General features: G+C 46.3%; 1 protein-coding gene and 1 long non-coding RNA gene across 16 annotated transcripts; one reads left to right on the forward strand and one right to left on the reverse strand.

Annotated features, from left to right (window-relative positions):
* Window positions 1-7,952: 7,952 nt before the first annotated feature.
* Window positions 7,953-40,723, reverse strand: LOC123078275 (tetratricopeptide repeat protein 5). Of its 15 annotated transcripts, none has more exons than XR_006437303.1 (14): window positions 40,416-40,723; window positions 35,597-35,671; window positions 27,343-27,452; window positions 27,144-27,254; window positions 27,008-27,065; window positions 23,938-24,027; window positions 19,151-19,245; window positions 18,953-19,006; window positions 18,708-18,863; window positions 17,619-17,676; window positions 17,411-17,525; window positions 9,744-9,813; window positions 9,216-9,308; window positions 7,953-8,289 (listed from the first exon to the last, which is right to left on the reverse strand). XR_006437303.1 is itself a non-coding variant. In XM_044500723.1 (14 exons), exons 1-14 carry the CDS (start codon window positions 40,702-40,704, stop codon window positions 8,173-8,175), a joined length of 1,458 nt encoding a protein of 485 aa, XP_044356658.1. In that variant the 5' UTR covers window positions 40,705-40,723; the 3' UTR covers window positions 7,953-8,172. The 15 variants fall into 15 exon arrangements, 10 of the variants coding, with proteins under 10 accessions (XP_044356658.1, XP_044356659.1, XP_044356656.1 ...); XR_006437306.1 differs by lacking the exon at window positions 9,216-9,308 and adding an exon at window positions 16,930-17,139; XM_044500723.1 differs by having other exon boundaries at window positions 9,216-9,287; window positions 27,008-27,058; window positions 27,149-27,254.
* LOC123078277 (uncharacterized) lies at window positions 10,651-11,700 on the forward strand. Its single transcript, XR_006437308.1, has 3 exons — window positions 10,651-10,901; window positions 11,442-11,506; window positions 11,627-11,700. It is a non-coding gene; the product is annotated as an uncharacterized lncRNA (long non-coding RNA).
* Window positions 40,724-72,089: the final 31,366 nt, after the last annotated feature.

Genomic DNA, 72,089 nt, shown 5'->3' on the forward strand with positions numbered 1-72,089 from the left:
GGTACTTGTTGGGTTGGCGTATTTCGAGATTAGGATTTGTCACTCCGATTGTCGGAGAGGTATCTCTGGGCCCACTCGGTAATGCACATCACTATAAGCCTTGCAAGCATTTTAACTAATGAGTTAGTTGCGGGATGATGTATTACGGAACGAGTAAAGAGACTTGCCGGTAACGAGATTGAACTAGGTATTGAGATACCGACGATCGAATCTCGGGCAAGTAACATACCGATGACAAAGGGAACAACGTATGTTGTTATGCGGTTTGACCGATAAAGATCTTCGTAGAATATGTGGGAGCCAATATGAGCATCCAGGTTCCGCTATTGGTTATTGACCGAAGAGGTGTCTCGGTCATGTATACATAGTTCTCGAACCCGTAGGGTCCGCACGCTTAACGTTACGATGACAGTTATATTATGAGTTTATGTGTTTTGATGTACCGAAGGAGTTCGGAGTCCCGGATGAGATCAGGGACTTGACGAGGAGTCTCGAAATGGTCGAGACGTAAAGATCGATATATTGGACGACTATATTCGGACATCGGAAAGGTTCCGAGTGATTCGGGTATTTTTCGGAGTACCGGAGAGTTATGGGAATTCGTATTGGGCCTTAATGGGCCATACGGGAAAGGAGAGAAAGGCCTCAAAAGGTGGCCGCGCCCCTCCCCATGGACTGGTCCGAATTGGACTAGGGAGGGGGGCGCCCCCTTCCTTCTTTCTCCTTCTCCCTTCCCTTCTCCTATTCCAACAAGGAAAGGAGGAGTCCTACTCCCGGTGGGAGTAGGACTCCCCCCTTGGCGCGCCCTCCTCCTAGGCCGGCCGCCTTCCCCCTTGCTCCTTTATATAGGGGGCAGGGGGCACCCCAGAGACACACAATTGATCAACGATCTTTTAGCCGTGTGCGGTGCCCCCCTCCACCATATTACACCTCGATAATATCGTAGCGGTGCTTAGGCGAAGCCCTGCGTCGGTAGAACATCATCATCGTCACCATGCCGTCGTGCTAACGAAACTCTCCCTCAACACTCGGCTAGATCGGAGTTCGAGGGACGTCATCGAGCTGAACGTGTGCTGAACTCGGAGTTGCCGTGCGTTCGGTACTTGATCGGTCGGATCGTGAAGATGTACGACTACATCAACCGCGTTGTGTTAACGCTTCCGCTATCGGTCTACGAGGGTACGTGGACAACACTCTCCCCTCTCGTTGCTATGCATCACCATGATCTTGCGTGTGCGTAGGAACTTTTTTGAAATTACTACATTCCCCAACAATGGAAGCTACTCAACTTTGAACTTGTACAATTCCTTTGAGCCTAGGTGGTCGCCCACAAAACTGATACCATCCAAGAAAAACCGAAGCACCACCCAGATGATGCATTAATTAAGTAGTAGTTAAGTAGTCAACCATGTGCTTGCATGGTGGAATAATATAGGTGTTTCCCAATCCACGACATAGCAGCTAAGCAACTAGTCGTTGGTTACAAGGTCAGGGTATAAATGGACCTATATTTCTTCTACTGGGTTCTATCAAGCATAAAGTAAAATCCTACAGGGAATTCCAGTTGAAAACAACTACAATGCATGAGAACATAGGTTATGATCAAAGGTTCCACTTGCCTGTATTAGTGATCCTTCAATCTCACAATCTTGATCACGTTACTCTTTGCCCTCTGTACAAAGAAAAGAGTAATCATAAACAACCATACAATACAATACAATCAACATGTAACAAGTGTTATGCATTGTGGCAGTGTCATTGTTCTGTGAGATCATGTGTCAGAGTCAACTCATAAGATTTTTGGAAACAACATAGTGGTTATCATTGGAATACAAGTGACATAGGGGTTCACATGCATGTCTCAATAAGGGTTCATCACATAAGGAGTATGTGATGTGAAATTGTGGTTGTTAGATTCTGGAAAAGAATGTTATCAACACAGGCACGGTCTATGAATCATCGGTGGCCAAGTTCAAGTCCAAGTTTGAATGACAATTCAAACTTGGTGACCTTTCATGAGCTTGAATACACTAAGGTCTGGGAATGTTAACTTGGTCTAGCCTCCAATTAAATTTGTATGAATTAGGGTTCATATCATTTGAATTCAAATTGAATTGAGTTAAAAAATTGATTGGGTTCTACTAACTCAAATTGGATTATGAACTATTTCATAGTTGACTAAGTTGGTTCAATTATAACTAATGTCTTCCATAAAGTCAAGTGCAAGTCCAATAAAGATTATATAGCTTAAATGCTTAGTCCAAGTTAAAGTCAATTATGATTTCAATATAATTACTATAGTTTGTTTACTTGATCTTAGTTTAACTAAAGTCAACTATGAATTCAGTTGATTACCAAGTTCATTTATTCAATTTATTTAAACTAAAGTCAAGTACCAATCCATTGTGGTTACCAAGGTTTACTAATCTGATTTCAGTTTCACCAAGTCATTTATAGATCCAATATATTTACCTTAATTTATTCATTTGGTTTTACTTAACCAAAGTTTGTGAGTTCAATTGATTTACTAAGTGCAAATAGTTTCAAACTTTATTTAATTTAATTTGAGCTCATCTTTCGCTATAGTCAAATTTATCTCAAAGGTGATTACAAGGTTTAATTCATTTCATTAAATTATATTGCATTGTTTATTCAATTTGAACCTATGGTTTCAAATTTATGTTCAAACTATGTTTGAAATGAATACACTAGATCAAGTTGCAAAAAGAATCATTTAATTTGGATTTATTATGTGCAAGTTATGCCCTATTCACATTCAAATTCATTCTATTTGAATTTAAGTTATTTAAATGTGCAATATTTCTAGACAGGGTAAAAGTATATTTCATGAGGATCATTATGCAAAAACAGTCATCTAATTTGGACTAGTAGATAATTAGTTATGGTTGTTTTAAATTCAGGGGCTTTTCTGCAAAATTGACATTAATCAAATTTAATAGAAATAGTTTCAGATAATGTTTTGGATAATGTTGACCATGTGTCATGCTCTGATTGGCTGGTATCGTTTCGTTTAAGTGGGTGGCTGGGATGCGTTGGATCTAAATCCAACGGTTCAGATTAGATGGAGGGGTTAGGGTTTACTACTCACCGGAGAAACTCGTCGGCGACGGCGCGTATGCGGCGGCGGGAGGTGGCGCACGACTCGGGTTTGACGGGTACGGTGATGCAGGGTGTCCTGGGCGCGGCGGAGAGCATGACTCGATGAGGCTTGACGAGCTGGAGCTGCTGGTGGTCGTTGCCGGCCTCAGGGATGACGGAGACGGCAAGAGCGAGCTCGCCGGAGTTTGCACAGTGGAGGGAGTTGGTTGATGATGCGGGCATCGATTGGGTCCATGTCTGAATGAAGCAAAGAGGTCAAAAGATGCGTGCGAACACGGTGAACACAATGGACACGGTGGGTGCTACTTCTTGAGCTTGCATTGGTTTTTTCATTGAAGAGGAAAGGGTGATGCAACAAAGTAGAGATAAGTATTTCCCTCAGTTGAGAACCAAGGTATCAATCCAGTAGGAGGAACACACAAGTCACCAATGGTTGCACCTACACAAAAAAACAAATACTTGCACCCAACGCGATAAAGTGGTTGTCAATCCCTTCACGGTTACTTGCAAGGATGAGATCTGATAGTGATAGATATACACTACAAAAAAACCACTTCCGTGATGAGACGTGTTTATCAAAGTAGGTCATGTTTTCTGTCATGCATGTACATCCATGATGATTTTATGACAGAATCAAGATAGTCACACCTGTGCTGTCGTAGAAGTGTTCCATGAAAATACCAAAATTATCATCACGGAAGTGTCCACTTCCATGACGATAAATGGCGTGTCATGGAAGTGTTTTCGACAAGGGTAACCACACGTGGCATCCACCGTAATGGGTCGCCGTTAAGCTATCGGGTTCCAGTTTAGATCTGATAACCCGTTAACAGTCCAGACCAATGGGGATTTTCCACATGTAAAATTCTCAATGGCCAGAGGAACCACGTGTCGCCCCCCCCCCCTTCCTTGTATAAGTGCGGGAGGAAAGAAGGAGGAGGTGGCGCCCCTCCCCCCCTTCCTTTCTCCCATGAGGAAGGAAAGGCGGGAGGGGCCATCCCTTCTCCTTTCCTTCCCCTAGGGCCAGCCAACCAAGGGAAGGGGCGCACCAGCCCCTTTGTGGGCTGGTCTGTCCCCTCCTTTGGCCCATAAGGCCCATACACTTGCCGGGGGTGCCCGGAACCCCTTTCGGTGACCCCGATGAGTACCCGATGCACTCCGAAACACTTTTGTGTCCAAATACTATCGTCCTATATATCAATCTTTACCTCACAACCATTTCGATACTGCTCGTCATGTCTGTGATCTCATCCGGGACTCCGAACAACATTCGGTCACCAAATCATATAACTCACATAACACTATATCTTCAACGAACGTTAAGCGTGCGGACCCTACGGGTTCGAGAACTATGTAGACATGACCGAGACACCTCCGGTCAATAACCAATAGCGGAACCTGGATGCCCATATTGGTTCCTACATATTCTACGAAGATCTTTATCGGTCGAACCGTTATGACAACATACGTAATTCCCTTTGTCCATCGATATGTTACTTGCCCAAGATTCGATCGTCGGTATCTTCATACCTAGTTCAATCTCGTTACCGGCAAGTCCCTTTACTCAATCCGTAATACATCATCTTGCAACTAACTCATTAGTCGCTTTGCTTGCAAGGCTTCTTATGATGTGCATTACCGAGAGGGCCAAGAGATACCTCTCCGATAATCAGAGTGACAAATCCTAATCTCGATCTATGCCAACTCAACAAACACCTTCGGAGATACCTGTAGAGCATCTTTATGATCACCCAGTTACGTTGTGACGTTTGATAGCACACAAGGTATTCCTCCGGTATCCGGGAGTTGCATAATCTCATAGTCCAAGGAATATGTATTTGACATGAAGAAAGCAATAGCAATAAACTGAACGATCAATATGCTATGCTAACGGATGGGTCTTGTCCATCACATCATTCTCCTAATGTTGTGATCCCGTTATTAAATGACAACACATGTCTATGGTTAGGAAACCTTAACCATCTTTGATCAACGAGCTAGTCTAGTAGAGGCTTACTAGGGACACGGTATTTGTTTATGTATTCACACATATATTTAAGTTTCCGATCAATACAATTCTAGCATGAATAATAAACCTTTATCATGAATAAGGAAATATAAAATAACAACTTTATTATTGCCTCTAGGGCATATTTCCTTCAGTAACAACAAGAGAAACTTAGCAAAGACAATATGAGCAAAGTGTAGGCATTGGACCAGCGAGGGATATTTGTATGGATGACATTCATCATGTAACAGTCACAACCTAGAGTGATACACAATAACTCCAATTCATCAATTGTATGTAGGCATGTATTCCATATTTAGTCATATGTGCTTATAATAAGAACTTGCATGACATCTTTTGTCCTACCCTCCCAGGGCAGCAGGGTCCTGATGGAAATCTAAGGGTAATTAAGGCCTCCTTTTAATAGAGAGCCGGAACAAAGCATTAACACATAGTGAATACATGAACTCCTCGCGTTACAGTCATCCCCGGAGAGTATCCCAATTATTGTCACCATGGGGTCTGCGGTTCAGAACAATAACAAGTGCATATAACTAGCAGATAGGATCAAGAACACAAATATATTGATGAAAACATAAAGGGTTCAGATCTGAAATCATGGCACTCGGCCCTCATGACAAACATTAAGCATAGCAAAGTCATTGCAATATCAATCTCAGAATATAGTGGATATTAGGGATCAAGCCCTAACAAATTGACTCGATTACATGATAAATCTCATCCATCTTCATCACCATCCAGCAAGCCTACAAAGGAACTACTCACTCCTAATGGTGAGCATCATGGAATTGTTGATGAAGAAGAGTGGATGATGACGACGACGACGAATTACCCCCTCCGGAGCCCCGAACGGACTCCAGATCATGCCTCCTGAGGAAGAACAGGAGGTGGCGGCAGCTCCGTATCGTAAAACGCAATGAAATTTCTTCTCTTATTTTTTTTCTTGTGAGGACGGTACTTATGGAAGTGAAATTAGGTCAGACGGAGGTCGGTAGACCACACAAGACACGAGGGCGCACCTAGGGGGTAGGCGCCCCCTGCTGCCATGTGAGCAGCTGGTGACCCCCCTCCAGTGGATATTTACACCAGTATTTTTTATATATACAATAAAAAATCTCCACCAAGTTTCGTCCAATTCCGAGAAATTTTATTTTTGCATAAAAAACAACATCAAAGTAGTTATGCTGAAAACAACATCAGTCCGGATTAGTTTCACTCAAATCATGCAAATTAGAGTTCAAAATAAGAGCAAAAGTGTTTGAAAAATAGATAAATTGGAGACGTATCAGGGTTCTTTGTATGGGACCAGATCCATTGTCTGGCTCAGGGTGTGTCATCGGATCCTGACTTATGGGCAGATCCGACGAGTAATTCTCACACCTATTCTGGGTTTGATTTGAGATTTGCATCTGAGCGAGTGCGTCTTGTTGCTCCTCAGTCTAGTCTAACACCCAGCTTGAGAAGACTAGTTCTCCGCAAGAATCCGTGGTGTACTCCAGCTTGTCGAGTCTGGCGAGTTGGCCTGGAGCGAAGGTCTCAACATGGCCTAGGTGGTCGGTCCAGTCAGCAAAATGGCGATGTTACCGAAGACAAAGATCTGGCCCGACACGAGGGTCATGTCGGTGTCGATCTGCTCGCCGATCTTGATCCCCGTCGAATCGCTACAACTACGTAGCTAGACCTGCATGGGCCACCAATGTGGGGATCGAATCCGACAGATGTCGGGTAGAGGGTCCCGAGCTAGTAGTCTTGACATGATGGTAACAAAGAACGAGTTTTTACCCAGGTTCGGGCTCTCCTTGAAGATAAAACCCTACGTCTTGCTTGTCTTGTACTAATTTGGGAAGGAGTACAAAGTATATGTGATCTACCACGAGATTGTTGTTTATCGTCTACAAGCCCTACCCCTCAGTTTATATAGGTACCGAGGGTCTAGGGTTACAACCTAGTCGGCTACGTACATAGAGAACGTGGCCACAAATGTGGGCACTGAGAATTGGCTTCTAATTTGCCACGAGAGGTTTTTCTGGGTGCGTCTGTGTTGTCGAATGCATTCGTGACGGACGTCTGCACTTTCCCAAATCGTCCTTTAGTTTTGTTCCAATTTATGTGATTTCAAACGTCCGAATAATCTTGACCTCCGCTGGATGACAAAATTGTTCGGACTATCTGGTCCGGACATTTAGGGACAATTTGGTGATCCGTGTTAGAATTGCCCTTGCTGCACGACTTTTATTTTGCTAGCTTTCTAGTGCAAGCCATGTGTCTCCTATCACAAGGCCATGCACTTTTATTTTGCTAGCTTTCTAGCTTTTATTTTGCTATAAATTATGTGACTTATTAAAACTATATTAGTGAAAACATTTTTTCAATATGAATTTAACGTTATAACTTTTGTTACACATAACTCACATTTGGTTGGTTAAACATTGACCAAAGTAAAATTTTGACACGCCATAATCATTCAAAGGGAGTATGATAGGTGGAGGTGATCCCGCTAGTTGCGTTGTTCCTTTGAGCCTTTGAGCGTCCTGTAAATTTGTTTGCTGACTTCTATAAAAATTATTATGCCAACGGTGTACTCTACAAAAAGTATTTACATGGAATTATAGGCATAATGAGTGGATGGACATCAATTAATAACCTTTTTGTGTACACTTTCTCTTGTACGCCTAAAAGTCCAGTACAACAAATAAGGTAATAATTGGGTGTTTTTGTCACGACCCGATCGAGAGGGGATCAAGAGGGGAAAGGAGATCAGGGGAGAGGAAGAGGAGCAGGGTAGGTGAGAGCGAGAGAGACGTGAGGAAGGGGAAAGTAGTTCATCTATTTTCTCATTGCCATCATCTGTCCACTCACACGGTTACAAGTAGGCTACAGCTGGCGTAGCACACACGCACACCCCTGGCAGGTGGGTCCCAGCCCAGCCTCCCCGCTAACTGGTCGTTGCAAGTTCAGGTTCTGCACTTGCACTCTTCAGTCCGCTGCAGGTTCATCTGCAGGCGTGACAGTTTTGCCAACAGTTATGGTTTATGCTGAGCCCGAATTGAAGCCCGGGCAACATGATGAGCAGCTGGAGCTTTCTCGTTGATAATAATTTGTTCTGGGAAGTCCACACGAATTGACTTGAACTTATAGCGCTGTTTGACATGGAAGAAAAGACCATGTAAATACTGAGCATAACAGGTTATGAAGCTGGTAGCATCACCACAAAGAACACTACTAAGCCATATTTTCCTCGACTACCTTTATTCGAAAACAGTCAAATTACTACTCATTCAGAAATATGATGTTGATTTAGATTAGTCAAGTGAAAATAGCGTCTTTATATTCATTCAGAAATAGAATTTGTAATGTTTAATAAGGTGTCCATATGAAAAGAATCGTCAATGTTGCATACTAGAGCCCCGCAAAAAAAAATGTTGCATGCTAGAGACCATGTCTATAAGACCCAGAACAGCATGTATTGGTGAAGAGGGAGTAAAATGGACAGTAGATTTGTCTCCTCCCCCACGTGAGATTCTGAAATAAACTCAGGTGGTTGAGATTTCACAATTAAGAATGATCTTTGTAATCTAGTTTCTGCAGGAACAGGTTATCCGGAGCACGTCTCATGTGCACTACACGCTGAAGCCCTGGCCATGTTGCACGCTATAAATGCTACTGCAAGAATGGGATGCAGTCAAATCATATTGGAGACCGACTCTATGGTGCTAAAGCAGGTGGTTTCAACTCAAGATTGCAATTCAGCTGCGCTAGGTTCTCTGTTTCAGGAAATAAAGCTCTTGATGTTGTTAAATTAGGTACTTGCCCAAGATCATGTAATGTTGCTGCGCACAATTTAGCTGTATGGAGCTGGGTTAGGGAATGGCAACTTTGAAATCTCGGTTGGCCATTTTCCAGACTTTGTAACGAACTCTGTAGCCGGCGACTCTGCCGGCATGTATTAGTTTAATCGAATACTAGTTGTTCCTTTCAAAAAACACCAGTAATGAGAAGAAAAAAAGGGCAGAAGTTTAATGATAGGTTTATGAAGAACAGGAGGAGGATGGTATCAAAGGTATACCTGTTCTTTCCAAGATATATCTAGGATTTTGTAGTATGGTTCCAGCAGTACCACTCGATCGCCTTCTTTAATCTATGGCATACAAGGATTACACTAGAATGGTTACATAAAATACAGTACCAGCAAGAGCAACTTGGGGAACTTCAATATCGACGGGCTTGGTAGCTATTTAAATAGTAATGAATTCTGGGACAACAAAAACTATTGGCACAAGAAGGACATTGGATCATACTCCCTCGTCCGGAATTACTTGTCGCAGAAATGGATGTATCTAGACGTATTTTAGTTCTACATACATCCATTTTTATCCATTTCCGCACAAGCAATTCGGGACGGAGGGAGTATGTTTTAAGATTGCTCTTAGTAATCCCAATGGTGTGGCACTATAACAGCATAGACACCAGTTTATGTTCCATACATTTGACGCTTAAGCATGCAAGCACAGCTACACCCACTAGGATAAAATCATGACGCAGTATCTCAATTTCTCATATAAAAATTATTCAGCAGTGATATGAGAGATCTTACTGCTTCATTCTGTAGCCCGTAAACTGATAGTATGAAATAAGACTGATCCAAGTCACATGTTAAATAATACCTGAAAGACCATAAAATTGTTGTCTCAGTGGAGTGTAGCATATAACTTTACGTATGAGATAAAAATCCATGACAATAAGTTACGCGTAAAGAGCGGCCGATGGGCTATGCCACCTGGATTTTTACTGTGTCGTAGAGGAATAGACAAAGGAGGTGAAAATGCATCGAACCATCGATCCTATTCCTGTCCTCGTCTCCTCATTCGCCTCTCTAGTTTTGTCCTCCCTCTAGGAGTGGCGGCTAGGGTTACCGCGACCGCCGTCGCCGCTGCCCCATTCCCCATCCCGTGATTCCTCTCCTTCTCCCTCGTCTGCCGCTGCCACCCACCACTCACCAGCGCTATTCCCCACAGCCACCGCCACCACCGGTGCCCCCACCCCTTCTCCCCTCCCCTCACGCTCTCCCCATCACCGGTGGCCTCCTCCTCACCCTAGATCGAGCAGCTGGTCCAGATCCGATGCAGGCTCAGATATGGTACGCCCACAACGCTGCTTCAGCTTCGCCCCGTGTTGCATCTCCGCCTCCCAGCAGCACCATGATCTGGTCCTCCCCGTTCACGGCTATCAGCAGGAGACGGAGCATGGCGCTGCCAGCGGGAGAGGCGCCCTTCTGCGCGAGCGTGGCCACTTTTCCCCGGACGTCTACTTCGTCGAGGAGGTCATCACTGGATACGACAAGACCGACCTCTACATGACATGGCTCCAGGTACATGGTCTACACAGACACACAAATCCCATACTTTTTGATTTCTCTGGTTTGCTTCAGATTTATTGATCGATATGTTGGATGCGTCGCAGGCAAATGCAATGTGGAGTCCGCAGGAGAGGAACACACGGCTGGAGAACAGTACATGGGGGATCTGGAACCTCGCGTCACCCACGTCGACCAAGACGGGCCATCATGGTGAGTTCGACGGGAGTCGCGACATCGACGACATCCAGATCAAGCCCGGCTCCTCCTATATCTGGATCGACCGTTGCTCCCTCGATGACTACGACGACGGGCTATTGACATCATCAGCCAGAGGCGACGTTGTTGTTTTCCTTCCGGGACTCCAGAGTTCAGACGCCCATGGGCGTGGACTTGTGTGTGAGTGATCATGAGCTCTACTCTTCTTGAATTTTTATTTGGTGCATTGGAGAGAGTTTTAGACATGCCGGGCGTCATGCCTGTCAAACTGGGTGAAGCGTTATGCACAAATTAAGATGCTCACGTTCCAGTGATTTGCTAGAAGCAGCACTAGCCAATTTTACATAGATTTTCAGTGCATCAAGATGTGATGACTTGAACCAAAACCCGAACAAAGCCAAAATGTGATGATACATGTTTTGCTTCGAGACCAGTCTTGCTGCTTAACTTGAAAAATACCTATATTTTGTCACAAACTAGATGGGTTGAGTGATTCTTTGTTGGTGAAATGATCTGCCCAGATAATTAGATAGTGATAGTTAAAATTGTGTTGTGTTATTATTTTTGTTTTATCATGGGAAGAAGCCAAGCTTAGCAGGCGGGCAGAGGCATTAACGCAACATCAGTCTCCTAATCCACGTTTTCTAGAGTCGCCTGGTCCGCATTAACACAACCCACGCAAAAACTCGGCTGCTAATACAACGATGTTCATGTACACAGGTCAAAGTAAGCCACAAACAAACCAGCCCAAAATAAGCCAAGGCAAAAGACCGCCACATGACAAGGTATGTACAGCGTCTGGATTCTTGGGTGGTTTTTGACTGAATGTTGGATGGTGCTACGTGCAAGATGTTGACCTCTGAACTGACACTGGGTTTGATTTTTCTCTGTCACGCTTTCTGCAGGATCTAGCACTGGTAATATCATGCAGGTGTTGGAAGTGTACCTGCCAGTTTTGCTCGGATTGGTTGAAGAGGGTGAGTAATTGCTGCCATTTTTGGTTTTTTTGCTGTTTTGGTTTTGATGCTCGGCAATTCTGTATATTTTCTCCTTTCAGTTATCGTGTAAAATGCGCAGGTAGTGAGTTCAGGCACAGTGTGCAGTTTGTATGGAGTAATCAAGAGGACAAGGTCGAGCTACTTGCTTGCCCATGTCAAGCTTTGACCAGTATTTACTTCTGTCTTCAGCTCTAACATGGATCAAATTTTTGATTGCAGGAGGCGCTGTCTGAGCTGCACTTAATGGCCATGGTCTGCTTGCTGCAGGCCAACTCCCTGCTTTTTCCAAGGGCTTACGGCGAGGGTATAGCCCACGGGTCTCTGAAGGCAGCCTTACTAACTTACTATAAACTGAACTGCATGTAAACTCATGGTCTGGCAAGTTTATGCATTTATGAATTGGAGAATGTTCATCACCTGATGTGTGCTTCATGCCGATAACTAATGCATCATTTCTTGATAATGTACATACAGAGCAAACGTGCCACGGTAGACGTTTTCTTGAAACCATCTGGCTACTTGGATTGCGCGATCAAGTGCTCCAACATACACCATCAGAATTAAGGTAATCTACTCTTAAGCAGCTCGCCAGATAAATTGAAGATTTTTCTTTCCACATTTTAAAATATAATTATCTCGTAGCTCTGAATCATTGTTTATTTTATACAACTGAGAAGGATGAACTCCATTGTGCTGTCAAGCATTACAACAAGATGAACCCACTAATCTATGTGAAGCTGTACACACACCAGGTAATATTTCTATATGTTCTTGGATGATTTTCTTTTTTGCATGGAACACATTTTATCTCAACGAGTATTCTGCTTTGAGTAATCGGGTTTCAATTCCGTATTCATCGATGAAAAATGGTGTGCTTGATCTGAGGTTGTACACCTTTAAACAGTCAGTTCTCTTCATGCTAGATTTGCAGTTTACTTGATAAAATTAGGAAAGACCGGTTATTTATGACTTGGCACTAGCTGGTTATCCCATTTTATTTTGGCATTTTAGCAGTACCATTTTCCTGTTAAAATCTAGGCAACCTTTTCTAAATAGCATATTATCATGCAAAGGTTTTAAGAGCAATCCAGAATAGAGGTCCAACCCTTAATCATGGTTATATTTCCTTCTATGATCTTCCAAGTTTCATGGCATTTTTTGTGTTGTGTCTGTTCCAAGTTTCATGGTATTACTATTTTTGACATATGCAAGAACGCCTTCACCAACTGATGTAGCAAAAGAAAAGTATGTGGATGATATGTACTTTCTGAAAATAATTCCTTCTGTTCTGTTTTTCATTATACATTGATTGCTATTTATGCTTCTTTAGCAGTGACATTATAGTCAATTTGCATTTTCTATCTTTTAGCTACACTGCCAAATCCAACGACTTTGATTTGTTCGTACCATTAGGCTGCAGGGAAATATTACTTTATGTAACATGCACATTTTTTTCTTAATCTGCTGTTGTTGCTTCTCATTTCTGAAATTTTCTTGATGCAACTTCATTTGGATTTATGTGAATAAAAGCGTAAGGGGTCCAGTGGCAATGCTACAAAATAATTCCGGACGTGAGTATCTGGATCGCACTGCTGTTGGTCGTCTCATGTCCTTCGTACATCGGGCTTCTGACAGATCCAAGTCATGGCCTCATGGGGTCCCTTTCTTCAGCCAACTGTAACACTTCTTGTTAGCTTGTCTTTGCTTTTGAATTAATTGTAATGCATCATCTCACCCATTTATGATCCATGGGTGAGTCCTACATATCCCCCTTAGAGGTACCGTTGCCTATGATGGTTCTAGCTCAAATAATATAGTTAGTTCTAAACTCAAATAATATAGTAGTATTTGTATGTTTGATCGATGCGCTAATAATAAATCCTAATGTTATAGCATACACACATATTAATGTAAATAAGTGAGACTAGGACCAAACATGACAGGAGATTGTGCCGACACAAGATAAGTGTGCACAAGCCTGCCTCAGGTGGCGCCCCATCCTCTAGTAGGAACAAAAGAGATGCAACAATCTTGTACGGACTCTGTAAAGGAACAAAGTTGTATAGATTCACATACCTAACTCTATTGTGCTTTGACATCATAAAAAGGGTGCTGAATCTTATCGACAAATATTAAAGGGCACACAGCTGTGCAATGGATTTTTTTTCTATCTTTCTAGTTGAACAAAGATAATAGCTTCTTTAATCTATTCAGAAATACTATTTGGCTTTGACCATACTATATTATTTCTTCTAATTTGCAATTGGTTGCATAACAACTATTCTGGAATATTTCTGTACCACATTTGCTACCTTGAGCATACTATCTATTTGTGAATCTGTGTACTGCGCTTCGAAATTATGTAGTTGTATACGGATTTTGGCATAGCGATCTGAGACCTTGTTTTTTGGCCTTGTACTTCAGCCTTTGGAACTTCTTGGCCCCTAAAAGCACACACACAAACACACACACATTGCTTTTTGATGAGCATGTGAGAAGGACTTCTAAAAATTGCACTAGAAGCAAAAAAAAAAACACTGATCTCGGTGCTTCCTAGTTCCCTCAATCCCTCCCTCTTCGTGCGCGCCGCCACAGGCCGAAGCTTCATCACATCATGTCCGATTATGACTCCCCAAATAGGATAGATGATGAGCAATATCCGTCTATCTAGGTTTGTGGAACTATTTGTATAATTTCATATAGGATACTGAAGTGGAGCTAACTTGCTCAGCAATCCCTTGTGCCCGCCCCTTCGAAGACTCATCCAACCGGCTCCTGTACTCATGCCTTAGGTCATGTTGTACTTCTACATATTTGTCATGAGAACTTACTTTCAGAAGGTGCCCTCTTATTTTCTATGGATTATTTTGTTGGTTGTGTGTAACTTAAACTTGGATGTGTTATTTTCTTTTAGCTTGGAACAATTACTTGGTCTTGTAACATTCAACATAGATAATCTTAGCATGTGATTGATGTTTGAATTCTTGTTGTTTTATATGCGCGGTTGTCTATCTATACTTATCATGGTTTATTGTGTAATTTGGTCATGTGCATTTTGTTGATAGTCTAATTTGGATCTGGCTTGAGGGGTCGCCCAGATTATTTAGTTTTGGTGGTCAAGCTAATTGTTTGAGAATGCACACATGATTGCAAGTACAGAGGCTAGATGCAGCAGGCTGGACGGAACAGAATTGTGTGTTAGAGCTCACGCATGGAGAGAAAGAAGGAAAGAGGTCTGGTTTGGAAAACTGAAGATGGAAAAGATTTTGCATAATCAGCTATTCTGCCAAAACAGAGCTAATATGGAAAGTCTAGTAGTATTGGGCCCAGGCTGATGTTTTTACAGATATAGACGAATTAATTAAAGATTACGAAAAGCCTTTTGGCTTATGTGCCAAGGAAACAGCACGTCAGGAGTCCTACTCCAATTTGCCAAAGGCCAGGCATACCCTTATATATGTGGGTACATGGCCGATTGAAGAATCAATCGATCCTTTTACAACCTTACGTTCCTTTTTCTCCTACGTTCTTTTCTTTCCAGCACCTAGCTCGTAGCTTCTGCCCAGCCCTAGCAACCCTAGGGTTTGGCTAATCTTTGCCGTTTTGCATTGAAAAACGGTCGGTTTACCTCCATGAAAGTGAGGATTCTGTGGTGCTGTGTGGATCAATTTCGCGCAGCAACACATTTGTTGATTTCATTTTTGTTTTTGGAGTGCATGAAACTTAATTAAATAACCATATGTTGCTGAGTTTTTAGACGTGCACAAATAATAATGATGATGGGACTGGTATGGATAGCTCAAACAAAAGAAGATGAGCTCATGCTTATGGATGCCTATTATGTTATGGATCATAACCCAAATACTTGAAGAAAAAGAGGAGAGACCATTATGTACAGCGCAACAGTGGGTCTTTGAAAACCTTAGCGATGCAAACGATTGTTACACAATGTTCGGAATGTACCAGCCTTGTTTTCAAGTATTACATACCACAACTGGTTGAACACTACATACCACAACTGGTTGAACACTACGAACTGAAGTCGACGAGGAATATTTTCATGCATTGGACCAGTGGCGGAGCTACAGCAAGGCTACATGGGCCATGGCCCGCCCAGCTTTGTAGCATTTCCTTCTATGAAAGTCAGCTCATGAGCCCAGAAAAATCAGACATTGGTATTCTTTTGCACTGTGGCCCGACCAATCTTTTGCTGGAAGCTCCGCCAGTGCATTAGACACTACGAACTGGTTGAACATTACATACCACAACTTGTTGACTTCCCGCGTCACACGTGAGGGGGTGTTGAAGCTTAACAGACACGAGAAAAGGGCGAGAGGGAGGCCAGCAGGGATGGGTAGGGCGCGACGAGGTGGAGCTTCTGGCGCGAGGATAAGGCTCGGGGTGGCCTAGGTCGCCTGGGAGACGATCGGCGGCGGAGGACGGCGATTTCCTGTGAGCTCAATCGCGACAGCTGCGGTGCACGAAAGCAGCGGGCGGTTTTGCTGCATGCAGTAGCTGCAGAGCGACGGTGTCATGGTCGGATCACCTCGAGCTGGCAGCGTCTGGGTTGGGCTGCCTCGTGTTGGAGTTGGGGAGCAGGTATGAGCGGACAGCGGCGGCCGGAAAGAAAGAGGAAATCCTATCAAGCCTTCTGCAATTTAGCCCTTTAACTGTTTATTAATCACGTACTATTTCCTGATGTTGGTATGTGTACGGAATAATTTCGAGGGTGTGCAGTAACCGGTTTCGGAGTTCAGGGTTGAGTCTTAAACAAAGCAGTAACTTGAGGGTTAAAAGGTGAACTTCTCTCTTCTAAATATAGCTTGTTCTAACCAGAGGTGGCTCTGACAGGGCCTACACATAGCAACATAGGAGGGGCAGCCACAGCATGTGTGTTGCTCACAAGTGGAGAGGCGTGGTGGTGCAGAGACATGCAGGACACGGGTGGTGGCGGTGGAGGAGGCATGGGGAGGTTGTCACAAAAAATAAACCTAGGTGGCAAGGTGGGTGTGTGGGAAGGCTCCAGCCAAAGTTCCACAAGTGGTGGTTGAATGGGTGCGGGCTCAGTGTTAAGTGCGGGGCTCAGAACAGAGCACTATGTACTGCATTGTATACAGCTGCAAACTCCTGTCCGTTTTGAATCTGTACTGCTCTTTATATGAATTTTAGGGTTACACATTTTGCCAAGAAAGAGCATAACTGCCACCTACCGTGGGGATGGCCTTGGGACCATGTGGATTATTGTGGCGACCAAATAGCATGATGCAGCACAGTGAGTCGCAGTGCATCGACAGTATTGATTTATACTAGTGCAAATCCTGCTCCTCATCTTTACTATTAAGCAGAAGTTCTTAGCTGTAGTTAATCTCACTTATGAGGTGGAGGATCACCGTATAAGGACACCATCTTCTTCGGGAGACCTAACGACCAAATCAGCATATCGTCATTTCTAGTCACGCTAGTACAAAGAGCTCAAAATCCGTACAAACTAGATGATGCATCATAGAGTAATTTTTGTACTGAAGCTGCTAATACAGCAGACTGTTCAAGCATACATAATAAAAATTCATGTTTTATTTTTTTAGATAATTCCAAATGTTCTGAAACAACGCAGTATGATGATAACAAAAATCAAGTTATAATGGAGCAAGCATAAGAAACTTATTGAATTTAAGGACTGAGACAACTTACAGTGGAGCATCATCGTCATGTCTTATCCAAAGAACCACTTTACACACAACAGCAACTGTCTTGTTCAAACCTCCTGATAGGATGCTTATGGTTGCTTTCTTGTGGAATAACTTGACTATGATGGCATAGAGGGAGAAGTTAAACAACAGTAGAACAATTTTAACACAGTATACAACTTCAATGTTCGCAGTGCCAAAAAGAGTATTACAATTGACTTCATTCAGAGATGACACCAATGATGCTGATCTCTTGGGTCGTAGTCGTCCCTGTGAAAGAAGTCATAGGTAGAAACTTTTGCACCAACAGACAAAAAAATAGTTTTGAAAGCACAATAATGGTGTGCTTTAAGTCATTGCATTAGCATCGGAAATAGTTGGGCAAATAAAATTTGAATCGTGGAAAGCATGTGTGCCACTTAGGGCTGTTAATGGTTTGGGCTCAAACCATGAACCAAACCCAGACTAAACTTCCTTCGCAGTTTTCTAGGACCAAGGTCAAGGTCGTGTCAGAACCACTGAACCCATCTCTATCCAGGTGATCAGTCTGCTAATCAGTGGCACCACGGACCTTGTCCGCCACGACAGCGGCAGCTACCAATCTCCTCCACCACAGCCTCAAGGGATGATTCCTTAGACTGGTGACTTTGCCATTGCTGCAGTTGCCACTGTAAGATATTGTTCCATTGTCGCATTCACCACGGTGAGCGCAAAGATGTGTTGCTACGTCACACCAGGAACAGGTGCTGACCACACCACTGATTGATGCTGCTCCATTCAACAACAATCACAAAACGAGTTCAATTAACTCAAAGTTGATGAGTGCGGACAGCAGCCGCCCTCCCTCTCTGTCTGGCTTTCTATTGCCTGCTTATAGGAAACCATCGACCCATATAAACCACTCTCTATTCAAACCCATCAAAGGCATTCACTTTCTGGGCTGGGTTGGTTTTCATCGCAAAACTGATTAAACGGGGGATCACAACAGCAGGCCTATGTGCCACAAATAGTTATATCCTAAGGAGTTAACTAACACTTAAAAGGTACGAGTTATGGGCAAACTGAAACTATAAACCTGACAAGAGCACTCTCACGCTAAAACTGAGCATGGAATTGATGTTGTAACAAATGTTATCATATCATTTCATCTAGGTTGTACTGAATCCCATGAAAATTGTTAACTTCTACATATATGCATAACCATTAAGTAGCATCACACGATCGAGACTAAAGCTCAAATGAGACCAATGAGACAATTCTGTTAGTTCATGTCCAGTGCTGCAGTTTGCAAGTGCACTTACTATAGTTACAGAAGGTACCTTCATTGCATTCTCTAACTTATCAAGGAGATTGATGATCTTCTGAACTTCTATGTCAGCCCTGAGAGCAGGATCTTTTAATGCAGCAGCTTCAAATCCGCGAATGGCACTTTCATAGTTCTCTAAGTATTTGTAAGCCTGAAAGGAACCAAAAATATTATGGAAATGGAAAGTGTTGGTGGAATTTTTAGCTGACTCTGCTACCCATTAAAGATCTGGCTACTCACTGTGGCACAATTATAGTAGAGGTCTGGATTTAGTTTCATAGTTTCATCCTTCTCCTGAAACAATTTATTGAAACAACATAATACATGCTTTACATTTTGAAAGAATGGAAATCGATATAAAAAAATCCATCTCATAATTTAAGAAATTACAATTTGCAAACTAATAAGATGCGCAGAAGCATGACATGCACAACTTACAGCGTTTTGATATGCTTTGATCGAATGATGAAGCCTAGCTTTGTCCCAGGCTCCGCTCGCAAAGAAGCTTGTGAGGTATGCATTACCCAGATTATCTATATACAGAAAAAGGCAAGTGAACGGTTGTTGAAATGGTAATCTTGCTGAAAAAACTGAAATTACATCTCAGAATAGTCAATAGAAGTTGTTTCAGCAAGACAATCATTGGTCATTACATAATGCTAGCCTAAACAAGCGGAGGAAAAAACAGATTTAATGTACTCATAAAGCAAAAGAATAATTTATCTTTTGTTTCTTTCGATACTACTAGTGACCCTGCCCTGTTGGCTCCCTTTTTCTCGAACGACCTGTTAGCTGTTTTCATATATATAACTTCTAGTAATGCCAGGAAGAGAAACCTTTCGCATTTAAATGTGGGTTGAGTACCACTTCGGCTGCGTTTGTCATTGCAGTTAGTTGAAACTATCTTTTGTTTAGAAAGAATTATTCCAGCGCAATATAGTTCAGCAACCACAAACTAAGCCATCATCTAGAAGTGGCGCCTAACTTAAAGAAACTATTCATATGGAATATTCACATATGGCATAATTTGTCCGAGGAGAGATGATTGAGAGAAGGAATATTAGTATTAGCATTGGGGGTGTTAGGGAGTATTAGTATTGGTCTATTGAGTCTGTATTAGTCCCTTGTCCTTCATGTCTTGTGTAATATATTATACATATATGCCCCTTGGGCTATGCAATAGAGATAAGTTGCATCCATAACAACACCTACTACTTCCACAGCCAAAGCACCTTCCACTTCTGCTCCTCCGCCACCACCAGCTCGGTTGCCCCCACAGAGGTTCCAAAGACTAGTGGTGCATAATTCTCCTTTTACCAGTGCTGCTCTTGCACAGAAAATCAAGGAGTAGCTACCGTTCCTTCCCGCCGAGAAGGTCTCGAGGGTTGTGGTGTTGGGCAAGTTTCACTCTATGAGCACTCAAGTCAAACCTCTTGCCAAGGACGTGAAAGCCATCAAGGCACGGATAGAGTATGATGAAGATGCCATGCGATCTAGCGATGATCATGAGCATGATGACATCATGACAGTGACCTGCACCTAGAGTTTGTTGGTGACCACCACCTCCTTTGGCAACCGGATTTTCTTCGGTGACTATTCACCTCTAGTTCAAAAAGATCCCTCGTCAGCCACCACTACCGAGATCAAAGCCATGACCTTCCTCCGGACTCCTTCCATGATCATCAACAACGAGACTGCCGTAAGGGCATCTTCTCCTCCGGATGTTGATCAAGCTTAGTCTAGTGGGACGATAGTCCTCTCACTTTTTGGTGTCTTGATGCCAAGGGAGGGGAGGGTGTAATTCTAGACTAGCTTCGTGCTTTTCGGGAAAGAGCTTTCCAAGGGGGGCAGTTGTTTAGGAGTTAGTATTGTTGAGTTACCAGTCTTGCTACTTTAACTGATTCTTATGACTTGTAAACTCTTAAGTTCCATGTTATGACGTTGTAAGCAACTTTGCACTTGCACTTTATGCTTATGCTTTAGTGCATCTTTTGAGGTCATTAACAAGTGTTTTATCCCATGTTTGTTGCGTGGTAGAGAGCATATTTACATTCTTGTACACACGATGTATTCTCACGGATTCTATAGTATAGAGAGTTTCTCACATTCCCAAAAGATTGTTGTGCATTTGCATTTCAAAAGCAAATTCTAAATAATGCACAATTTTTGGGGGAGCTCCCATATTTCATATATATCTAATTATAACTTTGTACACTTGTTGCATATCTTTCGCGAAACTTTAATAAATGTTGTCATCAATGACCAAAAACAGGGAGACTGAAACTGCATCTATTGCCACCTACGGGTTTTGCATTATATGACAACATGATTAAAGGGACTAATGGTTGGTGACCCCCACTTCTTCAAGGACAAGTGTTAGCAAGGCCAAGGACAAATTTTTAGTTGTTAGTGATCCAAGATCACATTGAGTCCATAGGTATGTCTATACCATCAAAAGGGAATCAAGTATGTGTAGTGATGAGCTTCTTGCTATGTGCTTAAAGATCGAAACCCAAAATCACCCAAAAACCTCAACTATTTCCCTAATATTCTCGCTCTCTTTACACTGTTAGGAGCCACCAAGCCAGATTCATTCAGAGAGATAGTCGTTCCAAAACCCTTGCCCATCAGGAGCCTACATGACAACTCCACTCAAAGCCACGAAAGCACTCGTGCAAGCCTCTGTACATCGGTCTGAACCTATGAACCATCGCCGATCGGAGATTCCGAATGAGGTCCAGTAGCGCGCGCAGGTGTGTCAATGCCAGTTGAAGCCTCTGGATACTTTCTCCAGACCCTCCGAGCTATACAAAAGTTGCCTCTTTGCAGTTCAGTCGGAGCCTCCAAGCTGATCATTCGGTGCCTCTGAGCTGTACAGAGAAGTGTGCAACAGTCAGATATTTTAGGTCTAACCTATATATACCCTAACCCTGTCCCACCAAGTTCACTCAAGCGCTTCAACTCAAACATCCACTTCTAAGAGAGAAGTTAAGTGCTGTGAGGACTTGTCTACTACAGTTATACTCACAGCCCCCAGCCACACCTCCTCAAGTAACAGAAAGACAAAGACCGATCATCAGACCTCACACACGTCAACTTAAATATCAGGTACATTCAATTCTAAGAACTTACACTAATGCTCATGAGAATATGACTCTAACTAAATCAAATATGTTTATATTACTCCCTCCGTTCCTAAATATAAGTCTTCTACTCCCTCCGTTCCTAAATATTTGTCTTTCTAGAGATTTCAACAAGTGACTACATACGGAGCAAAATGAGTGAATCTACACTCTAAAATATGTCTATATACATCCGTATGTGGTAGTTCATTTGAAATATCTAAAAAGACAAATATTTAGGAACGGAGGGAGTAATAGATTTCAATATTGACTACATACGGATGTATATAGACGTAGTTTAGAGTGTAGATTCACTCATTTTGCTCCGTATGTAGTCCATATTGTAATCTCTAAAAAGACTTATATTTAGGAACGGAGGGAGTATTAAGGAATAAAGCACCTAGCATGGACGAGAGGGGCAAGCACTGCAGCATGAGCAAGCATACGAGGAATGAAGATGGCCCTTCTAGTGAGGATAAGAGGATTTCAAGACTTTGCGTCCGCCATAATGACACATGGAAACATGGATGAAATATACAAGACGACACTTCATAACTTTGTCCATAATCATCCATAGGTGTTGTGTGACCTCGCTTTTAGGCCAGGCCCATAAAATAATGAAATACAGAACAATAAGCAGTTTTTAGAGTCCATATTAGTGGAGAAAACGGACTTAGGGTGGATTTCGGCACCCTCCTTGGGCTGGCCGAATTTCCCCTTTGTCCCACCATAAATACCACCCTAGGGCATCGTTTAGAATTGGGTTTGGTTTACTCAAAAGCTAGCCAATGTTCCAACTTCATGTAAACTGACATGTGCAACGCCATTAGCGAACGCATTTGGAACCCCAGTTTAATCAATCCTTAGTTTGCAATACTTAGATTGCTATTCTTAGTTCTCTTTTATTCTCAGTCAAACACAGGGGATTAGACATTCATGGGCAGGCTGGCCGTGCCTCTGACATCATCGGTAACCCCAAGGATACAAGTCTAGCGGTAGGGTGCACCATCTAGTGTCTGGTGTAGCTAGGTAGTCAAGGACCTAAAGGTCGATTCAACGCAAATCGAATAAGTGCCTCCCACCGAAAGATTAAACACCCTTGTGGCTATCATTGCGCTGAGTTCAAAAAGCATTCTACTCCAACATCCACGTCAAACCTTTGAATATCTTCTCTCCTATTTGCTCTCAAGTCTATCTTTCAAACATCCAAACTCTCCAAATCCAAAGATCTATCCTATGACAGTTTGAGTGTGGAGGAGATTATCTTATGAAGCATAACCAAGGGATTCATCAAAAAAGAAAGGGCAGCCCGGTGCACGTAGCTCCCGCTTGCGCAGGGTCCGGGGAAGGGTCCGACCACTTTGGGTCTATAGTACGCAGCCTTTCCCTACATTTCTGTGTTTCCAGGACTCGAACCCGTGACATGGTCACAAGGTCACAAGGCAACAGCTTTACCGCTGCGCCAAGGCTCCCTTTCAAGGGATTCATCAAAGGCAACCTTATATTGTAAACTTTTGAGGGTGTGCGCCTCCTAGATCGACTAGGTGTGCTTGGGAGCCTTCAAGGTGTGAAGGCACCAAGAAATTTGTGAGGGCTTGGAGATCATATCCCGAGTGAGACTTGACCTTTGTAGTCTATAAGCCACGGTGGAATAGATTGGTCTGCGCTTGGTGGGCCTGTGGGCGACCGAACCAAGACCTACAACATGTCATGCAATCAGATGTTCTGACATGCAAAACTGAAGGTTAGAATTACCATGTTTTAATAATTTCTAGAGAATAAGAAAATAAAAACCAAAAGCAATTTATGCCCTAGGAGGCAGAACATGCTTAAGAACATATTCCTGGTCAGAAAATAGGTTAAAGATCTTGAGTGGCCATTTTAGATTTCTGATTATGCATCCATACAGCTAACTCGAGCTCAAGGTCATACAATGTATTGATAATATGCAAAAATCACATAATCAATGCATCTTCAACTCAAAAATCACCTACTATATTTTATCAGCAAACTAACACCATGGAATTAAGACTACAATACCATCTCTAGCTAGGTGAGAGCACATAACATATGCAAATATATTTAGAAACAAGGGACTCATACACCAGGAATTTCCATCTTTTATGTCCAGCATTACAGCTTCTTTTGCATGATTAATGCTCTCTTCCACTAACAACGCTTGGTCTTCACTAGCTGCAGATGCAAATAGAAAATACATGAGTGCAACGAGATGAAAATTTGCCGACAACAAAAATCAGCTTCCATCAAACTAGGTGCAATATTATCTAAGAGGAAAAAACTCATGCACAGAAACAATCAACAATAGATAATCCAACACATCAGAAAATTATGTTGAACTTCCCCAAAATAATAACTCTTAACCAATAATGCCTAGTCCTTTTTGTAAAGCGGATCGGTGAGCAAGAGGCTAATCTGAACACCTATGAGAGAAAAGGACATACCATAAATTAAAGCTCACGGACCACCCATGAAGTTCTCAAATTCTACTCAATTTAGTGACAACTCCATCAAAAAGGAAACTAACCAATTCAAGCCAAAATCAAGATTATCTATGGAGCAAGGCTTATACAACGGAAATGGGACTAAGCAAAAATCACTAATTTAAACTATCAAAGTCTGATTTGTGTTAAGGGGTATTACTATTCGTCTAGGTGTTCGTATTAGTCTAGATTTCCTTTCTTGTACTCCAAGTCCCCCGTACTATATATTTGCCCCTTAGACTATGCAATAGATGCATTCATAATATCCTATCATGCGCCTAGGTTTAGGGGAAAAAATCAGACATCCGCAACTCGTCCTCTCGATCACCTCCCTCAGCCTCTCCCCCGATCTCATTCTTATCAAATGGATTCCACTCCTCCCTATCGATTCTTTTTTCGGTCCTATGGATGATCCCTCCTCTCCGGCATGAAGCGTCAGGCCCGTTTTCGTACTCAATCTCGACTGTTTCCCAGTCTTCCCCCGTTCCCATCATTTTTCACGGTCCAAGCTTCCAATGGCCATCTCCTTGACTGGATCGACATCATAGCACATGGGTGCTGGAAGCTAGAGTCCCTGGGTCGAAGCCATCTTCTCCCAAGATAGTGCTAGGATCAAAGAGCCCCTGGATGATGCCTCCATTGATAGTTCTAGGATCAAAGTTGCCGGAAATCCAACGGAGCACATCGATGCTCCACTCTGGTGCTGGGTCGAAGCAAGAGTCCCCGCCCAATATGTGATGCCTTGGTCGCCACCACTCATCATTCGCATCTTCAGGCCGCCCCCATCCACTAGGACCTCATGCCACCTCTAGCTAGACATGTGTCGTCGTCGTCCCTCCCTCTGAATTGCAAGATCCTCTTTGTGAGTTCCTTCCTTGTCTTCCTTGAGAAGGCTAGATCTATTTTTCTCTATCTTCGGCGGCATCGGGTGGGTCCCTAGTCCACACCTTCTATACTGGCGTGGCTAGGGTTACACAGCTTGACCCGGGATGGTTCAGGGCCTCGAGACCTACGCAGCTTCACATCTCGGGTCTTGTATCTTGTCTGCATCTACTTCAGGCTCGCGACCCTCTCCGGGCTGAGTACTCTAACTTCATCCGTCATGGGATCGCCCTTTCAGAGGGACCAAGGGAGCCCTCGGGATCATGTCTCGCATTCTTTGCTCTACAACCTCGTTAGTAGCCCTCGAGTGCCAGGCGATCTTTTCTTTGCAGATTGTGTGGGACTTGTTGAAACTCCTTCACACAACTCTCGAGCCTTTTGGAGAAACCACTAATTTTATGGATGCAACTTATCTCTATTGCATAGCCCAAGGGGTATATGCATATTACACAAGACTTGGGTACAAGAAAAGAGACATAGCCTAATAAGGACTGCTAGACCAATACTGATACTCCTTAACATGGTGGGATCGCATGGCATGAGAAATATAAAAGCACAACAGACTTGGTAGACACAATGGAAAATAGAACAAAGCTAGAAGCTAGGAAGCACACATGAGACAATGATACATGAGCCATCGTGTTTGCAAAAGAGGCTAAGTAGGAGGCGGTGAGGATAAGATGCTGACGAGGAGCAGCGGAAAAGAGCAACTAGCGGACGAGCGCCCAACAACAGTTGAAGGTGCATGTGCGAGATGGAGTCGGCAAAGAAAACCGTTGAAAAATGACCAAGCGTCGAGGAAGAAAGACAGTGCCTCATGATGACATTTTTTCTTGATTTTCTTAGAAACATTTTTTCTTGATTTTCTTAGAACATCGCCCGACACAGATGGACATGCAATCAGGAGAACAGAGGTGACCAAGAAGTAACAGGCCCAAGCACTAGCAACACCCAGCTAGCACAGCCGTACACAACATCAGGGGCAACTTGAAAGGAGATTCCTAGCAATGGTGGCGGTGGCCGGAAGGGCAGAAGCGACATGGATGGCGGAGAAGGGCCTGACTGGCATGTGTAGGCAGTAAGCTGGCCGCACTCGTTGATTTGGGAGATGTTGGCGATGGAAAGGAGGCGGCAGCCCACGTCTAACCAGCGGGGGCACACGTCTGGAAGTGGGCACACGCTTGAGCAGGGGTCAGCACGTGGCGTTGAGCCCAGGAGTCGTCAGCTCGGGTAGGAGTTCCTCCCTCCCTCTCTCTCTCTCTCTCTCTCTCTCGTCCATTCCGACTTCCCCCATGCTCGTCCCTCCGAACAAACTCGACATCCTCTTGACGGTACTGTCGAAACGAATCTATATTGGCCTATGTCTCTTTACGTATTTGTATTAGTATAGATTTCCTTCCTTGTACCCCAAGTATATTGTACTACATGTTTGCCCCATGGGCTATGCAATACATCTAAGTTGCTCCTCTAACAACAGGCACAATGGCACAATGACATCAGCACTACAACTAATAGCCAATGCTTCAATACAATACTAAGTCTCGCGATAGTCTTGTTAAAAACTTCTTTACTTATCATCCAAGTAATGCTGTAAGATAATTTGAGCAAAAATGGCAGATTAATTTTATTATCTCACACAAAAAAGAGCAGAAAATTTTCTTGTAATTGTATACAAAAAGCAGATTATGCATGCCTAGCTATTCATCGGTGGAGTTAGGGCGGTGGCATAGTTTGCAATAGAACTTTGGACTTTGAAAAACCATCGGCTGAGTGATAGAAGACATCCTTACATTGAGCCATACTCCTTTCAAGCATTGAGAGTTGACATAGTATTTTCTTATCTGTGCCCTGCCAAATGAAATTATGCTCTGGAGAATTAAGAAACATATAAGAACAGAATAAGTAACTACATCCAGATTAATTTACCTTACTTAGTGCTAATAAGAAACAGTTCCTTGCTGATGCCAAATTCCCCTTCTTCCAGATGCAGTTACCCAAACATAGCCATGCATCCACAAGAGATGGATTCAGCTTTACCTATCCAGAGCAACAGACATTATTTAGGATTCTAACCAGGCAAACTCCAGGAGCAAGAGAAGGAATTGTTTAATCTTCTGCTACGTACTGCTTTGGATAAATGCTCTTCAGCCTCCTTACAATAATCTGGGAAGACATCGAGTATTTTCCCCATCAAAAATTCATAAATAACACGCTCTTCTGGGGATTTTCTTTGCTCTGTAACGTATGAGAAACTAAAATTAATACAGAAACAGAGCATGGCAGGAACATTTCTACAAGGGTGAACTATTACAAGAAATCTGATGAAGATACATATGCACATATTTATATGAATAGGCGTAAAAACAGTTCGAATAGTTTCCAACCAATCTGAACTCTTTCTTTAAGAAAACCAGTCAGATAATTAGTTTACTTTCTTTTAAAGAAAAGGTAGACCATTGTCTACCTTATGCATTCAAAACGAGCCATAGTCCAGGTGACCAGAGGTCAATTATGTGAGTTTGGTGGAAACAGAGAGCTAGGCACAGCAACATCCATTCTAACTCTCTGGAAGCCATTGACGGAAGATTTGGGTGCAGCTTCTGTGCCAAAAATCCTTCTCAACCTGAGAAGAGACGTTGCAGGAAGGGTCTCAAGCAAAAGAATAGAGCACGGGGGAAATCAAGTGCAGCCTGCCCAGGGGTGACTATTGATCATGCCAGAAAGAGATGAGCGAGCCATTATGTAGCACACAGCAGGAAGATTGCAAAACCCAGGGGATGCAGGATTTTAAAGTTTTCCAAATAGTAGTTGTCGGAATCGGGGCTCCGGGGACCCAAGAAGGTTCGAACTCTGGGGTGGGCTCGCTGCCTACGTTCCGCTCTACCTCGCGACCCTCAACTCCACGACGATGCTCCGGAATGCTCGAGCTAAGGAGGAGAACAGTGTACCCAGCTGTTTACCCAGGTTCGGGCCACCTTGTGGTGTAAGACCCTACTCCTGCTTTGTGGTTGGATTGCCTCGCGAGGGAGGATGAGTATTTGTGTACAAGGGGAAGATGGATGACTTTCGAACCCCTCTCTACGGTGGCACCCTGCCCTCACTTATACTAACCTTGGTCCTCTTCCCCCGAAAACACATGGCGGGAAGGGTTGCCTCAACGGCCAGTTTGAAGGGGGACAGGAGTGCAGTCTATCCTGACAAAAGCGGTCTTCACCTGCAAAAGCCTCCTGCCGTGACGCGTCGGTGGGCCCGGTGATGACCTCCGTCCTGGCGAGCGTCTTGGTCTTCTTGCACCGAACGGATAACCTTTGGGGATTGCTTTGGGAACCGGTGCGTTGTCCTTGCTCCCTTAGCACGAAGAGGAAAGACTCCTCATCCGCGCCTGCTGGCGCCCCTCTGGCTCCGCACGTCGCCACGTGCATCACCCACGTGAAGACGCAGGGCCGCGTGACTCCGCCGCGCAGCCCTTGACTCGCATGCCCCTGCAAGGGGCCTCGGGAGGCAGCCTCAGGAAGCCGCCCCGCGAGAGGGCCTTGCGAGGCTCATGGTGACACTCGATGACGCACGACTCGCGAGGCAAAGCCCTCGCGAGGGTCTTACTCATGACGCCCTGGAGGTGGGCCTACTGGTGGCGCCGCGCTCTGGGCCGCAGGCAGACGGGCCTGGGTACCCCAGTCCCACGGGCCCGAAAGTAGCCCCCAGGCCCGCAGCGTGCACGACCCTGTCTGCGAAGGGAGGGGGCGAAACGGCGCGGGCCCCATTCGCCTGCGGGTCAGGCTCGACGCGTGGCGCACGACGTGGCGCTGGACGCTCCCACTTCCCCACGATGCTTCGGCAACTGCCCGGGCTAACATAAAGCTTGTCGGGCACGGCGCGGGGCCATCATTGCTCTTCCTCTGTTCTGCATCCATCTTCAGAAGGCGAAGGGGCACGGACCGGCCCCCATCAAACACTATATAAGGGCAAGGGGACGAACCCCTTGGCTCATCTTCTCCGCTCGCGCCTTTCCGTTTCCACTCGTTGCTGCAGCCATGGCGCCCATGAGGAGGTTTTCCGCTGCTGAGAAGGGAAAGGCAGCGCTAGAGGAGGTGGAGCCGCCGAAGCCAGCGAGGGGGCGACGCCGCCCTCGCAAGTCCGCCGCGGCGCCCGGGGTGCCTCCCCGAGGACGCGGGCTTCCTCTATTGGCGGCCTACGCCGGCTCAGGCAGCCACTAAAAAAGCTCTGCCCGCGGACGCGGGGGCAAGGCGGTCGTGGCCGGGGTGGCCGAAGCGGCGCAGCCGTCCTTCCGCCCCAGGCGTGGAGCCACTCCGCTGATGCGGCCTACGAGTTCATCGTGGGCATGCACCACGATCCCTGCACCTAGCTCCGGCTCCCAGACTCCTTCGCGGAGGAGATGGCGGGCCGCGCACCGCTGGGCTTGTGGGTGTAGCCAGACGGCTGCTGCAACGGCCCTTCCTGGGTGGCGACGGAGTTCTCCCCCGCCGGCTTCATGTTCCTGAAGCGGGGGTGGAAGTCGTTCGCCCTCGCCCGCGGCTTGAAAGAGGGGCACGTCCTCTACTTCAAGCACGACGGGGCCGTCACGCTCTTCATGAAGATCTTCAGGGTCGCCGGCTGCCGCCTGAAGTGCTGCATGGAGAGCGACAACAGCGACAGCCCCGGCGGCGACGACGGCGACGCGTCCTCCTCTGACAGGAGCGGAAGCAGTAGCGGCTCCCCCAGGCTCAAGAGCGAAGACGAGGACTCCGATTAGGGCGTGATCGATGCCCGAGCCGACGCCCTAGGAGCGGCGGCCTTCGCGATGAGGTTTCCTTTTGTTTTTTTTTTCTTATCCCTGCGTCGAAACGACATGGGCCCCGTGCGGGCATGTAAGGAACTATGGCGTTTGCGCCTTAACTTTAATGCTTTTGCGGTTCGAAATCGAGTTCATCCTTAGCGTTCCTTGTTGAGCTTGCCCCCTTCTTTCGGGATCACCCTAACGCTCTGCGTCGCTAGGACCCAGCCCCGAGCGGGCCTCGACCATCACTGGTATGTCAGGTCGCGATGCCTAGGACAAGGCCAGGAGGTGAGGGGGCCGAGGTCCGGTAAGAACTCCTGAGGTGCGGTGCTTAGGAGGTCCCCGTTGACGCGCAAGCGGCTCACGCGGGAGGAGGGGCTTCCGCCCCAGACGAGGCCACGGGAGGAAGGAACGCTATCAAAGACCATCGAGCCGCGTGGGTCTGTTAACTTAGCTTTTCGGGGCACGGCGCGAGGCGGCCGCGGCTTGCGAGGAATTCACGCGACGTCAGGACGCGTCTCCCTGGAGCTTTTATCTTTATTCCGTCTTCTATCTGCGATGGGTCAATGTTAAGCCCGCGAGGGGTGCGTGAAAAAATTGTCACCTTCGCATTTTAACCAGCACCTCTGTGATTTAAACTGTGTATCTCCTCCCCATGCTTCCTCGCAAGGCTCGCCCCTCTTTTTCTTGCTCGCCAAACGATGCTCTACGTCCTCAGGGGCCCGCCCTCGAGCGGGCGGGCTTCAGCAGCCGCTGGTATGTCAGGTAGCGATGCCTGGAATAAGGCCGGGGGGTGAGGGGCACCGAGAGCCAGTGAGAGCCCCCGAGGTGCGATGCTCTGGGGTTCCCCTTTCGACGTGCAAGTGACTCGCACGAAAAAGAGGTGACACGCCTCGCCAAGGTTGCGTGAAGGAGTTCCAACGGCAGCGGGAGCGCCGCGTGAAGTGGTTGTACTTAGCTTTTCGCGAACGGTAGCGCTAATCAGACCGTCTCGAGACGCGTCGCCCGAGGCTGGGCCTCCTGAGGCAATGCGAAGCGCTACTCATACGACATCTAAGCGTCTAGCTCCTGAAGCTGCTGTATGCTGATAGGTTACGAGGTATAGGGGACGACGCGCGCTTGCCAACCTTACTCATGACTGTTTCGTGAGGAAATAAGGCACCAAGGACCTAGTGAGGTGACGTGCATGGGGCAGGCCCACAAGCCAAAGCTCGATCGCTTGGGTTTATCAGCGCTGCAGGGACGGACCCGAGCACAGGCGTCATGCCAATAGCCCCTGCTCGCGAAACGATCACAAGTAGATTTGCAGCGCGCGGCGCCCACGAGGTGGCACCTCCAATGGCGACGCGGCACCAAGCACGAAGTTAAGCAAGTACATAACTCATTAGAGTATAATCAGAACCAATACACAACCAAAAGTGAGGCGGCTGAAGCCTCGCGATGCGCCATCGCGAGCTGCGCGAACCTTTCGAAGGTGGCGCCGGCATTCACCAGGCCAAAGGGCAGGTGGATGTAGTTGGTGGCGATGCCTCTGCTCTGGCCGACACGCGACGGCCAGAAGAGGTCCGGGGAACCCGCCCTGTTGAGGCCCGCGATGTCAACGCACACGTGCACCTTGCTGTCCTCCTTGGGGACAACGGCTGGACACGCGGGGCGACGCTCGCCGCGGATGGCCCGCGCTTCTTGCAACTTGTAAGTTTCCTAGGCGATGAATTCCTGTGCTCCTGGCTGCTGGCGTCGTACTCCTTGCTCCAGGGGGCGCGCGTTGAGGCACGCCTCCCTCGGCCTCAGGGGCGGGGCCCTGGGTGTCGCCACCAGCCGGCTGCTTCTCTGCTTCAGGGCGATCCTTGGAGAGGAGCTGGTTCTTCTTTGCGTTCTTCTTTGCGGGGGCGGCCCCAGGGAGCGCGGCAGCGCCCTCGCCGTCGGAGTTCTCGGCTGCGGCGGTCCGGTAAGCATAGCTCAAGGGAGCAGACCGCATCCTTCTCATTGCAGGCGATGGTGATGACGCCACTGCAGCCAGGCATCTTGAGGACGTTATAGCCGTGGTGGGTTGCCGCCATGAACTTGGCGAGCGCAGGGTTCCCCAGAATGGCGTTGTACGGAAGGTTGATGTGGGCCACGTCGAAGTCGATGAGCTCAGTGTGGTAGTTGCTGCGGGTGCCGAAGGTGACAGGGAGGCGCACTTGTCCCAGGGGAACGATGGACCCGTCCGTCTCCCCAGAGAAGGGCCTGGTCGGCATCAGCTGGTCATAGGGCATCTGGAGCGTCTCGAAGGTCGCGATGGAGATCACGTTGAGGCCGGCACCTCCATCGATGAGGGTCTTGGTGACAGCGACGTTGTTGATGATGGGAGTGCGCAGCATGGGGAGCGCACCGGCAGGAGCCGAGCACCTGACGTGGTTTTGGAGTCGAAGGTGATGGCATACTGCGACCACTTGAGGGGCCGCGCGGCCTCAAGCCTCGGGAGGGCGGCGTTCACCTCGCGAGTGAACTGCTTGAAGAGGCGGTTGGACGCGGGGGCCTGAGCTCCGCCGAGGATACAGGCTATCACGCAAGGCTCTTGGTAGCCCCCAGCTCCCTCGTCTTGCAGGTTGTCGTCATTTCTTGGCGGCGGCGGCGGAAGGGCAGCGTTGTCCTGAGGGCGCGTCTCGCGAGGCTGACCGCGCCAAGCGCCGTCGCGTGGCTGGTCGCGCCAGCCCTGGTGGGGGTTGCCGTTGCGGTTGTCCCACCGACCGCCACCGCGGCCGCCTCCGCGGTCGTTGCGGTCGGGGCGACGGCCCAAGCGCTCGTCACGGAGCGCCTTGAGCTCCTAGCAGTCGTCGATGTTGTGTGTGCGCATGTTATGGTAGACGCAGAACAGGCGGCCATCCTAGACGGGCTCATCGCGGTCGCGGCCGCGCTTTTGCCCAGGCTCCGCCGCCAGCACAGTAGGGCCCTTACACTTCACCTCCTTGCTCTTGGCCTTCTTGTCGTCGAGCGCGGCGTCGAGGTTATCGTGGTTGAAAAGGCGGCCCTCTTCGGCTTTGGCGCACTTATCGGCCATGTTGAACAGATCCAGCACCGAGCTCAGATAGTCATTGATGGCGAGCTTCTCGCACATCCTGACGTCTGTAGAACGCCAAGATAATGGCTTCATCCAAGGCGAGCAGGATCTTGTTGCGCACCTGACTGAAGCACTGAGTGTATTTGCGGAGGGTCTCTCCAGGGCGCTGCTTCACACGCCGCAGGTCGTTGATGGTGAGGGTGCGATCGTAGCTGCCCTTTTAGTTGGCGACGAACTGATCACATAGCTCGCTCCATGAAGAGATTGACTCCTCGGGCAGGTTCATGAGCCAGGAGCGCGCGCCGTCCTAGAGGGCCATGGGAAATTAGTTCGCCATGACCTTGTCGTTGCCGTTCGCCGCCTCCATGCTCAGCACGTAGAGCTGGAGGAACTCTGTGGGGTCGGGAATGCCGTCGTAACGCGGGGGCAACTCAGGCTTAAACTTGACAGGCCAAACCACCTGGCGCAGCTCGCAAGTGAAGGCCCGGCAGCCGACGGTGCTTGTGGGCGCACCGCGGGCGTGGGCGGCGCGGTTTTGGCGCCCTGCCGCCGCGACCTCCTGCACGATCTGGTCTTGGCGCTGGCGCTGCTGCTCGAGGAGCACACGCGCGTCAGGCGGCGCACGATGCACGATCGGGCAACTAGCCTTATCTCGGGCCTAGCCAGGCGTCGTAACCGGCGTCAGCCGGGCGATAGCACAGCAGCTCGCGCACCATGAGCAGCTCGGCTTGCGCGTTCGGCGGCCCGCGACTGCCTAGGGAGGAGGAGGTCGTGGCTTGCTTAAGGCCATAGAGAGAGCGACGAAGACGGCATACCATGCCATCAGGAACAAAATACCCAGCTGGGGGCTGCAAGTAAACCTCCTCGCACAGCTCATCATTAAGAAAGGCATCCTTAACATCAAGCTGAGATACAGACCAATGGCGAACAGAGGCCACGGCAAGGAGTGTGCAAACTGTACCATAATCACGACCATACTCCTGCTGAAAACCACGAACCACGAGATGAGCTTTGTAACGCTCAAGAGAACCATCAGAGCGAGTCTTAACCTTGTAGACCCACTTACAAGTGATTGGACGAACACCAGGAGGAAGAGAAACAAGGTCCCACGTGTCGGTACGCTCAAGGGCAGCAAGCTCCTCTGCCATCGCAAACTGCCATTCGGGATGAACAACAACTTGACAATAAGAAGTCGGCTCAAGAACAGCAGCACCAGCGGTTGGAAAACCAAGGCGATCAACAAGCGGAAGCGGACGAGAATGCAAGCCATAAGTAGGCTGAGAGGAGGAAGATGACACATCAGAAGTAGATAGCTCATCAGTAGATGCATCCACGACACGTGGACGACTAGTATAATACTAAGGAAAAGATGGAAGAATCCAAGGAGGGATCTCCAAGGTAGACTCAGGGGATGGAGACGAAGAAGTCACCAGGATGAAGGTGCGGAATCCGATGACAGGCAAGGTGAGGAAACCATGGGAGATGGTGACAGTGGATCGGCAATAGGCGGAGAAGCAGGGGTAGCACGACGAATAGACTAGGGCTCGACAGGAGTGATAGGTGTGTCAGGAAAAGTGAGGAAAGAGAGATCCTCCATTGAAAAGGTCGAGGAAGATGGCCGCGGGTAGAAGGGACGAGACTCGTCAAAAATCACATCCAAATACGCATCCGATGACCGATGGATCCCAACAACGATAGCCCTTATGCTCATCACTATAGCCTAAGAAGACACACTCAACAGACTGAGCGGTCAGTTTGGTGCGTTCACGGGTGGCAAGAAGAACATAGCAAACGCAACTAAACAAACGAAGCGCCGAATAATCAGGAGAACGATCAAAGAGACGCTCAAAGGGAACGCCGCCTTGTAGAGCAGCGGATGGCTGAAGGTTGATGAGATAGGTGGAGGTGGAGACAGCCTCGGCCCAAAAATGAGGCGGATGAGAGGTGGCGATCATCAACGCACGAGCCGTCTCAAGAAGGTGACGATGCTTTCACTCAGCCACACCATTCTGAGCATGAGCACCAGGACAAGAGAACTGAGAAAGAGTCCCCTGCTCAGCAAGAACACCACGCAACATCTTGGAAATATACTCGCCAGCGGAGTCAGCACAAACACACGAATGGGCGAAAAGAAATGCATGTGAACCATGGCAGCAAAATGCTTATAGATAGACAAAACCTCACTGCGAGAAGTCATAAATTAAAGCCAAGTGTAACGAGAGAAATCATCTATGAAAATAATATAGTATCGATGACCAGTCCCAACCAAAGTGTGTGTGCGACGATCCTGAACAGAACAAGAGTCAACGTCAAGAATGACACGACAACCAAAATTAGTAAGTTGACCAGCAAAAAACAGATTCATGGTAAGTCGAGGAACATGAGCCACATCAGGAACAAAATAAGAAGTGGTAAGAGTGCCTCGACTAGCAACAGAAAGAGGAGTACCATCAGCAGTGAGTACATGAACAGGAAAATCAAGCGATCTAAGAGAGGACAAATTGGAAAAATGAGAAGACATATGAAATGAAGCTCCGGAATCCAAAACCCATGCGAATGTACCTGACTGTGTAGTGGGTGGTTGCTCAGTGCGGGAAGCATCAGTCACAGAACCTGCAGTACCCGTCGAAGAATAACCTGAAGCGGCAAGCAGACGCTTAAGTCTTAGAATATCCTGCTCAGTCAAGGCGGTGGCTGAAGATGTCAAAGTAGAAGTAGAAGTCCCTGAAGATGATGTCCGCGCCTTACGCATGTGTCGCTTCTTCTAGAAGCACTGAAACTCAACATGATCATCCTGGTTACAGTACCCGCAATGAGGACGAGAGCGGCCCTGACCGCCAGTAGGAGTGGGCAAGTGCAACGGAGCATTGGAGCGGGGAGTAGTCGGTGCAGCATGCGGCATAGCATGAGCTCGAGTAGCAAGCACAGAGGAAACCTCAAGTAAACCAGCACCACGTAAGCAAGTCTCCTCAGCACGAATCTCTGAAAGCACCTCCATGAGAGAAATACGGCCACGAGCAAACAACTGAGCGTGCCGGGGCTCAAACTCCTTACGGAGCCAAGATAAGAACTCGTAGACACGATGAAACTCCAAACCAGCAGTGGCAACACTGGCAAATACGACAACCAGCACTGCGAAGAGAATCAAGCTGACGCCAGATAGCAAAACTCTGTGCATAGAAATCATCAACAGTGGAGTCACCCTGCTGAAGAGCATGCTCCTGGCGGACCACAAATAGGTACAAGGCATCACGAGAGGGCTGGTAGCGCTGACGAAGACGGATCCACATCTCAAATACGGTAGGGAGGCCCAAGAACTCAGAGACAAACTGAGGCAGAACGCTAGCAGTGAGAATAGCTGGGGCACGAGCATCATCAACAAGCCACTGAGTATAAGCAGACAAAGCCTCGTGATACGTGTGAAGAGCCTCCTCATAAGTCAAAACCTGCTCATCATAAGCACGAACGGCGGCATCATCAACAAGCTTAGCTACATCCTTCACAGCCTGAGTAGCATCCGCAGCAACAACCGGTGGTGTCGACAAAGTAGGGGCCACAGGAGGAACCGGGCACGGCGGACAACGGACCTCGCCAGGAAGAACGGCCCACAGACAAATGCCACGCATATGAATGCGCATGAAGGCAACGAACTCGATGTAGTTGGTGCCATCAAAAATCACCGGACAACAAGGAACTGCAATATAGCCTGATGTTGTAGACATTTTTGCGGCAATCACCGGGCAGGCAGGAGTACAGACAGAGAGTCCTGATGATCAGCCGCAGTCAGCGCTCGCGGCAGCAGCAGATGGACGAGACGAGAGCCAGCAGCAGGAGCGGGATCCAACGAGGGCGACAGAGACCAGCCAGAGGTGGTGGAATCCGGAGAGGGGCAGCCGGACCGGACGAGGGCAACGAAGACCGACGACTAGTGGCCGGATCCGGTGAGGGGCGGCGAAAAACGGGGCCGGCGGCGGAAGATTGATCGCGGGTGGAGACTCCTGTGCGGGATTGATCTGGATCGATCGCGGGCGGAGACTCCTGTGCGGGCTTGATCTGGATCGATCGCCAGCAAGAGGTTCTTGGAGCTGGCTTCGATCTGAATCGATCGCTGGAGGCTCGCTTTGATGTTTTTTTCTCAACCGGGCATAACCCCTTTCCATTACTTATCATAAGGGAAATACAGTAGTTCGAGCTTAAGGAAGCTAGAAAGGGAAAAGCGATTTCAAGGCACCACTAGGAAACCCACTGTAAGCACTCGTCATCAAGCAGCTCATTATGGGGCGAAAACACACCTAAAAACCAACTAGCATAACCAGCGCAACGAGGGTACCAACAAACAATCTCCAAAGGGGGTAAGGCTCACAGGATGAGGAGAAAGCAAAAGCCCACGCAGGTGCAATGATCAAAGTCTAACATAACAGCTGGGCATTTTTTCTGATGTGAGGCAGGACGGCAACAACTCGTCAGTCCATCGCTGGTTCAGCTGGGGCCGCGCAGATCCTCATCATAGTCGCAGCGTTGGTCTTGAGCATCTTGGCGCCACGTTCCATTGCATCGCGATCAACTCCAACCATCAGACCTGCCGATAGTTCAAGACACCACACGCAGAGAAAACCACATCAAAAGGAGTCTTTAGCTTTTTATGTTCAAATGTGGCCTTGTTGCGACAGTTCCACATAGCCCGGCATATCGCAGCAAGGCCAAAGGTATAGAATTTAGATCCACCCGGCAAGAAAATATAACACCAGGAGAAGAAGTATTGCCATAGATTGTTCGGGCATAATTTCGTGCCCAGGACACCCAACGGTTCTCCAGACTACCCTGGCGACAGGGCAGGTAAAGAAAAGGTGCTGCGAGGTTTCTCTATCCATACAAAAGGAGCACTTCGGGTTTCCAGCCCAGTTTCGTCTGCTCATGACATCTCGTGTCAACACAGCGTCCTGGAATAATTGTCATAAAAAGATTTGAATCTTAAGAGGGAGTTTAGCTTTCCATATCCATCTATAATCACAGCAAGCTAGATGCTTTTCCATGTATGCGTATACAGACTTAGTTGTGAAGCGTTTATTCTTCCCAAGATTCCAGACTACTTGGTCGGGCTCATTGGAGAGTAACCAGGAATCAACCACTCGCTTGACTTCCCCCCACTGATCCAGCAGCGGAGGGTGCAAGCACCTCCTAAAGAAATCGACGCCAACATTTTTTTTAAACTCGGCAACTGTAATCTCCTGATCATTGCAATATACTATAAAGTTCAGGGAATCTATCACGCAAAGGAGGATTATTGGCAATGGAGTCAATCCACATTCTAGCAATGTTGCCAGATTTCAGGACCACCCCTCTTCCAGCCAGATAGCACTCTTTGACCTTCATAATGGCTTTCCAAATCGGTGAATCTCCGAATCTACTTCTCACCAATGTTACCGTACCTTTTTTCAAGTACTTAGCTCGAATCACATCCTGCCACAACCCTTGTTGTGTCTCGAGTTTCCACCACCATTTCGTGAGTAAGCTAATATTTTGCTTACGGAGATCTTTCACCCCCCCCCCCCCACAATCCCCCTTTATTCTTAGATCTGCAGATCCTGGTCCATTTCACAAGATGATGTCGTTTCCTGCCATTAGTTTCTTCCCAGAAGAACTTTTTATGATGTTTGTCTAATTTGTAGATCGCCATCTTAGGAAGTAAGAACATAGCCATGTAGTAATAGACAATGCTAGAAAGGGAGGAATTTAGGAGTATAAGTCTTCCTCCCGAGGATGCGGCATTACCAATCCACGATTCACAACATTTTAGAAATTTGTCATCTACAAAACTCCATTCCAGGCTATGCAAGGTGGAGTAGATTACTGGCACTCCCAAGTATTTCATCGGGAAATGCCCAATTTGACAGTTGAATAGTTCCGCATAGGAAGCTAGTATATTATCGTCTCCCCCAACACACAAAATTTCACTTTTAAGGAAGTTTATTTTGAGTCCAGACATAAGCTCAAAGATACATAAGAGGAGTTTCAATCTAACAGCAGCTTCCTCATAATGCTCAAAGCAAATGACCGTATCGTCAGCATATTGGAGGATGGCCACGCCACCCTCTATGAGGTCCGGAGCGAGCCCAGTTATCATTTTTTCTTTCTGAGCATTGTGAATCATCTTAGAAAGTGCTTCTACAGCAAGGTTAAACAGAAAAGGGGAATAGGGATCGCCCTGGCGAACACCTTTGTTGCTCTGGAAATAAGGTCCCATCTCATTATTGAGTTTTATGCTTACTGTACCATTATTCAGGATTTTTTTCACCCAGCCACACCAAGTTGTCCCAAACCCTCGGTTACTATGGCATTCAAGGAGGAAATCCCAGTTTATCTTGTTGTAGGCTTTTTCAAAATCTAGCTTAAGCACTACGCCCACTTTTTTATTTTGATGAGTATGGTGTAGCACCTCATGGAGAGTGAGGATCCCATCCATAATATTCCTGTACTTAATAAAAGCATTCTGGTGTTTGTTGATAAGCTTGTCAGCAAAAATAGCTACTCTGTTATCCATCACCTTAATGATCAACTTATAAGGACATCGAAGGAGACAAATAGGGCGATATTGTTGGATTTTCTTAGCACCATTCATTTTGGGTATCAAGGTGATCACACCATAGTTTAGACGAGCCACATCCAGAGTGTTATTATGAAAAGCATGAAACAAACGCATAATGCCAGATTTAGCAAAATCCCAACAATGCTTATAAAACTCAGCCAGGATATTGTCTGGGCCAGTGCCCTATTACTATCCATGCCGAACAATGCTTTTTCACCTCTTCCTCTGTGAATTCACTGGTTAGGAGTATATTATCCTCTGCAGTGAGTTTCTCTTCTTCCGACCAGGCATCCGCAGATAGGAAATATGCAACTAGTATTCCCATGGTGCCATAGTCCAGTATATACAGTACTCTAACATAACTTTCCTACAATACAGTAAACCCTCTTCTGATTTAGCATGCCAACAGGACAACCGAGGTTCCACGGTTGTACAATTAATTCTTTAAGCGTGTTCTGGCTAGGTCAGAAAATCATCATATACATACCAATGGCATTCAAACTGTCATCTTACCGTGATCATCACTATCTTACCCCAATACTGGTTTTGTCTGTTTTGTACCATAGACTCCCCCTAGTGTATGTCATGCCAGCGGCCAGCCACCACGCTTAATAGCTCCCAGACCCCGGCACCAGATATCTACAGAAGCTGTTGACACCCATACTAGAGTTTTCTTCTAAATTAGGAGTATCAATACACGTGACAGTAACAAAAATAAAAGGGCTGGCTAGAAAACAAGAATATTAACACGAAGATGAATAGTTTGTTTGCCGGTTGGGGGGTGGGGATGCGTACCGGGAGGCAGGGAATCGAGGACTCCCAGGGCGGCGTCGGCGCAGGCGCGGAGGGACGCAGACTTCTCGGAGGGGTCTCGGGGGAAGAAGGTGTCACGGAGACTGTACAGCTCCTCCACTTTATCCGCCACCTTCTCCAGCGGCGTCCACCCCGCCTCCTCCCCTTGGTTCCCCTGCCCCTGCTGCCGCTCTGGCTCGGGCACCGGGGCAGAGCTCACCGACGCGCCGCTGGCCTCGCGGCTCATCGTTTCCCTGGGCGGCGATGCGATCTGTTGAGGCGGAGAGGGCATGCTCGGTAGGATGCCATCTGCCCAGATATCCTATATATACCTAAAAGATTCAGCCCCATTAAGTTATTTATCTTAACACATAAGCTATCCACGTCAGCAAAACCAGCCACATCATCGTTTTATTACCGGCTTACATGTGGGACCCATCACCCTACAAGACAACCGCATTAGCAATCAGTTACCAGCAGCCCACTCAACAATTATTTTTCTTTTTTCTTCCAATGAACAGTTTTCTTTATTGAGGGGCTAACGAACAGTTTCTTAGTGGGATGAGTAGATCAATTACTTCGTCTCCTCCTTTCGTGATATATGGAAGGAATAACTCGGTCTTCTCCGCCCTGTCCCTTCCACTCCCCCTCCACCGATCAATAATCCCCACCCTGCATCCCCGGACTTCCCTCACCACTACCATCCATCTCCCTCTGATGCGCTACCTTGGCCATCCTCTTACTCATGTTGGCTTCCCCAATCGCAAGACCAGCGTTTCCTCTTCGCCTAGCTATGCCACCATGGCGACCTTGGGTTTTGATCGAGTGGTCTGCGAACAACAACCTTGTCACATTGTGTTGGTCTTAGATTTGCCCCCAGCTCATGAAATTATTCTCCTTGCCAAAGATTTCTCTTCGTTGTCTTTTATCATGTCTCAAACATGTAGATTTGAGGTTGTTGATTACGTTGTACAAATCTGGAATTAGCAGTTCATAAAGTAAGATTGATTAAATATTTTTTCATACTGCGCATTTTAAAGATGTACGTCATGGGCAACAGTATCCAGCGCAGGTGGCCATCCCCTGCTTACATGGAATTGGCATGTCCCCAAAACTCATGACGTTTTTACAAGTTCCTTTTCGAATTCTTATGTTCATAGCAAGTACGACTCAACACATGGTCTTCTAGGTCTAATTTTACACCATTATGTTTCAGAGAATATATTTAATCTGCTTCTTTCACATTCAGTAGAAACAATTTACAGAGCATTGCCACATGTACGATGGATTGAGTCCGATTTTAGTACAAGAAAAAATAACAGCCATCCATCATATCTGTTTTGTGGGCTGTTTAACCATTGATTGGAGGATCATACAAAAATCGTGTGACAAACTGTCGTATGCACAGTAACTTCATTGCTGACGCAAGTGCTATAATTTGGTGTGTCAACATTTTCAATTTAGTTTACTTTTCATTTCGCAATTGTATCCTCTAATATTTATCGGAAAGGATGAAGACTTGCATGGATTTGCTTTTGCTTCGTGCTCATAACTTGTGCTGATATTTTTATATCTGCAGATTTGTTGTACCTGATGGCGATGGCTAATAACGGATCATGAAAACACAATTTTATTTGGCTAATAACGGATCAAGAATTTTATTTGGCTAATAACTTTTGTGCTGCAAGAATTTCAATACAATTTGTGTTTTCCAGAGAATTTTAAGCTGGAAACAATGGTTAATATCAGATTAAGAACAACAAATTGTATCATCCAAGAAGATTCAGTTAAGAAGTTTTTTTTGCGGGTGCAGAGGTAGGAGTTCCTTTTGCAGCCACTATTTTACTGTCCAGTCCTGGGATAACTGAAGAATAATGTGTAGAGAAGTCTTTTGGGGCTAATTTGAGCTTAGGTACAATTGATCTCTTTCTTCTTGATGTCGTTTTACTCCATGCTCCACATTTTATTCTAGGCTTCATATAGTTGAATGAATAATGCAGTGAGTGATCGCCTATCGGATGATTGAGGTAAAGGAATATTACAGAGATGGAACCTTTTATCAGGTTGTTTTAGCTTATGTACACGTCGTTCTGTGGTTGAGGCTTGAAGCTGCTATTTTCTATCAAGTTTGCATGAGCTAAAAGGATAAAATACATAGATGTTTTTCACCATCAGATTTCAGTTTTGTTCTATTAATATCACAAAAATATCCCACATATAGGTTGTTTTTTGATCAGTGTGGCATCGTTTTTTATATTCAAGGACATTACTAGCTGTGGCCAAACGAGTTGTCTTTGACATTTGCTTCTTCATTTATCATAATTTTTGCCTTCTTTCTACCTCTCTATTATATCCGAATTTGGTGTGACTTATTATTTATTCATGTGGGTTTCATATGTGTTTGAATGTGATTTGGATAGACTTCAACATGAACATAGCCCCTTTTGTAGTAATTCAAGTAGTTCTAGAGCAGGAGACTCGCCACGATGGTAAGTATAGTACGTACCAAACCATCTCCCCTTGATTACGATTGCCCCATATCATACTATGCTTTGGTTTACTTACTTTTTCATTGTGTAATAAGTATCAACTTGATCAACAAGGGACCAGGAATGCAAATCTTTTAGGTAAGGCGAAAATTCAACATGGCTCATACGATCATATGCTCATATTATCCGGACCTATGGTTTGCATAGGGATCTGGTCCTGCGGCTGTATAACTAGATGTATTGCTTTTGGTTGGAATATAGGAAAAGTTGTTGTGGCTCCCTCCTGTGCACAATTAATGCTAGAACATATGTTAGTCCTCTACGGTCTAGGGTCATGGTAGCATTTCCTGGACCGACTATGTGAAACATCAGGACCACGATCGAGGCGTCAACCCAATTTATATAATCGCGCTACTCACTCACCCAGATCCCCTATCATCATCTTCTCCCTTCTCCGTAACCAACACCACAGGCGTCAGCAATGGGCTGCTCATTTTCCTCCTTGTCCATCATGTTGAGCAAGTCTTCACTACAATTTTTATTTTCCTCAAATACCCAGGTCATTTCAGATTAATCAGTCACATTAACCATAAAAGGACTTGAAATGGTGCGTACTAGTTGTAATGACAGAGTACGTTTTACATAGTACTAGATTTTTTTCAAAGATGGGTCCTTCATCACCATGTCTTTCTGCGAACCTCCTGATCTGAGAGTCCCCATGGCGCATGACCACCTTTCAGTGGATTGAGTCTACTTGAACCCTACTTTTTTTATCCCGCAAAAAAAAGAATCCTGCTTTTTTTATTTAGTTTTAGAAAATAAAAGGCTATCACATTTCCGAACGGAAATGTTCTATGATCATGCGCGGCAAACAAAATCGAAAATTACATACCACCGAGGTTCACACACTAGCACAAGTTGGACTTAGAGCATCTCCACTCGCCCCCTCAACAGCCCCCCATGTCTCTTTTTTATCGCCGGTTCAAAAACACCGGCCCAGTCACGCCCCATGAGCCCAAATTTCACCGGTTAGGGCTGAAATTGGTGCCGACGGACCAGGCCGAACCCAGCGCGCTGGGGGCGACCGGGGGCACCGGGGGAAGAAAAAATGCGCCAAAACTTCCCGCGCCGGACTCCTACCCCGTGGGCCCGCCGAGTCAGTGACTGCATCGTCGTCCTTATCTCATCGCCTCGCCTCCCGCGTGAATCAATGCCAAGCCTGCCGCCGGTTAGCCTTCCATTGATCACGGGCGGCGCAGTAAAGGCGAGCCGCCGCGCGTCCCGCCACTTCCCACCACGTGTCCGCACTGCTGCCGCCCCCTCATCGCTATAAAAGCCGCCTCGTCGCCGCTGGCCGCACACTCGCCTCCACAGCCCTCTCTCTCTCTTGCCACCGACCACCTTCTTTCCCTCGCCGCCCTTGCTCTCGCCCTCTCTCCTCACTCTAGACAGATGGCCGAGAGATTCCCCGGCGACGGAGCGACGGCCAACGGCTTCTGCCGCCGCCATCTTCACGAGTGGGAGGCGCGCCTTCTCTATGAGGCCAACTACCCGGCGCCGCCCGACATGCGTGTGCGGTGTACCAGGCTCTTGGAGGCTCAGCGCCGGAGTCGTCCCCGTGCCCCCGCCGCCCTCGGACGCTGAATGTCGAGGCGAGATCGCGTGGATCCGGGCGGCCTTGCCAGAGGAAGCACAGCTGCAGCCAAAGTATGCCCCGACAATCCACACTCCATGGACATCGTACTTCCAGCACCACCACACCTGTTTAAGGCCCGTTGGCGTAGCCAATTGTGACAAAGCTCGGATTTTGGCTGGATTTGCTTCAATTCCTCTATTGGAAACGATGAAGCCCAGCAGTTTTCCAGCTGGGACACCGAAAACAAACTTTTCCGGATTGAGCTTGATGTCATATGCATGGAGGTTGTCGAATGTGAGACGTAAATCATCTATTAGTGACTCGACATGCCTAGTTTTAATGACGGCATCGTCCACGTATGCTTCAACTGTCTTGCCTATCTGTTTCTCCAGGCATGTTTGAATCATGCGTTGGTAGGTGGCCCCGGCGTTTTTGAGCCCGAAGGGCATGGTGTTGAAGCAGAATGGCCCATATGGGGTAATGAATGTCGTTGCGGCTTGATCGGATTCCTTCATTTTGATTTGATGGTATCTGGAATATGCATTGAGGAAGCACAGTGAATCGTGTCCTGCGGTAGCATCAATGATCTGGTCGATGCGGGGGAGGGGGAAGGGATCCTTAGGGCAGGGGTCTTTGAAATCGACGCACAGGCGCCAGGATTTATCCTTCTTTGGCACCATCACCAAGTTTGCTAGCTAGTCCGGGTGTTTTATTTCTTTAATGAATCCGGCCTCGATTAGCTTGGCTAGCTCCTCCCCCATAGCTTGACGTTTGGGTTCGGAAAAGCGCCGCAGTGTTTGCTTGACCGGTTTATATCCCTTCAATATATTGAGGCTGTGTTCGGCCAACCTGCGTGGGGTTCCTGGCATATCAGAAGGGTCCAGGCGAATATATCCCAGTTCTCGCGCAGGAACTCTCATAGCGCGGTGCCGACCGTTGGGTCTAGTTGTGCCCCGATAGATGTTGTCTTCTTGGGGTCCGTTGGATGGACTTGGAATTTGACTATTTCTTCTGCTGGTTTGAAGGAGGTGGATTTGGGTCGTTTGTCCAGGATTATGTCATCCCTATCCAAAGTGGAGCACAGCGCAGTCAGCTCTTCGGCCGCGAGGGCTTCAGACAATGCCTCGAGGGCCAAGGATGCGGTTTTATTTTCGGTGCGCAATGCTATGTCCGGATCACTGACAAGAGTGATGGTGTCGTTGGGCCCGGGCATCTTGAGCTTCATGTACCCGTAATGAGGTATAGCTTGGAAGCGTGTGAATGCGTCTCGCCCCAGTAAGGCGTGATATCCGCTGTTGAAAGGGGCCACTTGGAAGGTTATATCTTCGGACCGGTAATTCTCCGGCGTGCCGAATACCACGTCGAGCGTGATTTTTCCCGCGCATCGCGCCTCCCGACTAGGAATGATACCCCGAAAGGTCGTGCTACTTTGCCGAATGCGGCTCCTGTCTATTTCCATTTTTATGAGTGTGTCCTCGTAGATGAGGTTTAGTCCGCTGCCGCCATCCATGAGCACTTTGGTGAGCCGGAAGCCGTCCACAATTGGACTGGGACCAAGGCGGCTGGTGCCCGGACTGTCCTGAATTTTGGTTCGTCATCGGCATTGAAAGTTATGATCGTGTCGTTCCAGGGGTTTATTGCTGCAACTTGGCAGACTTCAGCGAGGTCGCGGAGTGCCCTTTTGCGCTGATTTTTTGAAGCAAAGGTCTCGAAGACCGTAAATACTCTGAGGTCGTCGTCTTCCGGGGGGTGTTGTTCTGGGGTATTTTTGGTGAGGAGATCTTCGCCCCTCTTGGCCACTTGCCGGAGTATCCAACATGCTCTAAGGCTGTGGGTTGGTGTGGTATCCGGTGTTGCATGTATTTTGCATGGCCTATCGAGCCATCCCTCCAGAACAGTTCCGCGCCCCATAATGGGCTTTGATTTCTTTACTATTGGGTCAGGCGCCCCACGAGGGTGCGTCCTTTTTGCCCGGACGAGGGGCTGAGTTGAAACCGGTGGTTCCCAACGAGCTGCCTGAGTTTTCCAAGCGCTTTCCATTGCGCAGTACTTCTGTACTATGGCTGCCAAGTCAGCGAAGTGTAGTACGCGACGGTGGTTGATGGCGTTGAGGATTCCTTCGTCCGTGCAATTGTTGCAGAATGCTGAGATTGCGTCTTCATCACGGCAATCTTTAACCTTGTCTTTGACAAGGAGGAATCTGGCCCAGAAGTGATGGACCGTTTCCTGAGACAGCTGTCGTATGTACATAAGATCGCATATAGCTAGGTGGGTGGGTGGTTTTAGATATGAACCCTGACCCGATTTGGGATCCGGAGTTTGTAAATCTTCCGGACTTAATGGTTCGGACTCCGGGATATCAACTGATGCTTTAGGCCCGTCGTCCGATTCTAGGTTCGGAGGGCAGGGCGCGTCGTTCCGCGGACAGGTATCCGGCTCCTCGAGCTCGGAAATCCGAACATAGTTCATCCTCAACATAGAGGAAGAGTTATTGTCTTGATCCTCCACTACCGCTATCTAATGGGTGATCGGCGGAGATTTGATTTCTCTCTGGTCAGGTTTAAGCCCAATCTGATTGTAGTCTGTAGCGACCCCCAAGGCGGCGATGCGATCTAGGAGTTTGTTTAAAGACGACAACTCCGTCGGATCCATCCGTTTGGAGTACTCGGAGTCAATGCGGAGACGATTTTCGATGACTCGAGAGGACATCGTCGGCTTAACGGCCGAACATGCGGTCATGGTAAAGCTACCAAGTCGGAGGGTTTGGCCCGGAGTGATGTAGGGTGGAACCCTAGATGGCTGATCTTTCACGAAAGGAGCGGATCCCAACTAAGAACACGAAGAACGCGAGGGGAAACACGAGGGAAAACACGAGAGAATCACTCAAACCAACAAGATTCGATTACACATGTGCTAGATCCTCGAAACACAAGGTGAGATACACGATCCAAAGTCAACAAGGGACGATACATGAGGTAACCGGTTCTTCTCCGTGAGGAGGTCTTGATGGGGCCACCCAAAAGGGGGTCTTGAATCCAACGTAGATCCTAATGGTAGATCTTCTCCGTAGAGGGCCGCGGTCTCTCACGTGGAGTAGATCCTAATGGATGAGCAAAGCTCTATCTCTAATATGAGCTAAACCAATGCTGCCCTAGCTAGGAGGAGGAAGAGGTCTATTTATAGTCTTAGTGCAAAAGAGGGGCGAAGTGAAGGGGTACATGGGCTTCGGCCCGAAACTGTGCGCAAACAGGTACCGGACGTCTGCTGGGGGCCGGTCGTCCGGTGGCTCATGGGCGTCCGGACGTCCGGTGTCGTCGGACTTCCGCTAATTCCATTCTGTGGAGGCGGTGCCGGAAGTCCGGTGACTTCGGACTTTCGCTAATTTTGGCTCCGGTGCGGAGACGCCGGACGTCCGGACCTTGTCGGTCGTCCGCTCGCTGGAGGGTGTGGTCGGTCATCCGGTCCTAGCCGGACGTCCGCTCGCTGTAGCCTGTGTTGGCTGGGACTCGGGCATGTTGAGCTTCAGGCGTCGGACATCCGGTCCCGACCGGTCGTCCGGTGGCTGTAGTTTCTTCGGCAGTCCTTCTTCTTGTCCTTCGCACTTGGTGTCCTTGCCGTCTTGTCCATTGGATGTAGATGTTCCATGGTTGTCCTCCAAGTACCTAAGCACACATAGTGTTTCCGTTTGAGGTAGTAGCCATGTCTCATGAGTCGAAAGTAGTAGTTCGGAAAGGAGCGAGTTCACCTTATCTTCGATAGCCTTTGTTCGGGCTCTTGTCATGGGTCCAAGTGGTGTCGTGGGAGACGTAGGTTGGTCCATGGGGATGACCTTGGGATGCTCCGCATCATCTCCCCTCCCTTGGGAAAGATCCGACCTCGGATCGAAATCCTCATCTCCATGGTACGGTGAAAGATCTTTGACGTTGAAGATGTCGCTCACGTTGTACTTGTCGCGCGGGAGGTCGATCTTGTAAGCGTTGTTGTTGTAGCGTGCTAGCACCTTGAAGGGTCCATCGGCTCGTGGTAGAAGTTTGGACTTGCGTTCGTTGGGGAAGGGGTCCTTGCGAAGGTGTAGCCACACAAGATCTCCAATGTTGAATATCATGGGTTGTTCGTTGACGTTGAGCTTGGTCGCGAGTCGTTGTACTTGGCGCTCGATGGTGTGCCTTGTATCTTCATGCATCTTCTTGAGGTAGTTGACTCGGGCGCTCGCGTCCATGTTGATGCGCTCTTGTAGTGGTAGAGGAAGAATGTCCAATGGGGACAACGGGTTGAAGCCGTAGACGACCTCGAAAGGGGACTTGCCGGTAGTCGAATGTCTTGCACGGTTGTAGGCGTACTCGGCGATAGGTAAGCACTCCTCCCACTCCTTGATGTTCTACTTGATCAAGACGCGTAGTAGAGTGGAGAGTGTTCAGTTCGTCACTTCTGTTTGGCCGTCGGTTTGTGGATGGTATGCCGTGGAGAAGAGTAGCTTGATTCCGAGCTTGGCGCATAAGGTCTTCCAAAAGTAACTCAAGAACTTGACGTCGCGGTCTGAGACAATCGTCTTTGGCACACCATGAAGTCGCAAGATTTCCCTACAAAAGAGATTGGCAACATGTGAAGCATCGTCTATCTTGTTGCAAGGAATGAAATGTGCCATTTTTGAGAATCGGTCCACAACAACAAAGACGGAATCCTTGCCATTTCTAGTTCTAGGCAAACCAAGCACAAAATCCATGCTAATATCTTCCCATGGTTGATATGGAATTGGAAGTGGCATGTAAAGGCCATGAGATTGAGCTTTAGACTTAGCTTTGCGACATGTAGAGCATCGGTTGGTGAAGCGGTTGACGTCGAGAAACATCTTTGGCCAAAAATAGTTCTTGGAGAGCGTAGCAAGTGTCTTATCACGTCCAAAATAGCCCATTAGTCCTCCGCCATGAGATTCTTGCAAAAGCAACAAATGAAGAGAAGACTCGGGGATGCAAAGTTTGTTAGCTCTCATAAGATAACCATCTTTGATGTAATAGCGTTCCCAAGATGGATGCGTCAAGCACTTTGCATAAGGAATAGCAAAAATAGGATCATGCTCATACAAGTCTTTTATGTGCTCAAAGCCAATGACATTCAATTCAAGTTGAGTAACAAGCATGCATATACGGGGAAGCGCATCCGCCACAATATTTTCCTTGCCTTTAATATACTTGATGACATAAGGAAATGACTCGATAAATTCACACCACTTAGCATGACGCTTGTTCAACTTAGTTTGACCTTTAAGGTATTTAAGCGTTTCATGATCGGTATGGATAATAAATTCATGAGGGCGGAGATAATGTTCCCATTCGCGTAAAACTCACACTAAAGCATATAGCTCTTTGTCATAGATGGGGTAATTGAGTTGCACGCCGGAAAATTTCTCACTAAAGTATGCTATGGGGCGCTTCTCTTGCGTTAACACACCTCCTATGCCATTACCACTAGCATCGCAATGAATTTCAAAAGGTTTGTCAAAGTTGGGTAATGCAAGCACGGGAGCATGAGTAAGCAAATTCTTAAGCTCATTGAAAGCACTATCTTGAGATGGTCCCCAAACAAAGGGTGCATTTTTCTTACTCAAAGCATGTAAAGGAGATGCAATGGTGCTAAAATCCTTCACAAATCGATGGTAGAAACCGGCTAAACCAAGAAAACTACGCACTTGTTGCAAATTGGTTGGTTGGGGCCAAGTTTTAATAGCATTGATCTTAGATTCATCAACATGAACACCCTTAGAAGATACTACAAAACCCAAGAAAACAAGCTTATCAACACCAAAGAGGCATTTTCCATATTAGCATAGAGACGCTCTTTTCGAAGAGTTTGTAGCACGGTTCGAAGGTGGGTGACATGCTCTTTGAGAGATTTGCTAAAAACAAGGATATCATCGAAGTAGACAACAACAAATTCACCAATGTAAGGGCGAAACACATAATGCATAAGACGCATGAAAGTACCGGGTTCTTCCGATAAACCCATAGGCATGACTAACCACTCATACAAACCAAACTTTGTTTTGAAAGCGGTTTTCCATTCATCACCCTCTTGTATGCGGATTTGATAGTAACCACTTTTAAGATCAATTTTTGAAAAAATAGTGGCACCGCTAAGTTCATCTAGCATATCGTCAAGGCGTGGAATGGGGTACTATATCTAACGGTGATAGCGTTGATGGGTCTACAATCGGAACACATGCGAAAGCTACCGTCTCTTTTTGGCACAAGAATGACCGGTACGGCACAAGGACTCAAAATTTCACGCACATGTCCATGGTCTATGAGATGCTTTACTTGCCTTTGTATTTCTTTGGTTTCTTCAGGGTTGATTCGGTAGGGAGCCTTGTTTGGAAGTGGCGCTCCGGGGATGAGGTCGATGCGGTGCTCGATGCCTCGTAGTGGAGGTAGACCCGGAGGTAGCTCGCCGGGGAAAACATCTTGAAATTCCTGCAAAAGAGAAGATAACACTAGAGGAAGATTGTGAGAGGTGTTTGCTTTTGGTGCCTCATCTTTGCACAAAAGGACATAGTGTAGGACACTTGATGGGTTCGCACACACTTCTCTCATCTCACGTTTGGTGGCAAATAGAACTAAGTTTGTCTTGTCGCTCATCGTGGAGGCACTCAATTTTGGCCTGTGGCGCTCACTCTCTTTATGGTGGTTCGCTCTCTCACTATTCTCTCCACGATGGGTGGCTTGCTTGTCGGCGAGCACTTGGCTTGGAGACATAGGTCGTAGCACATACTCCTTCCCTTTCATCTTGAAGCTATATTGGTTTGTGCGTCCGTTGTGGATGACACCTCGGTCAAATTGCCATGGTCGTCCAAGAAGGAGGTGGCAAACGGTCATCGGAAGGACATCACACTCCAAAGTGTCTTCATAAGCTCCGATCTTGAAAGAAACTTGTACCCTATGCTCGACTTGGATGGTGCCATTGTCGCTTAGCCATTGAACCTCGTATGGGTGCGGGTGCTTCATCTTGACCAATTGAAGCTTGGAGCATAGTTCGTCACTTGCTAAGTTATGGCAACTCCCTCCATCAATGATGACCTTGACGGACCGTCCCTTGATGCCGGCTTTGGTGTGGAAGATATGGCATCTTTGGTCGTCTTATTGTTGATGTTGAAGAGTCAAGACCTTGGAGACAACGAGAGCGGGACTTGAATCTTCGTCACAAAAGACTTGATCATCTTCGTCTTCATTGTTCACTTGCCGGTGCATGGCCACTTCCTCAAGGGCTTACAATTCTCCTTCGCTCATGGAGTCATAGGTTCTGTCGTCGTTGAGGATCATGGTGCGCTTGTTTGTGCACTCGAAGGACTTGTGGCCTCGGCCGCCGCATGTGAATCATTTGAAGGAACTTGTCTTGATGGTCTCATTGGTTGGGGTAGATGATGATGAAGCTCTCGGCTTGAAGTTACTTGTAGTAGGAGGACGACTTGAGGTTGTCGAAGTTTTCTTGTAACTTGACTTGTCGCCGTTGCTTGTAGATGGTTTGGTTGAAGTAGAGGTTGATGGAGTCGTTGAAGCTTGGGTTTTGGAGAAGCCATAGGACTTGGATGAAAACTTGGCATACTTGAAGTCATCTTGCACTTGACGTTCCGCTTTGGTAGCTTGGTGCACGAGCTCGATGAGGTTCGAGTATGGTTGGAAGTCGGCAATCTTCTTGATAGGGTGATTGAGTCCATTCAAGAAACGTGCCATAGTTTTCTCATCATCTTCCGTGACATTGGCTCTTATCATGGCAATCTCCATTTCCTTGTAGTACTCTTCAACGCTCTTGGTTCCTTGCTTGAGGAGTTGGAGTTTCTTGAAGAGGTCGCGGTTGTAGTAGTTTGGCACGAATCGTGCTCTCATGACATCCTTCATTTGCGTCCAAGTGGTGATTGGCGGTTCACCTTTGGCCTCTCGGCGCTCAATGACTTGTTCCCACCAAATGAGGATGTAGTCTTGGAATTCAAGGGATGCCATCGCGATCTTCTTCTCTTCTTCGTAGTTGTGCAAGCGGAAGATTTTGTCGACCTTCAATGCCCATGAGATGTACTCTTCGGGATCATTGCTTCCGGTGAACTTGGGCATGGTGAACTTTAGCTTGCCATATCGTTGCTCTTCATTGTGTTGGGGTCGGGGATAATGACGCCCATGTCGGTGAGGATTGACAAACTCATGTTGCTCTTGGCGAGGAGGGTTGTCGACCTCATGTTGCTCTTGGCGAGGAGGGTTGTCGACCTCATGTTGCTCTTGTCTTGGAGGAGGTTCATTGTCTTCATGCTCTCGATGTACTTGATTTTCTTGTCTCGCTAGAGGAGGAGCTTGTCAAGCTTGACGAGGAGCGTGACGATGCACACGTGCTTGGAAAATCCTTTCTTGAACTTCATCGTGAAGTGCTTCTTGATGTTCACGAGCTTGTCGTCCTCGGTTGGCTATGGCTCGACTAGATTCGTGAAGGGCACGTTGCGCCTCAAGAGCTTGAGCTTCACGTAGTTGTTGTTCTTGACGTTGTGCCTCGGCATCTTGTGCATCTTGGTGTTGTCGCGCTCGCTCCTCTTGTTCTTGTTGTCGTTGGCGTTGCCGTTCTTGTGCTTGCGCGAATGCGGCTTGGGTTTGACGTCGTCGGTGCACTTGAGAGTCGGTGTCGTGTAGAGGATTGCGGTTAGCTTGACGGTCTTGACGCACGGCACGACGAAGAGTGTTCGATGTCGGTGTACTTGAGCCGAAGATAGTGTCGTCGGAGTGTTGACTCGAGCGGCTCCTTCTTGAGTAGGACAAAGTGGTAGAAGAGCAGTTGACCAACAAGGCGCGAATCTCATCCATTCTTGCGTCATTCTCGTGCTTGTGTTCGTCGAGCTTGTTGTCGAAGTAGTCTCTTGTACGTTGCTCGGAGAGTCGCAAGTCGGTGGCGAGATGGTCGATGCGGTCGCTCATTGCTTGTTGCTCTTGATGCAAAGCTCGTTGTGCACCAAAGAGGTGGATCTTTGTGACGTAGGATGACATGTAGTCGTCTTGCTCCAAGAAGAGTGGGTTCGTAGAAGTACTTGGCCTATCCATCATTCCAAACAAAGATATGTGAGTGGGAGAAAGAGAAGAACCAATACCAATGTACCTTGATCGATGTTGAAGATGGATCAAGATCACTCCAATGTGTAACAAGGAAATAGCACAATTGGTACCAATTCTTGTCGGTTTCTCACACCTACACAAGTAAAAGCTTATGGTGGAGCTTGGTTAGGATGGTGGCACACAATTTATGCAATTGTAAGTGAGACTCAATAATGTTGGAAAAGGTTCACAAATTTGCAAATGCAACAAGTAGACCAATAGCAAGATAAGGTACACGAAAATACACACGCAAATAGATAAGTGGGGTCGTGCAACCAAGGGTGAGCCAAAAAGTGGAATCCACAAAGATGCTCGTGTTGCACAACACAAGAGAGACGCTAGCACGATTGCACAATAGGCGGATACGAACTTGTGCACAACCTACTAGGCAAAAATGCAACGACTTCTATCCCAAGTATGCTATATGTATGATGTTTCTATGCTATGATCCAAGATGATCTAGTATGACAATCTTAATGTTGTATGATGCCATGGTTCTTGTTTATAAGCTCTTTGCTTATCTTTCCCTTTTGCTTAAAAGCTTGTTTGGCTCTTTGATGTTTGAGCTCTTTTCTCATGCAATGCTTCACGAACCAAGATAGCAATTGTGTATGTGATGACAACTTTGTGACACAAGAGATGATACCAAGATATGCACCACGATGATATGGTGTGTATGCTATGGGAAGTATGATCACTAATGTGCACAAGTCACGTTGCCGGCAATACTCAAAGGCTAGTCTCGATGGGTAAGTGACGCAAAAGTAAGGCTATGGGGTTATCAAAGCAATTGCCAGGATGTATGATGATATCACGATACCAAGATGTGCTTGATACCAAAATGATGTAGCCGATCATAGTAGTCCATGGCGAAGATGAGCGGTCGTGATGTCGATGTCGAACCGTACCTAGATAGCCGAAACACAAAAGGACACGGAACCGCAACTCAAATTCTCAAATCTCGAAGTGGCAACATGTGTCGGAGTGCGAGACGGGTAAGCAATGGTGGTGGTATGCGGAAGTGGTGATGGTGTATAGGTGGTAGGAGTGCGTATGCGGAATTGTGGAGCGGTGGTGGTGACTAAACTGAAAAAAATTCAGTTTTGTCAGGGAACGCCGGACGTCCGGTGGTCGGACGTCCGGTGCCTGGGCGATTTTCGGGCACGGGATGAACTCGCGGTGTTCGTGATGGAGAGGTCGAAATTCTTCGAATCCGAGCGTTTTTGTGGATGGAAAAGGTGGAGATGATGGGGAAAAGCTAGATCCACTCAAGGCAAAGCAAATCCATGGATCAAATCCAACAAAACTTCATCACACCAACAAATCATAAAAAAAAATTGGGGCTATTTTTGGTGGGGATTTTCGGATTAGGACGAAAAACAACAAAATCAAGCTAGAAAACAAAGAGGGGAGGCTCCGAAATCGTGATCAACCTGGCTCATGATACCAAGATGATGTAGGGTGGAACCCTAGATGGCCGATCTTTCACGAAAGGAGCAGATCCCAACTAAGAACACGAAGAACACGAGGGGAAACACGAGGGAAAACACGAGAGAATCACTCAAACCAACAAGATTCGATTACACATGTGCTAGATCCTCGAAACACAAGGTGAGATACACGATCCAAAGTCAACAAGGGACGATACAAGAGGTAACCGGTTCTTCTCCATGAGGAGGTCTTGATGGGGCCACCCAAAAGGGGGTCTTGAATCCAACGTGGATCTTCTCCGTAGAGGGTCGCGGTCTCTCACATGGAGTAGATCCTAATGGATGAGCAAAGCTCTATCTCTAATATGAGCTAAACCAATGCTGCCCTAGCTAGGAGGAGGAAGAGGTCTATTTATAGTCTTAGTGCAAAAGAGGGGCGAAGTGAAGGGGTACATGGGCTTCGGCCCGAAACTGTGCGCAGACAGGTACCGGACGTCCGTTGGGGCCGGTCGTCCGGTGGCTCATGGGCGTCCGGATGTCCGGTGTCGTCGGACTTCTGCTAATTCCGTTCCGTGGAGGCGGTGCCGGACGTCTGGTGACTTCGGACTTCCGCTAATTTGGCTCGGGTGCGGAGACGCCGGACGTCCGGACCTTGTCGGTTGTTCGCTCGCTGGAGGGCGTGGCCGGTCGTCCGGTCCTGGCCGGACGTCCGCTTGCTGTAGCCTGTGTTGGCTGGGACTCGGGCATGTTGAGCTTCAGGCGCGGACGTCCGGTCCCGACCGGTCGTTCGGTGGCTGTAGTTTCTTCGGCAGTCCTTCTTCTTGTCCTTCGCACTTGGTGTCCTCGTCGTCTTGTCCATTGGATGTAGATGTTCCATGTTTGTCCTCCAAGTACCTAAGCACACATAGTGTTTCCGTTTGAGGTAGTAGCCATGTCTCATGAGTCGAAAGTAGTAGTTCGGAAAGGAGCGAGTTCACCTTATCTTTGATAGCCTTTGTTCGGGCTCTTGTCATGGGTCCAAGTGGTGTCGTGGGAGACGTAGGTTGATCCATGGGGATGACCTTGGGATGCTCTGCATCACGGAGCCAGGGCTCCTCCAGAGATGATATTGTCCTTGACAACAAGGCGAGCCATCAACCCTGTTTTCGACGTCACAGCGGAACTCTCAATGAAAGCACCAATGTCGGTGTCAAAACCGGCGGATCTCGGGTAGGGGGTCCTGAACTGTGCGTCTAAGGTCAATGGTAACATGAGACGGGGACACAATGGTTTACCCAGGTTCGGGCCCTCTCTATGGAGGTAAATACCCTACTTCCTGCTTGATTGATCTTGATGAATATGAGTATTACAAGAGTTGATCTACCACGATATCGTAATGGCTAAAACCCTAGAAGTCTAGCCTGTATGACTATAATTGTATATCTTGCCTCTACGGACTAAGCCCTCCGGTTTATATAGACACCGGAGGGATCTAGGGTTACACAAAGTCGGTTACAGAGAAAGGAATCTTCATATTTGGTCGCCAAGCTTGCCTTCCACGCCAAGGAGAGTCCCATCCAGACACGGGCAGAGTCTTCGGTCTTTGTATCTTCACAGCCCATCAGTCCGGCCCATGGCTAACAGGCCGGATGCCCGAGGACCCCTTAGTCCAGGACTCCCTCAGCCGTCGCCGTCGCCTCGACCTTGCCCGCGCGCGCTGTGAGCCCCTCCCCCGACCTCTCCTCCCTCCAATATAAGCCACTGCGCCGGCGCCGACCGTAGCTATACACACGCGCGCGCACGCGCACACACACACACTACACACGCACACACACACACACTACACGCACACACACACAATTTTTCTGTTTTTAGTTTTTTTTTCTTTTTTTCATACAAAGTTTTAGATGAATTAATTAATTAAATTAGATTAATTTCAAATAGTATATAGAAATGCTAGTTATAATATAATGTCAAAGGTTTTTTCTGTTTTTTATACAAATGTTATAAATTCAGTATATAGAAATGTTAGAAATTTTAGAAATGTTAGTTTTGGCTAGATGAATTAGATTAATTTCAAATTGTTAGACGATGATCGATGTTTTTTTAGTTTCTTATAATTTTAGTTATAGAAATTTAGAATTTGTATATAAGAAATCACAATCCAATCATTTAAAAAATGTTACATTTGCATATAGTATTTGTTTTCGACGATGCCCGGCCCGCATCCTCGTCGTCGACCCGTTCGTCACGACGTCCTGCTTCAGAGGACCCATGTCCGGGACTGGGCTCCACCGGGCTAGCACTGGGAGGTGCTACCTTCAGGGGCGCGCCGCTTGGTGAGGAACCCGGCCCCGCGTCCCGTCGTCGACCCTGATCTCCTTTGGTGGCGTTCACGTGGGCCACATTCGGTGCAGAGGGAGCCGGCCCTGCCGGAGGTGGTGCGTCGCCGTGTCAGGGAGGAGGACGAGCACGTCTGTCGCTGCATGGCTGCTATGGACGTCAGGTTCTCCAATACCTGGCAGGTTCTTTGGGGAGATGACCGGAGATATGATCCTGTGATGGTTTCTTCTCTTTGGGTGTCCACCGCCCGTGCCTCAGGAACCGCGAGTGGCCTAGATTCTTCTGTAGTATTCGATCTTTATTAGCTAGCTAGCTAGTGATGTATTCAATATATAATATTCGAGACGATGTATTCGAGATTATATATATATATTATTGGAGACGATGTATTCGAGATTATATACTATTCGAGACGATGTATTCAAGATTATATATTATTCGAGACGATGCATATTATGTACTATGATTCAGTTTTTCCTTATTGATTGCATCCATGAATTGTAATTTGAATACTAAATTGTTCTATATTTCTTCTGGATTAGTTAAATAAAAGCTATGGCAGACAATACCGGCAGAGAGGGAGAAGAGGCCCTGTTCGAGATCATACGCAGCCCTCGCGGGCCAGATGATCAGAATGAAGGAGATGATGGCTCCCAATATCTGAACAATACCGGGGAGGGTGATGATATGATATTCAATCGCGACGAGCGAATTGATGAAGTCATGCACTATGATTATGATTATGATGACGCCGACAATGTTGATCTTGAAATGACAGAGACCGGCGAGGTATATTTATACAAGCAGGCATCTGGTGATCATCACATGTTTTTTTATTTGAAGATATATTAACGAATCGATCTTTCTTCTTTCAGCCCTCCGGATCGAGAAAATTTGCTTCTACAGGCAGCAGGACAAAGCGAGGCCCGGGCAAAAAGTTGAAGGAGGGTGTAAAGTACAACATCGATGCCATCAAAGCTAATGGCGAACCAAGCACGCCTAAGAACATTGCGAACAAGTTCATTCGTCAGTGCGGAGTTCTTGTGAGGGACCAACTCCCGATCTCCATTCAAGAATGGAAAGATCCAACAAAGAAACGTCCAGATCTTACTTGGGTCGACGACAGAGCAAAAAACGCTTTGGGAATCTCTCATGGAACATTTCACCCTACCAGATCATTTCACTGATGCAGATGTGGAGAAATTCAAGGACGTTGCTCTTAGGAAGATGGCAATTGCATTCAACACCCACAAGAAAACTATATGGGCCAAGTACGTCGAAGGAGGAAAGAAGACTCCAGAATTCAAGGGAACACTAGAGAAGCAAAGAGAACACTGGCCCGCTTTCGTGAAATTCAAGGAATCAGAATTATCTAAGGAACGGTCGAGAAAAAACAAGGCCAATGCCGCAAAAAAGGAGCAGTTCCATAGGCTGGGGCCAGGTGGCTACGCGGTGGCAATGCCTAACTGGGATAAGTCTGAGCAAGAGATGCTGGATGCAGAGGTCACTCCAGTTACTAGGAGCTGGCCCTTGATACGTCTCCAACGTATCTATAATTTTTTATTGTTCCATGCTATATTATATTCTGTTTTGGACATTAATGGGCTTTATTATACACTTTTATATTATATTTGGGACTAACCTATTAACCGGAGGCCCAGCCCAGAATTGCTGTTTTTTGCCTATTTCAGAGTTTCGCAGAAAAAGAATATCAAACGGAGTCCAAACGGAATGAAACCTTCGGGAACGTGATTTTCGGAACGAACGTGATCTACAGGACTTGGACCCTACGTCAAGACATCAACCAGGAGGGCACGAGGTAGGGGGGCGCGCCCTCCACCCTCGTGGGCCCCACGTTGCTCCACCGACGTACTTCTTCCTCCTATATATACCCATGTACCCTCAAACTACTAGATACAGAGCCAAAAACCTAATTCCACCGCCGCAACATTCTGTACCCGTGAGATCCCATCTTGGGGCCTTTTTCGGAGCTCCGCCGGAGGGGGCATCGATCACGGAGGGCTTCTACGTGATCCAGAGGACTTGGACCATACGTCAAGAAAGCTACCTGGAAGGGACGAGGTAGGGGGGCGCGCCAACCCCCCCAGCCATGCCCTCCACCCTCGTGGGGCCCACGTTGCTCCACCGACGTACTTCTTCCTCCTATATATACCTACGTACCCCCAAACTACCAGATACGGAGCCAAAAACCTAATTCCACCGCCGCAACCTTCTGTACCCGTGAGATCCCATCTTGGGGCCTTTTCCGGAGCTCCGCCGGAGGGGGCATCGATCACGGAGGGCTTCTACATCAACACCATAGCCTCTCCGATGATGTGTGAGTAGTTTACCTCAGACCTTCGGGTCCATAGTTATTAGCTAGATGGCTTCTTCTCTCTTTTTGGATCTCAATACAATGGTCTCCCCCTCTCTTGTGGAGATCTATTCGATGTAATCTTCTTTTGCGGTGTGTTTGTTGAGACCGATGAATTGTGGGTTTATGATCAAGTTTATCTATGAACAATATTTGAATCTTCTTTGAATTCTTTTATGTATGATTGGTTATCTTTGCAAGTCTCTTCGAATTATCAGTTTGGTTTGGCCTACTAGATTGATCTTTCTTGCAATGGGAGAAGTGCTTAGCTTTGGGTTCAATCTTGCGATGTCCTTCCCCAGTGACAGTAGGGGCAGAAAGGCACGTATTGTATTGTTGCCATCGAGGATAACAAGATGGGGTTTATATCACATTGCATGAGTTTATCCCTCTACATCATGTCATCTTGCTTAAAGCGTTACTCTGTTCTTATGAACTTAATACTCTAGATGCATGCTGGATAGCGGTCGATGTGTGGAGTAATAGTAGTAGATGCAGGCAGGAGTCGGTCTACTTGTCTCGGACGTGATGCCTATATACATCATCATACCTAGATATTCTCATAACTATGCTCAATTCTGTCAATTTCTCAACAGTAATTTGTTCACCCACCGTAATACTTATGCTCTCGAGAGAAGCCTCTAGTGAAACCTATGGCCCCCGGGTCTATTTTCTATCATATTAATCTTCCAACACTTAGCTATTTTTATTTTCTTTTATTTTACTTTGCATCTTTATCACAAAAATACCAAAAATATTATCCTATCATATCTATCAGTTCTCACTCTCGTAAGTGACCGTGAAGGGATTGGCAACCCCTTTATTTTGTTGGTTGCGAGGATTTATTTGTTTGGTAGGTGCGAGGGACTCGTGCGTGGCCTCCTACTGGATTGATACCTTGGTTCTTAGAAACTGAGGGAAATACTTACGCTACTTTGCTGCATCACCCTTTCCTCTTCAAGGGAAAACCAACGCAGTGCTCAAGAGGTAGCAAGAAGGATTTCTGGCGCCGTTGCCGGGGAGTCTACGCAAAAGTCAACATAGCAAGTACCCATCACAAACCCTTATCTCCCGCATTACATTATTTGCCATTTGCCTCTCGTTTTCCTCTCCCCCACTTCACCCTTGCCGTTTTATTTGCCCTCTCTTTTCCGTTCGCCTCTTTTTCGCTCACTTCTTTGCTCGTGTGTTGGATTGCTTGCTTGTCACGATGGCTCAAGATAATACTAAGTTGTGTGACTTTACCAATACCAACAATAATGATTTTATTAGCACTCCGATTGCTCCTCTTACCGATACTGGATCTTGTGAAATCAATGCTGCTTTGTTGAATCTTGTCATGAAAGATCAATTTGCCGGACTTCCTAGTGAAGATGCCGCTACCCATCTAAATAGCTACGTTGATTTGTGTGATATGCAAAAGAAGAAAGATGTGGATAATGATATTGTTAAACTGAAGCTATTACCCTTTTCGCTTAGAGATCGTGCTAAAGCTTGGTTTTCATCTTTGCCTAAAAATAGTATTGATTCTTGGAATAAGTGCAAAGATGCTTTTATCACTAAATATTTTCCTCCCGCTAAGATCATCTCTCTTAGAAACGATATTATGAATTTTAAGCAACTTGATCATGAACATGTTGCGCAAGCTTGGGAGAGGATGAAATTAATGATACGTAATTGTCCTACACATGGTTTGAATTTATGGATGATCATACAAATTTTTTATGCCGGGTTGAATTTTGCTTCTAGAAGTCTTTTAGATTCGGCCGCAGGAGGCACTTTTATGGAAATCACTTTAGGAGAAGCTACTAAACTCCTAGATAATATTATGGTTAATTATTCTCAATGGCACACTGAAAGATCTACTAGTAAAAAAGTGCATGCGATAGAAGAAATTAATGTTTTGAGTAGAAAGATGGATGAACTTATGAAATTATTTACTACTAAGAGTGTTTCCTCTGATCCTAATGATACGCCTTTGTTTACTTTGATTGAGAATAATAATGAATCTATGGATGTGAATTTTGTTGGTAGGAATAATTTTGGTAACAACGCGTATAGAGGAAACTTTAATCCTAGGCCTTACCCTAGTAATTTCTCTAATAATTATGGTAATTCCTAGAACAATTCTTATGGGAACTTTAATAAGATGCCTTCTAAATTTGAGACTAGTGTTAAGGAATTTATGAATTCGCAAAAGAATTTCAATGCTTTGCTTGAAGAAAAATTGCTTGAAGTTGATGAATTGGCTTGGAGCGTTGATAGAATTTCTCTTGATGTTGATTCTTTAAAACTTAGATCTATTCCTCCTAAGCATGATATCAATGAGTCTGTCAAAGCCATGATAATTTCCATTGATGAGTGCAAAGAAAGAACCGCTAGGATGCGTGCTAAGAAAGATTGCTTTGTGAAAGCGTGTTCTTCTAGTTTCTATGAAAATAAAGATGAAGATCTAAAAGTTATTGATGTGTCCCCTATTAAATCTTTGTTTTGCAATACGAATCTTGATAATGATGGGACTGAATATGATCCACCTTTACCTAGAAGGCGTTCCAAAAATTCGGAGTTTTTAGATCTTGATGCAAAAATTGGTAAAAGTGGGATTGAAGAGATCAAAACATTAGATATTAATGAACCCACTATTTTGGATTTCAATGAATTTAATTATGATAATTTCTCTTTGATAGATTTTATTTCCTTGTTGCAATCCGTGCTAAATTCTCCTCATGCTTATAGTAAAAATAAAGCTTTTACTAAACATATCGTTGATGCTTTGATGCAATCTTATGAAGAAAAACTTGAGTTGGAAGTTTCTATCCCCAGAAAACTTTATGATGAGTGGGAACCTACTATTAAAATTAAAATTAAAGATCATGAATGCTATGCTTTGTGTGATTTGGGTGCTAGTGTTTCCACGATTCCAAAGACTTTGTGCGATTTGCTAGGTTTCCGTGATTTTGATGATTGCTCTTTAAACTTGCACCTTGCGGATTCCACCATTAAGAAACCTATGGAAAGAATTAATGATGTTCTTATTATTGCAAATAGGAATTATGTGCCTGTAGATTTTATTATTCTTGATATAGATTGCAATCCTTCATGTCCTATTATTCTTGGTAGACCTTTCCTTAGAATGATCGGTGCAATTATTGATATGAAGGAAGGAAATATTAGATTCCAATTTCCGTTAAGGAAAGGCATGGAACATTCTTCTAGAAAGAAAATAAAATTACCATATGAATCTATCATGAGAGCCACTTATGGATTGCCTACCAAAGATGGCAATACCTAGATCTATCCTTGCTTTTATGCCTAGCTAGGGGCGTTAAACGATAGCGCTTGTTGGGAGGCAACTCAATTTTATTTTTAGTTTTTTGCCTTTTGCTTCTGTTTAGGAATAAATATTTGATCTAGCCTCTGGTTAGATGTGTTTTTATGTTTTAATTAGTGTTTGTGCCAAGTTTAACCTATAGGATCTTCTTGGATGATAGTTATTTGATCTTGCTGAAAATTGCAGAAACTTTCTGTTCACAAAAATAATTGTTAAAAATCACCAGAACGTGATAAAATATTGATTCCAATTGCTGCTGATCAATAAACAAATTGTCTAGGTCTTCCTATTTTGGCTGAATTTTTGGAGTTCCAGAAGTTTGCGTTAGTTACAGATTACTACAGACTGTTCTGTTTTTTGACAGATTCTGTTTTTCGTGTGTTGTTTGCTTATTCTGATGAATCTATGGCTAGTAAAATAGTTTATAAACCATAGAGAAGTTGGAATACAGTAGGTTTAACACCAATATAAATAAAGAATGAGTTCATTACAGTACCTTAAAGTGGTGTTTTGTTTTCTTTCGCTAACGGAGCTCACGAGATTTTCTGTTAAGTTTTGTGTTGTGAAGTTTTCAAGTTTTGGGTAAAAGATTTGATGGATTATGGAACAAGGAGTGGCAAGAGCCTAAGCTTGGGGATGCCCATGGCACCCCAAGATAATCTAGGACACCAAAAAGCCAAAGCTTGGGGATGCCCCGAAAGGCATCCCCTCTTTCGTCTACTTCCATCGGTAACTTTACTTGGAGCTATATTTTTATTCACCACATGATATGTGTTTTGCTTGGAGCGTCTTGTATGATTTGAGTCTTTGATTTTTAGTTTACCACAATCATTTTTGCTGGACACACCTTTTGAGAGAGACACACATGATTTGGAATTTATTAGAATACTCTATGTGCTTCACTTATATCTTTTGAGCTATATAGTTTTTGCTCTAGTGCTTCACTTATATCTTTTAGAGCACGGTGTTGGTTTTGTTTTATAGAAACTATTATTCTCTCATACTTCACTTATATTATTTTGAGAGTCTTAAACAGCATGGTAATTTTCTTAAATAATCCTAATATGCTAGGTATTCAAGACTAATAAAAAACTTTCTTATGAGTGTGCTGAATACTAAGAGAAGTTTGATGATTGTTTTGAGATATGGAGGTAGTGATATTAAAAGTTGTGCTAGTTGAGTAGTTGTGAATTTGAGAAATACTTGTGTTGAAGTTTGCAAGTCCCGTAGCATGCACGTATGGTAAACGTTATGTAACAAATTTGAAACATGGGGTGTTCTTTGATTGTCCTCCTTATGAGTGGCGGTCGGGGACGAGCGATGGTCTTTTCCTACCAATCTATCCCCCTAGGAGCATGCGCGTAGTGCTTGGTTTTTGATGACTTGTAGATTTTTGCAATAAGTATGTGAGTTCTTTATGACTAATGTTGAGTCCATGGATTATACGCACTCTTACCCTTCCACCATTGCTAGCCTCTTCGGTACCGTGCATTGCCCTTTCTCACATTGAGAGTTGGTGCAAACTTCGCCGGTGCATCCAAACCCCGTGATATGATACACTCTTTCACACATAAACCTCCTTATATCTTCCTCAAAACAGCCAACAAACCTACCTATTATGGCATTTCCATAGCCATTCCGAGATATATTTCCATGCAACTTTCCACCGTTCCGTTTATTATGACACGCTCATCATTGTCATATTACTTTGCATGATCATGTAGTTGACATCGTATTTGTGGCAAAGCCACCGTTCATAATTTTTCATACATGTCACTCTTGATTCATTGTTATCCCGGTATACCGCCGGAGGCATTCATATAGAGTCATACTTTGTTCTAGTATCGAGTTGTAAATAAATATAAGTGTGATGATCATCATTCATAGAGCATTGTCCCAAAAAAAGAGAGAAAGGCCAAAAAAAAAGAAGGCCAAAAAAAAAGAAAATAAAAAGGGACAATGCTACTATCCTTTTTTTCCACACTTGTGCTTCAAAGTAGCACCATGATCTTCATGATAGAAAGTCTCTTGTTTTTTCACTTTCATATACTAGTGGGAATTTTTCATTATAGAACTTGGCTTGTATATTCCAACAATGGGCTTCCTCAAATGCCCTAGGTCTTCGTGGGCAAGCAAGTTGGATGCACACCCACTTAGTTTCTTTTGTTGAGCTTTCATGCATTTATAGCTCTAGTGCATCCGTTGCGTGGCAATCCCTACTCCTTGCATTAACATCAATCGATGGGCATCTCCATAGCTCATTCATTAGCCGCGTTGATGTGAGACTTTCTCCTTTTTTGTCTTCTCCACATAACCCCCATCATTATATTCTATTCCACCCATAGTGCTATATCCATGGCTCACGCTCACGTATTGCGTGAAGGTTGAAAAAAGTTTGAGATTACTAAAGTATGAAACAATTGCTTGGCTTGTCATCGGGGTTGTGCATGATGAGAGCATTCTTGTGTGACGAAAATGGAGCATGACTAAACTATATGATTTTGTAGGGATGAACTTTCTTTGGCCATGTTATTTTGACAGGACATAATTGCTTAGTTAGTATGCTTGAAGTATTATTACTTTTATGTCAATATTAAACCTTTATCTTGAATCTTTCGGATCTGAATATTCATACCACAATTAGGAGAATTACACTGAAATTATGCCAAGTAGCATTCCACATCAAAAATTTTGTTTTTATCATTTACCTACTCGAGGACGAGCAGGAATTAAGCTTGGGGATGCTTGATACGTCTCCAACCTATCTAGAATTTTTGATTGTTCCATGTTATATTATATTCTGTTTTGGACATTAATGGGCTTTATTATACACTTTTATATTATTTTTGGGACTAACCTATTAACCGGAGGCCCAGCCCAGAATTGATGTTTTTTTTGCCTATTTCAGAGTTTCACAGAAAAAGAATATCAAACGGAGTCCAAACGAAATGAAACCTTCGGGAACGTGATTTTCGGAACGAACGTGATCCAGAGGACTTGGATCCTACGTCAAGACATCAACCAAGAGGGCACGAGGTAGGGGGGCGCGCCCTCCACCCTCGTGGGCCCCACGTTGCTCCACCGACGTACTTCTTCCTCCTATATATACCCATGTACCCTCAAACTACTAGATACAGAGCCAAAAACCTAATTCCACCGCCGCAACATTCTGTACCCGTGAGATCCCATCTTGGGGCCTTTTTCGGAGCTCCGCCGGAGGGGGCATCGATCACGGAGGGCTTCTACATCAACACCATAGCCTCTCCAATGATGTGTGAGTAGTTTACCTCAGACCTTCGGGTCCATAGTTATTAGCTAGATGGCTTCTTCTCTCTTTTTGGATCTCAATACATTGTTCTCCCCCTCTCTTGTGGAGATCTATTCGATGTAATCTTCTTTTGCGGTGTGTTTGTTGAGACCGATGAATTGTGGGTTTATGATCAAGTTTATCTATGAACAATATTTGAATCTTCTCTGAATTCTTTTATGTATGATTGGTTATCTTTGCAAGTCTCTTCGAATTATCAGTTTGGTTTGGCCTACTAGATTGATCTTTCTTGCAATGGGAGAAGTGCTTAGCTTTGGGTTCAATCTTGCGATGTCCTTCCCCAGTGACAGTAGGGGCAGCAAGGCACGTATTGTATTGTTGCCATCGAGGATAACAAGATGGGGTTTATATCATATTGCATGAGTTTATCCCTCTACATCATGTCATCTTGCTTAAAGCGTTACTCTGTTCTTATGAACTTAATACTCTAGATGCATGCTGGATAGCGGTCGATGTGTGGAGTAATAGTAGTAGATGCAGGCAGGAGTCGGTCTACTTGTCTCGGACGTGATGCCTATATACATGATCATACCTAGATATTCTCATAACTATGCTCAGTTCTGTCAATTGCTCAACAGTAATTTGTTCTCCCACCGTAATACTTATGCTCTCGAGAGAAGCCTCTAGTGAAACCTATGGCCCCCGGGTCTATTTTCTATCATGTTAATCTTCCAACACTTAGCTATTTTTATTTTCTTTTATTTTACTTTGCATCTTTATCACAAAAATGCCAAAAATATTATCCTATCATATCTATCAGATCTCACTCTCGTAAGTGACCGTGAAGGGATTGACAACCCCTTTATTGCGTTGGTTGCGAGGATTTATTTTTTGTGTTGGTGCGAGGGACTCGTGCGTGGCCTCCTACTGGATAGATACATTGGTTCTCAAAAACCGAGGGAAATACTTATGCTACTTTGCTGCATCACCCTTTCCTCTTCAAGGGAAAACCAACGCAGTGCTCAAGAGGTAGCAGCCCCCTAGGTGCAGAACTTGGTTCTATGCGCATGGGGGGGCGTTGGACCCGAAGACAGGCCTGGTTTCGAAGAAGGCAAGTCTAAAAGGAGCCGAAGATAAGTTACTTCAAGCAATAAAAGATGCTCGAAAGGGGGTGTTCACGCCCAACAGAGAGAAAGACGAGCTTACGCGCGCCCTGGGAAATCCTGAACACCCGGGAAGAACACGAGGCAAGGGTGTTGTTCCGTGGTATGAGGGTTTTTTGGACTGGAACGCCGACTACGGAAGCCGTGCAAGAAGGAAGATGGAGGAGGATGAGAAGAGGAAGCTGGAGGAGGAGCAGAGGAAGCAGGAAACAGAACGCCTTCAAGGCCTAGATGTAACGCCCACGATGCGGCTATATCTCCCACGTGTCGAGGCATGACTTAGAGGCATAACCGCATTGTGATTTTGTCGCAAGAAGGGTCATCTTCACACAATCCCATGTAATGAACAAGAATGGGATAATGAGAGTTGGCTTACAATCGCCACTTCACACAAAACATAAATTAACTCATACATCATCCAAAATCCACACATAGACCGACTACGGTCAAATTCAAATGAAAATAAGATAACCCCAAATGCTAGATTCCCGATCGTCCCAACTGGGCTCCACTACTGATCATCAGGAAAAGAAACATAGTAACGACCACGTTCCTCATCGAACTCCCACTTGAGCTCGGTTGCGTCATCTGCACTGGCATCGTCGGCACCTGCAACTGTTTTGGTAGAATCTGTGAGTCGCGAGGACTCAGCAATCTCACACCTGCGAGATCAAGACTATTTAAGCTTATAGGAAAGGATGGTGTAATGAGGTGGAGCTGCAGCAGGCACTAAGCATATATGGTGGCTAACATACGCAAATGAGAGCAAGAAGAGAAGCAAGGCAACGGTCGCGAAACTAGAAATGATCAAGAAGTGATCCTGAAACTACTTACGTTCATTCATAACTCAAACCGTGTTCACTTCCCGGACTCCGCCGAGAAGAGACCATCACGGCTACACACACGGTTGATGTATTTTAATTAAGTCAAGTGACAAGTTCTCTACAACCGGACATCAACAAATTCCCATCTGCCTCATAACCGCGGGCACGGCTTTCAAAAGATAATACCCTGCAGGGGTGTTCCAACTTAGCCCATTATAAGCTCTCACGGTCAACGAAGGATAAACCTTCTCCCAGGAAGACCCGATCAGTCTCGGAATCCCGGTTTACAAGACATTTCGACAATGGTAAAACAAGACCAGCAAAGCCGCCCGATGTGCCGACAAATCCCGATAGGAGCTGCACATATCTCGTTCTCAGGGCAACACTGGATGAGACTAGCTACGAGTAAAACCAGCCCTCAAGTTTCCCCAAGGTGGCCCCGCAGGCAGCTCGATTCGAACCAACACTCGAAGGAGCACTGGCCCGTGGGGGTCTAAAATAAAGATGACCCTCGGGCTCGCGAAAACTCAAGGGAAGTGTCGTGGAATTGTCACGGCAGATGTCCTTGAGTTAGGACTTAGTCGTGGAGCCATCGCAGCTAGGAAGCTTGAAGGGGTTAATGCGGGACAAGGAACACGAGGGTTTATACTGGTTCGGCCCCTTACGGTGAAGGTAAAAACCTATTTCCAGTTTGATGTGGTATTGATTAGGGTTTCGATAACCTGGGAGCTAAACTGCTATCCCGGCTCTCGATGAGATTGTTGTCGCCCTTAAACTGCTGCCGGGTCGTCCCTTTATATAGGGTGGCTGACGCCCTGCAGCTCTCAGAGTCCCGGCCGGCTCATAAGAGTGTCCGGCTCGGACTCTCAACTATTCTTGCCTTACACTACAAGTTCTACCATAATAATGATTGTAACTACGGGCCTTAAGCCATATCCGGGTCTTAAGCCCATCTTTGGCCCACCGTCTTTAAGCTTGGCGCCGGGCTTCTGGCAATGACCATATGAGTAACCCGGCCCCTCCTGGCGGGTGACTCTAAGGTCTATATCCTCAACATTAGGCCCCAGATTGATTTGAGCCAGCTCATGTCAATCTTCAGCTCTTTCGACAGAAAAAATCTCCGGCTTACCATTCGTGTGAAGGCCATATCCCGGCGTGACGTCATCCTCTGGACTCCGGATAATCCGCCGTGACTTCATCTTCCATTAAGTCCGTTTTTTACTCCGCCAGATCCGCAACGGATCTTTCCCTTTACTGTCATCCCGAAAATCGAGGCGCTGCGTGGGGAGATAACTACACCACGGTCTCCTTGATTCTCGCGCCCGCTTTACGAGCTCGCCTTATAAATAGGCCGGCCCGACGGGCTCTTCTCACGCTCCTTCCTCTGTCGTCTTCTTCCTCTCACTGTCCCGTGCTGCTCGAGCTCCGCCGCCGTCGCCGCCGCGGGTCTCCTCGTCGTCACCAGCTCAGGCCGCTGCATCACCCTGATCTGACCAGAGAAACGCGGCGACCCCCGCGACTCTCCAGCTCTTGTAAGTCCTGCTTGTCCTGTAGAGTAGATCTGCCGTAGGTTTCGTCCGCGTTCTTCGTGTTCGTCGCCATTGCCCGCAAGTTCCGGTAGTTCTCATAGTTACTGCCCATGTTTGATCTTAGATCTGCATAGAACTAGTGCGGCGACTGTTTAGCACCCATTTTACACGCAAACAGCTCTCTTTTTACTGCATAGGAACTTTGTTCGGGCCCAAGAACTCCCTCGCTTCTGTTTCTAGGTCTAGAAATTTTTCTTTTGCCCGACCATTTCGATCCAAAAAAGTTACTGCAATGTGTGAAACCTGTTTTACCACACTTAGTAACAAACTGCAATCATTGAATCTTGGCGGTTTACAGTTCCGGCTTAAAGAAACCACGCGCCGTAGAACCTTCCGGCTTAAAGAGAACCATGCTTCGTAGAATCCTCTGGCTTAGCTGTGATAAGGCCGTAGATAATCAATTTATTCTGAATGCCCCTGCGGTTTAAATAACCCGCTGTACTTAGGTATATACCATTAGTCCCCTTCGTAAGCCGCCACCTTAGCTTTGAACTGTAGATCTCCTCCGGCTTATCATTAACCCGGACTTTTTTCCTTTTTGTCATAGACTGCCGACCTTCACCATGCCTCCCAAAGCTCCCATTACTTGTAACTGGATGAGGTCCAATGTCACCAATGAGACCCTAGCGGATTTTGTTAAGTCAGGATATCTGCCCAAGAAAGACATCATGTCCTACCGTGCCCCTGACCCGTCAGAAGAAAGGCCACAGCCAAAGGATGGGGAGGTAGTGATTTTTGCGGATCACATGTGCCGGGGTTTCGCACCGCCCGGCTCAAAGTTTTTTAGAGATGTTCTAAATTTCTTCGATTTACGGCCTCAAGACATAGGACCCAACTTAGTGTCCAACATCTGCAATTTCCAAGTCTTCTGCGAGGTTTATCTTGGAGAAGAGCCTAGTCTGCTGCTCTTCAGAGAGCTTTTTTACTTAAACCGTCAGAATGAGTGCGCCAACGGGCCAAGTCTGGAGTTAGGCGGCATCTCCATCCAGCGGCGTAGGGACTGCCTTTTCCCTTACGCAGAGCCGCCGAGTTACCCAAAGGACTGGAACATGACTTGGTTCTATTGCCAAGATACATCACCGGCTGATGAAAGTCCGCTGCCCGGCTTTCTCCCATCACGTCTGGAGTCAACACACCCATTGTCAGACAAACTGACTCCGGCGGAGCGCCAGCCTCTGCTCCCAACCATCAACAAGATCAAGGCTCTCCTGGGCAATGGTCTGAATGGAATCGATCTGGTCCAGGTCTGGATCTCATGGCGGGTGATCCCATTGAGCCGCCGCCGCGGCTTAATGTGTGAGTATACGGGCCGCAAAGACGACCCTCAGAGACACAGCCGCAACGATCTTCCTGAAGACGTTGCAGAGGAGATGACCAAGGCTCTCTTGAACGAGAGCCTGGCAGACTGTGGAAGGACCGGGTTAGCCCCCTTCTGCAAGACCAACCCAGCCCTAGCGGTAAGCCGCCAATCTGAACATCCTATCTTCTTCTGTATATAACTCTCATCTGAATCGTCCATTGTATTTTTCAGGCTGACGACAAGTTCTGGCGGGTCAAATATGACCATGAGGCGGACAAGAAAGCCAGAAAGGTGAAGAAAGCCGCCAAGAAAGCCGCCCCTCGCAAGAAAGGAAGCAGGCCTACTGCTTCAGAGCTGATGCAATTAAGCGACAGCTCCGAGTCAGAGGTAACCCCTGAGCCTTTAAGTCCTTGCTGTATTTGTTGTTTGTTGCTGTCCGCCTTATCAATACTTGCTCATTGACAGGATGACACCGGCGCAAGTAACCCGGTGGTTGAAGAGGTAATGTCACTTTCCTCCGACTCGGAGCCCTTGCCAAGGCTGAAAGTCCGAAGGGTAACCCGGAAAGTAAGCTTTTCACATCCCTTAGCTTATCAAGATCCTCAATTTATTTTGAAGCAACAGGTTCATGAGAGCCGGCGTCACACCCGGACCAACAAGGACACCGACCTCTCCGCCGGGTTACCTGACACATCAAGGAAGCGCCGAACTGAGGTTATTTCCCACTTGTACCCTTTTCATCCGTTGGCGGGTGTTATCCGTCAGCCACTCAACTCTTCTGACTCCAATTATCAGGAGACCTCCCCCTCTTCGGGTGACTCTATGCAGTCGA

The sequence above is a fragment of the Triticum aestivum genome, chromosome 3D (assembly GCF_018294505.1).
Source record: "Triticum aestivum cultivar Chinese Spring chromosome 3D, IWGSC CS RefSeq v2.1, whole genome shotgun sequence".
NCBI classification, from domain to species: domain Eukaryota; kingdom Viridiplantae; phylum Streptophyta; class Magnoliopsida; order Poales; family Poaceae; genus Triticum; species Triticum aestivum.

Coding starts and splice junctions, on each gene's coding strand:
- LOC123078275 (XM_044500721.1), bottom strand. CDS start 40,704: ATGCCCTCTCCGCCTCAACAGATCGCATCGCCGCCCAGGGAAACGATG. Junction 27,453..35,596: donor ACCACCCACTACACAGTCAG/GTACATTCGCAT, acceptor CATACGTTACAG/AGCAAAGAAAATCCCCAGAA. Junction 18,864..18,952: donor TCTACTATAATTGTGCCACA/GTGAGTAGCCAG, acceptor GGTTCCTTTCAG/GCTTACAAATACTTAGAGAA.